The sequence below is a fragment of the Manihot esculenta genome, chromosome 3, assembly GCF_001659605.2.
Source record: "Manihot esculenta cultivar AM560-2 chromosome 3, M.esculenta_v8, whole genome shotgun sequence".
NCBI lineage: Eukaryota > Viridiplantae > Streptophyta > Magnoliopsida > Malpighiales > Euphorbiaceae > Manihot > Manihot esculenta.
In genome coordinates, this window is record NC_035163.2 from 4,427,070 (window position 1) to 4,498,282 (window position 71,213).

The 71,213-nt window shown below is 35.0% G+C and overlaps 8 protein-coding genes across 18 annotated transcripts in view; 3 read left to right on the forward strand and 5 right to left on the reverse strand.

The window, feature by feature from the left end:
* Window positions 1–305, forward strand: part of LOC110610278 (UDP-sulfoquinovose synthase, chloroplastic) — a 3,208-nt gene extending 2,903 nt beyond the window's left edge. For all 7 annotated transcript variants that reach the window (XM_043954755.1, XM_021750126.2, XM_021750128.2 and 4 more), the window contains one exon: window positions 1–305. This exon is cut by the window's left edge and continues 355 nt beyond it. In XM_043954755.1, the coding sequence (XP_043810690.1) occupies window positions 1–47 (47 nt within the window). In that variant the 3' untranslated portion in view covers window positions 48–305.
* A 9,528-nt stretch (window positions 306–9,833) lies between these two features.
* On the reverse strand, window positions 9,834–11,720 carry LOC110611109. Its single transcript, XM_021751242.1, has 2 exons — window positions 10,013–11,720; window positions 9,834–9,910 (listed from the first exon to the last, which is right to left on the reverse strand). Exons 1-2 carry the CDS (start codon window positions 11,718–11,720, stop codon window positions 9,834–9,836), a joined length of 1,785 nt encoding a protein of 594 aa, XP_021606934.1.
* A 1,640-nt stretch (window positions 11,721–13,360) lies between these two features.
* On the forward strand, window positions 13,361–15,118 carry LOC110611110. Its single transcript, XM_021751243.1, has 4 exons — window positions 13,361–13,789; window positions 13,886–14,264; window positions 14,856–15,002; window positions 15,105–15,118. The coding sequence occupies exons 1-4, from the start codon at window positions 13,361–13,363 to the stop codon at window positions 15,116–15,118; spliced, it is 969 nt and encodes a 322-aa protein (XP_021606935.1).
* Window positions 15,119–15,605: 487 nt separating this feature from the next.
* LOC122723174 (serine/threonine-protein phosphatase 7 long form homolog) lies at window positions 15,606–22,046 on the reverse strand. Its single transcript, XM_043954509.1, has 2 exons — window positions 21,911–22,046; window positions 15,606–17,370 (listed from the first exon to the last, which is right to left on the reverse strand). The coding sequence occupies exons 1-2, from the start codon at window positions 22,044–22,046 to the stop codon at window positions 16,499–16,501; spliced, it is 1,008 nt and encodes a 335-aa protein (XP_043810444.1). The 3' UTR covers window positions 15,606–16,498.
* On the reverse strand, window positions 19,717–28,008 carry LOC110610547. 3 transcript variants are annotated; one of them, XR_002487234.2, is made up of 8 exons: window positions 27,867–28,008; window positions 27,530–27,648; window positions 27,309–27,391; window positions 26,760–26,881; window positions 26,343–26,507; window positions 26,032–26,125; window positions 25,197–25,508; window positions 20,127–22,322 (listed from the first exon to the last, which is right to left on the reverse strand). XR_002487234.2 is itself a non-coding variant. In XM_021750520.2 (7 exons), exons 1-7 carry the CDS (start codon window positions 27,916–27,918, stop codon window positions 22,286–22,288), a joined length of 672 nt encoding a protein of 223 aa, XP_021606212.1. In that variant the 5' UTR covers window positions 27,919–28,008; the 3' UTR covers window positions 19,717–22,285. The 3 variants fall into 3 exon arrangements, 2 of the variants coding, with proteins under 2 accessions (XP_021606212.1, XP_021606211.1); XM_021750520.2 differs by lacking the exon at window positions 25,197–25,508 and having other exon boundaries at window positions 19,717–22,322; XM_021750519.2 differs by lacking the exon at window positions 20,127–22,322 and having other exon boundaries at window positions 25,101–25,508.
* A 695-nt stretch (window positions 28,009–28,703) lies between these two features.
* LOC110611215 (ATP-dependent zinc metalloprotease FTSH 4, mitochondrial) lies at window positions 28,704–35,374 on the reverse strand. The gene is made up of 7 exons (XM_021751394.1): window positions 35,031–35,374; window positions 34,018–34,105; window positions 33,555–33,818; window positions 32,484–32,720; window positions 32,247–32,371; window positions 31,332–31,808; window positions 28,704–30,016 (listed from the first exon to the last, which is right to left on the reverse strand). Exons 1-7 carry the CDS (start codon window positions 35,055–35,057, stop codon window positions 29,084–29,086), a joined length of 2,151 nt encoding a protein of 716 aa, XP_021607086.1. The 5' UTR covers window positions 35,058–35,374; the 3' UTR covers window positions 28,704–29,083.
* Window positions 35,375–38,867: 3,493 nt separating this feature from the next.
* On the reverse strand, window positions 38,868–41,690 carry LOC110611891 (protein indeterminate-domain 12). 2 transcript variants are annotated; one of them, XM_021752442.2, is made up of 3 exons: window positions 40,915–41,690; window positions 40,423–40,822; window positions 38,868–40,108 (listed from the first exon to the last, which is right to left on the reverse strand). In XM_021752442.2, the coding sequence occupies exons 1-3, from the start codon at window positions 41,096–41,098 to the stop codon at window positions 39,103–39,105; spliced, it is 1,590 nt and encodes a 529-aa protein (XP_021608134.1). In that variant the 5' UTR covers window positions 41,099–41,690; the 3' UTR covers window positions 38,868–39,102. The 2 variants fall into 2 exon arrangements, with proteins under 2 accessions (XP_021608134.1, XP_021608135.2); XM_021752443.2 differs by having other exon boundaries at window positions 40,423–40,819; window positions 40,915–41,688.
* Window positions 41,691–70,840: 29,150 nt separating this feature from the next.
* The window catches only part of LOC110612297 (beta-fructofuranosidase, insoluble isoenzyme CWINV6), a 3,833-nt gene continuing 3,460 nt past the window's right edge, over window positions 70,841–71,213 (forward strand). Inside the window, exon 1 of one of the 2 annotated variants that reach the window (XM_043954525.1) lies at window positions 70,841–70,970. The gene's annotated coding sequence lies outside the window, so the exon portion shown is untranslated. Of the gene's footprint in view, window positions 70,989–71,213 lie in introns of both variants that reach the window. The other variant, XM_043954524.1, reaches the window with a different exon arrangement.

Below are 71,213 nucleotides of genomic sequence, written 5' to 3' on the forward strand. Positions count from 1 at the left end.
TTTCATGGAAAAAAATCGGTGCTAAGCCAAAGACTGTTGCAGCATGAATAAGTAAACATGAGTTAGAAATGTATGCTATAGAAATTCAGTAATCGAGTTTGATCTTAGTGTTGATTGTACTAGATATTGCGTTGTGCTAATGTAGTGATTAAGATGGTGCTCATGTATGGCGGTGTCTGCTTTTTCCTCCCAGCTTCCATTTTCAAATAACTCTGGCCTGTAGACCCTGGTAGCCACCGGGGAAGAGGAGAGCAATGAGTTTTGGGTCTTTCCAGCAAAGTTTTATTTTATTTTATATTTTTAGATTTTCTCTCCCTTTTACATGAGCCAAAGACAACGTGATTCGCTAACATGCTAACACGAGAAAGATAATGAAGTAAATTTCCTAACTAAGGATTTCCAATCATGAATTAAAATAGCAAAATAAGAATTCATATGCAACACATTACTTTCTAATGCACTCTTCACTGGTAAACAATCCATTTCAATAACAACTGGGATATCCTTATACCTCCCCTTAACCCAACTTAACGCTTCTCTTACACCCATAGTTTCAGCCATTAAAGCACTAGAAGCACAACCCAAACTAACACTTCTATCTTTCAAAAAGCAACCAGCAATATCTCGAATAACAATACCAACACCTGCCATACTAGAAATTTCATCAAAACAAGCATCGACATTATATTTCACTCCCAGGAGGCTTCCACTTCGCATTCGATCCATGTGCGGGAGGATGAAAAACCATTGGAGCTAGCTTCACTGCTTACCATTTCTGCTGGAACCGATCTGCACGTAGCACCACAGAAAAAGGATTTAAAAGCTTGCTGCTGCCACAAGAATTTATTTCTGGCATTCCAAATCTCCCAGGCAATCAAGATTGCTTGCTGAATCTGGATTTTGTCTCCTACATTACGAACAACACCTAACCACTCTCCTAGATTATTCACATCATGATTCCAACCAACTGCCGACAACTCCCAATAGTCTGAGTAAATGGACAATGAACCAAAGTATGAAGGACAGACTCTTGTTCAAACTAACAGATTGGACAAACTCTAGTTGTTTCCACATGTCTTCGAACCAAAACCTCACAAACAGGCAAAATATTAGTCTCGACTCGCAAAAAATAAGTTGATTACCTTAGGTGGTAGATTTAAACTCCAAATAAACTCCCATATTTGAGGCGTAAAACTTTGTTCGTGTTGCAACTGATTATACTGAAATTGATAACATGATTTGACTGTGTAAACACCTTAGTCTCAAAATGCCACATCCACACATCCTCGTGATTTCGAAAGCTCAAAGGAATTTGCTGAATAAGAGCTGCTTCTTCAGCAGAGAAGATCACAGAAAGAGCTTCCAAATTCCATCTCCGTTGCCTAGGAACCATAAGATCAACAACTCGCAAATCATCAATACCTGTATTGTTTTCAGACTGCACAAACGGATTATCTTGACGAGGAAGCTAAGGATCATCAAAAACATGAGTTGCACATCCATCTCCTATCCTCCTAACACAACCACTTCGTAATAAAGGAAGAACATTATGAATGGATTTCCACAAATAACTCAGATTGGCACCTACCTCAACTCGTAATAAATCAGTATCAGCAAAATAGCGAGCTTTATAAGCCTGAGTAACCAAAGCATTAGGCCGAATTAACAAATTCCATGCCATTTTTGCCAAAGGAAGCAATATTAAATTGATGAAGCAGCCTAAAGCCAATCCCACGATGCTCTTTTCTCCGACATAATCTCCTCCAAGATAACCAATGGATACCAGATCCCGAGCCATCCTCATTACGCCACCAAAACTTGTTCATGGCCTTTTCAATTGCATCAGTAATTCCCACCGAGATCAGAAATAATGCCATTAAGTAAGTTGGAAGTGCTTGCAAAACTGTTTTCAACAAAATTTCCTTCCCAGCTCTCGACAGAACAACTCTCTTCCAACTTTGAAGCCGTTTCCATAATCGGTCTTCCACATACCTAAAAGCCTCCTTTCTCCTTCCCACAACTGTTGGAAGCCCCAAATAATTCCCGGCACACAGACTATTTTAACATTCAACAAATCAGCAGTTCCTGTCGTCTCCTTCTGAGAACAATTCATACTAAAAACTATCTCTGACTTCTGGAAATTGACCTGCTGTCCCGAAGCTTTCTCATATAAACGCAAGCAATGTTTAATACAAAAAGCTTCCGAGACATCAACTTTAAAGAAATAAAATGCATCGTCAGCGAAAAATAAATGAAAAATAGATGGGGCCCTGCTATTCACCTTAACTCCATGAATTTGGCCTCTAGATTAGAAAGAATGAAGCAATGCTGATAAACCTTTAGCCACAATCAGAAATAAGTAAGGTGATAATGGGTCTCCTTGTCTGAGCCAGCACTGAGAAAAAATAGGACCAATGCTGTAACCCCATGACAAGCATGATATGACACTGAAGTCACCATTTTCATAATTTTAGCAACTCAATCCACACAAAAATCTAACTTCAACATCATAGCCTGTGGAAAAGTTCACACGGTTTTAGGCTTTACTCATATCTATCTTTAAAGCAGTAAATTTATCATTTTCTTGTGTAAGAAAAATGTATTAGCTCAAAAGCAAGCATAGCGTTGTCAGTGCTGCATAGATCAGGAATAAAGGCACTTTGCTATATAGAAATCACACCATCCATACATGCACGCATAGGATTGGCTAATACCTTAGAACTAATGCGATCAACAACATTACACAAGGAGATAGGGCGAAGATCCGAAATCTGTTCTGGCTCTTCCTTCTTAAGAATCAAAATGTTATTAGTATGATTTTCCCCTGGAAAAGCACAATTATTATTCAAACAAGCCAATACTGCCGCAGAAATATCATCTCCTACCATCTGCCAAAAAGATCTATAAAATCCAGGATTTAATCCATCAGGGCCAGCTGCCTTGTCCGGGTGCATACTAAACACTGCATCTCTAACTTCTTCTTTTGTGACAGGCTGTTGCACCCTTGCATTCTGATCAGCAGTGACCTTTTCTACCACACAGTTTAAAATAGAATCCATTTGCCCCTGAGAAGAAGTAAACAAATTATCAAAATAACTCCTCACAACCTCTCGAAGACCAGTCTGCCATGTAACCCAATCACCTATGGTATCTTTAAGTTGAGAAATACTGTTCTTTTTCCGTTGAGCAGAAGCCATAACATGGAAATATCTTATATTAGAGCCACCATCACGGAGCCAATATTGTTTAGCTCGTTGCTTCCAGTACAACTCTTGCTGATGCAAAACCTGTAAATAGGCATCCTTCGCACTACGATATAGTTGAACATGGCCTAGATCACTACTCATTTTATATCATTCCATTTGCGCTTTACTCTGTCTCAATTTATCTCGAAACTGATTCCTGTGCATCCTTCCCCAATTAGCCATCCACTCCTAGTCTCCTGTAAGAACAACAAGTTGGGCTTCTTTAAGATTACTAAACATTTTAATTTAGAAACTGTTTCTGGGTTCTAAGCCCACAACAATTTCAACATAGGGAACTTACGACGTCAGGCGAGCCTGTGTCCCAGGTCCCGCCCCATTTGGTCCATCGGGCATCTGGATTAAACTAGAAACTCCCTTAGGCCCATCATCATCATGTCAACGTCGTTTCGAATCAATCAAAATTAACCCCTCATCATCCGCTAATATTCATTAGTAGTGTCCACTTCCATAACTGCCTTATCATGAGAAGAATTAGCACCATGCACGTTAGGAAACAAATCAGGACCCTTATCATTTGCCTTAGCACTAGTATCAGCCGTAACACTAGGAGTTTGAGTGTTATCAAATCCCTGATTTGTAGGATTTTTTAATTTATTTGAATTCCCCCCAACATCATTCACCGGACCACCTACCGCCACTATTCTCTCCAATCGGTACCAGCCTGCTTTCCGATGATTTTTCTGCTCGCATTCAAGGGCCATACGCAAACTTTTCCTCAAGCACACCAGGTGTAAGAAAGAGTTTCTTACAATAACGATCTGTATACCCAATCACTCCACAAAAGAAACAAAAAATTGGCATTTTCTCATAGTTGAAATGCACCCATGTCCAGCCACCTTTAGGCAATTTGAGTTGCATACCTCTTTTCAAAGATTTGCGAACATCCATCCGAAATCGGATGCTCATGTATTCCTGCCATCGCACTGAGAAACTACGATCATCAGCCTTGATAAAAACACCAATGTAATTCCCAATAGCCATGGTTGCACACTACGTGAACATTCCTGGTTGTTAATCTTCAATATTAACCCAGACCTCAAAAGACGTCAACTCCACTTGTCTTGGGTTTTCTCCTTATTTCAGAACTTTCAGAACAATCATATTCTGATTAAAATGCCACGAAGTATCCTGAAACACTCGATCATAATCAATCTGATGGAATAACTGGAACACAAACGCATTATTCCAAGTTCACGAACTAACAGCCCCATCACAGGTTTCCATGCAATCATTAAAGCATTTTTTAAAACAGCCATATGGACTCTACAATCCGTTAACACACGTCCAATAATACACCATTGTGCTCCATCCACCTGTAGAATCGCCTCAGCCTCAGGTTCCTCACATTTACATTTTCTAACTAACTAGAAAGATGTTTTATTCCTTGTCTCTATTTCTTTGATTTTCACATTCAACGATGTTGTTTCATCCAAATCTCTTTTATTCCTTTCAATTTTCAAAGTGTTGCATTTAGATATCTCCACATCTCCCTGCAAGATGGAGACGGGTATAGGGTTAGGAGTCTCAGCTTGGCTAAGAGAGTCTAAAATTGAGCGTTGAGTTTCTTGGTAAATACATCAACGATTTGAGAATGAGAGAAGACATGCACTGGTTGAATGAGGCCCTTTTAAACTTCTTCACGCATGAAATGGCAATTTATATCAAGTTGGTTCGTCCATTCGTAAAAAAAAAAAGGTTTAAGGCAATACATTGGGCTGCTCGATTATCACAGTACAGGAGGACAAGTAACTATGTATTTATTTGAAATTCCCTAGGATGAAGTTAATCCATTTGATTTCACACAATGTTGAGGCCATATTGTGATAAACGGCTTCTGCTATCGACTGACTCACAATTCTCTATTTTTTTGGTTTTCCAAGAGATAAGGGAAGGGCCAAGGGAGATAAAGAACCTGTTGAGTTATTTTCGAGTTATTAGATATGCCGCCCAGATGGCATCACAAAAAGCTCAGAGCTTTAAGTCACTAGAAACCGGAAAGAAGAGACCTTTAGCAGGTGAGCCTTTCAAATATTTTAATACATGAAGTGCAGCTTTCTAATGGGTATCCCATGGTTGTTGCACGTATAAACTAAGTTTTTTGATCGCATGTATGAGGTTAGGTCTTGTGAGTGATCAATTTTTCAAATCATGCAAAAATTAAAATATATTTTTAAAATCATGCAGGATCCGAAAATATTTTCGGATTATGTGTGTCAATGAACTGGGTTCGGCAGTCACTAGTTCGCCACCAATGGTGGGGAACAAATAAGAGTTTGACACCTTTGGTGTCGAACTCAGCCGTGCCACGGGAGCAGTCCCGTGGCTTCCAGTGTGGCTTGTTCGGCACCTTGGGTGCCGAAAAAGTCACACAATCACCTCTTGAGCAATTTTTCAAATCATGCAAAAATGAAAAAAATATTATTAAAATCATGCAGGATCCGAAAATATTTTCGGATTCTGTGTGTCAATCTAACGTGTTCAGATTCTGTGTGTCAATCCAACATGTTCAGCAGTTATACTGCCGAACACGAAAGTTCGACAACGAACTTCTTGATGTTCGCCACTAATGGTGGCGAACATTGTTTTGCACAGCTTGTTCGGCACCCATAACCGTGCCACGGGAGCAGAGTAATCTGCTCGCGTGGCATGTTCGGCACCATTCAATGCTTTGTCAGAGATTCCTGACGAAGCATTAAAAGAATTGGGCACTGATAGTGCCGAACTTTTTTCTTCACATGCAGAGCCACGCGGCTTTGCATGCACAGCCCCAAACAGAGGAGACCTTGGCTTAAGCCAAAGTCTCCTTCTTCTTCTTCTCTTTCCCCCTTCAAAATTTTTTATCCTTCTTCTCCTCTGTGCTTTCTTCCTTCCTTCTCTTCTCTCTCTCCAGAGTTTGCCGGAAGCCTTCATCTCCGGCGCAAATCTTCTTCTCCAGCGCAAATAATCTCCCTCCACCAGGTTTTTCTTTAAACTTTTTTTTAAAAATATGCATATATAATTTTCTCACTTAATATATAAAAAATAAAAGCAAAAAAATGAAATATTAAATTTTAATAAAAAAATAGAAGTTGTTATATAATTATTAGAAATTATTATTAGAAATAAAAGCAAACAATAAAAGCAAAAAATATTGTTAATATAAGTTGTTATATAAATATTAGAAATTTAAAAATAGTTAAATTTAATAAATTAAAAAGTTAATTTTTTTAATGAGTTAATATTTTAGTTATAATAATTTTTGTTATAAATATAATAATTTAATTTTATATTTAAGTTATTGTAAATATTGTTTAATATATAATAAAATTAAAATTTTTTAAAATAAATAGTAATTAAGAAAATAAAAAGAAATAATTTTTTATAAATATAATAATTTTATTATTGAAAATTTTTCATCCGTAATAATATTTTATTATTTTATTTTTATAATATAATAATAAATAAATTATATAGTATTAATTTTATGTAATGTTTAAGTTTTTGTAAATATTTTTTAATATATAATAAAATTTAATATTTTTTAAATAAATAATAATTAAGAAAATAAAAAGAAATAATTTTTTTATAAATGTAATAATATTATTTTTGAAAATATTTCATCCGTAATAATGTTTTATTATTTTAAAATTATTATTTATTTTATTTTTATATTATAATAATAAATAAATTATATAATAGTAATTTTATTATATGTTTCAGTTTTTGTAAATATTTCTGAATATCAAATAAAATTTAATATTTTTTTAAAAAGTATTATTTAAAAGAAAAAAATATAAATTTTTTAAAGAATATATATATATATTTAAATTATGTAATCTGATTGATTTTTTATTATTGTTTAAATATAACTTTAATTTTTGTATTATAATATTATGTAAATTGATTAGAAATAATTTTAATTTTTGTTTAAGTTATTTTAAATAATTGTTAATATGTAATGAAATTTAATTTTTCTAAATGAATATAATTAAAAATGAAATAAAATTTAATAGTTATTTAATTGTAAAATTAAAATATTAAAAAAATATTATGTATTGTTTTATTTTTAAATTTGTCACGTACTGTTAAATTTATTCTTAGTTATGAATAAAATTTTGTTGTGATTTTAGGATAAAATATTGGTGTGATAGAATATTTGTTGAGATTTTTAATAGAATATTTGTTGTGATTTTTGTATAGAGTATTTTTGAAGTAGTTGTATTTGTTGTGATTTTTGGGTATAATATGTGTAGAATATGCATGTTATTGTAGTGTTAAATTATGTACATTTATCTAGTGAATAAATGATGTTTGAATATTGTTAGTGATTTTGAATATTGTTCAGTTGGTGAATGTGTATTATTATAACATTTTATTGTGGTGTGAATTTGTATAATTAGATATGGAAGAAAGGCGCAACCGTCGTGACCGATGTGATTATATTTTACCTGGTCCCAATGATCCATCGTTGCTATATGGACAAGCCGAACATAGGTCTGAGACTATATGGCAACAAAATATAGAAAGTATGGCAATAGGTTGTAGAAGAACGGGTACAGTTTTACATTTGGATGAAATTCCAGATCAAATAATACCTCACCTGCGGCGGTCGGGTTTTTATGGTGTAATCCGGTTAGGTTTTTTTGCATTAGATTGGCATTTAATTACGGCTCTCGTTGAGAGGTGGCGACCAGAGACGCATACATTTATGTTTCCTGAAGGAGAAATGACTATAACCCTTCAAGATGTAGGACTAATAACCGGGTTGCCTGTCAATGGTGCAGCTGTTACAGGCCGATCACGCCACCATTGGCCTTCAGTTTATGAGGTGTTATTAGGTGTCGTTCCACCTAATAATGCCATTAGAGGGTGTTATCTGAAAATAAGCTGGCTTGCTGAGGAATTTAGTCAACTTCTCGATGATGCTGATGAGGAAGTTGTTCATAGGTTTGCAAGAACATACATTATGAGGGTGATTGGATCCATATTTGGTGATACATCTGCGTCGTGGGTGAACTTAATGTTTCTACCTTTGTTAGCCGATCTTAAGGCGCTGGTAGTTATAACTGGGGTGGGGCATGTCTGGCATGGTTGTATAAACAGTTATGTAAGGCGAAAAATCCTGAAGTTATACAGATGTTTGGTCCCTTATTTATAGTTCAGATATGTGCATGGGACCAGATCACAGTAGTATCGTCGGCACTGTCAGACAGAGCACCACATTATGATGTTCCACTAGGCAGCAGGTATGTGATATTATATAATTGTTAAATTTTATTTCAGATTTAATATTTAAATAAATATTTACTAATACAATTTATTGTGCAGGTGGAGTAATGCCAGACATGTTACGGAGGTAGTCACCCACGTACTCGTGGAGCTGCATTATCAGCTTGATAGATTATTACCCGAGCAAGTACTAATATTAATAAATGAACTAATATTATGAACCTACATTAATTATTGCATAACAATTGAATGTTCATTGCAGGTAATTTGGGAGCCGTACACTGATGCCCTGATTCAGTCGCTACCCGAATATTGTCGCCAAGGACGGGACATTTGGAGGGGTGTTGTCCCACTTATCTGCTTCCATATTGTGGAGTGGCATCAGCCGAATCGGGTCATGCGACAGTTTGGGATGCAGCAGCATATTCCTGCTAAACCTCATCAGTCTGCTGCACTACACGATGTTGATTTGCGTAAAAGCGACACGACTTGGGCAGAAGTGCACTCTCATTGGATCGTGCATATTATTCTAGTAGTTAATGCTAACCATAATCGGCAAATAAATCAGCTTTCCACCCATGTGATTCATATTTATATATTTAACTGAATTTTTTACAATATCTATCTACTTGGTGCCCCACCCATACAAGTTTTCTTATTGTGCCCCACTCTGCCACATATTGAGCAATTGACTCTCGAGGTTTCATTTATTTTGTTTGACCTCCAGTCCATCTTATTACGTATTCGAGAAGATCTAGGCCGTCCCTTCTTTCTAATTCTAAAAATGTCAGGCACATGAGAGAGTCCATCTGCTGGAGGCCAATAGTTAGGGTGTCCAAGAGGATGGAAAGTGTACGCGTAACATTGTATGGTACGATCCAATTTATAATACTCAGATACAAACTGTTCGTAGTCAATTGAATGTGACATGCATGCGGCAATTGCATGTGAACATGGTATCCTCATCTCCTAAAATTTGCCACATGTGCATGTTTGATCCATGAGTTTGACCACTTATTTTTGCCTACCATTTGCAGTAATTATTTCGCAAACCATGGTCTGACTGTTGAACCGTCTAACTCTATGTCCATTCGCCTTAATGGCATTAGCACGCAGAGTTTCACTGCAAGACTGACTGAAAACATAGCCCTTACTTTGTTGCTCCAAAAAAGTTGTCCTTCGCGTATCAAAATAATGAACACACTGGAAAAATATTTTCTCAACCATTGCCGTTATAGGCAACGCCCTAAATCCTTTCATCATGCCATTCAGGGATTCAGCCATGTTTGTTGTCATCACGCCATACCTCTATCCACCATCGTGTGATCTTGTCCACTTCTCTAAATTTATCTTAATTGCCTAATCGTATGATTCAGGGTGCACCTCCCGAATATTGTTCATTGCCTCGTAAAACTTTCTTTTCTGATTTTCATTCGCTGATATAAAGGACAAGTTCATAAAAGTAAAATTAGCATAAGTAAGATGTGATGTTAAATTTTAAAAATTATGCATACTTCGTATTGAAACATGAAACATACATGCCTTGCGCAACGCTTCCTTTATTGCTGCATTTTTGAATGTCTTATTATAATTATTCAAAACATGTCTGATGCAGTAACGATGATGACCAGCTGGAGGTTGCCACCAATCTTTCTGCATCGCCTTCAAAATTCCAGCATGTCGATATGAAATTACAAACAAATCTTCTCGGTTTGTCACAAAGATCCTTAAACAATCCATAAACCATGACCAATTGTCCCCGTCCTCCTTATCTACAATGGCAGCTAATGGAAATAGTTGATTATTTCCATCAAGTGCGGTTGCACACAGTATACACTCGGTGTATTTTTCGTATAAGAATGTCCCATCGATTGAGATAACAGGTCGGCAATGTTTAAATCCCTCAATCGATTGCTTAAAAGCCCAAAACATACGGTCAAATACACAACACATCGGATTTAATTGCTCATTTATCCAATGTGGATTATCTTCAATCATGTATACTGTTTCTGGGTTAAAATGATGAAGAGCAGTCATGAATCTACGCAAACGACTGTATGATTCATCCCAACCCCCATAAAGCCTTGCAATTGCCTTCTGCTTAGCTTTCCATGTTTTCTGATAAGACGGCTCATATCCATATTTATCCCGCACTTCAGCTTGTAGGGCAGCAATTTTTATATCGGGCTGCTGTTCAATTAATGCAAAAATGAATGAACAAATAAAATTTTCATCCAATTGGCTATGGTTTTTTGTCACCTGAGGATTCGTACATGTGTGTGGTCCACTGTATCTCGTAATCTTCCATACATCCTCTCCTTCTTTCTTGGATGCTCGAAGCCTCCATGCACACCCACTGTCTTTGTCTTTACACTTTATAGAATAAGTCTTCTCTTTTGTTTCATGATAACAAAATTGATGATGATGTCTTAGATGATATTCTTTTGCAGCCGCAGCCACTGCATCTCTCGAAGAAAATATCATCCCAACTGAAAACTCTTTAGAAAGATCCCAAAAGGAACGACCTTCTGGCCTATCATAAGGATCTACCCTCAGCAAATCGAAGTCTATTTCTGCGTATGGGGGAGGATGAACAACAGGCACAATAGGATTAGGAAATTGTGTGTTGTAATATCGAGACTCACTTCCACGATCCTCCTGACCATTGTCATCATCATCATCCTCAGTAGACATCCATGAATCATTGTCATCGTCATCGTCATCGTCATCTTCGTCCTCATCCTCGTTCTCATTTTCTACTGTATCAGATAAATTAATTGACGGCCCTGCAAGACTATCAGATAAACCATAATCATCAACTACATTTTGCTCTTCACATGGTTCATTATTTGATTCCACAGCAGTTCCAGATGGATCAATATCAGCATCCTCATTTGTAGTATCAACATAACGAAGTATCTTAACATATATTTCAATACCAGGTATACCACCAATTTGATATAAGTAATTAAACATACTAGATATATCATCTTCACCCCATATCTCCATACATTCAAATTTCAAGGATCCATCCACAATTATAGGCTTTCTAAAACTAATTGTCTCTATAAATTCATTATTCCCGGATATTCCAATTACACGAGCAATTTTACCAACCAGTTGATTAAAACTTATCTGTTTACCAATTGGAATAATCTTTGAAAAACCTCCATCATAATTGTAACCATTACAACTATTTATAATATTACCATCCCAATGAATATTAGTATATGCAGGAACCGCCATTTATCTAATAAAAAAAATTAGATTAATAAATAATTTCATCTTAATTTACTATATACTTAAAAAAAATAAAAATTTAGAATATAAAATATTTAAAACTTACTTGTGTTTTTTTTTTGTAGTCGAATCAATAAGAGCAGATACAATAATTTGGAAAAATTTGTAAATGGGAATAAATAATTTATAAAACGCAATTTGTTAAGATATAATGCAGATTTTGAGTAGTTTATAGAGTAATGGACGGAGTAATTTGTAGAGAAATGAAAAAGGAACAGACGAAGGGATTTATAGAGTGGTGTACTATAGAATAATTTTTGGAGGAAGCAGAGAGCAGAGAACTAAAGGGATTTATAGAGTGGTGTATTATAGAATAATTTTTAGAGGAAGCAGAGAGCAGAGAGTAGAGAGCAGAGAGCAGTGTGATCTACGATGGGTGAGCCATGGATAATTTATAGGAGGGGCGGGGAGTAGCTGTTGGCTAGTTCGGCAGTGATGGTGCCGAACTAGCCGTTGGAATTGATGGCCGCAGTGAAAATTGTTGGCTAGTTCGGCACTGATAGTGTCGAACTAGCCGTTGGGATTTATTATCCCCGGTGCCCACGGACCGCACAGTGGTCCAGCAGCTTTAATCACCTCTTCGGCACTTATAGTACCGAAGAGGTGATTGTGTGACTTTTTCGGCACCCAAGGTGCCGAACAAGCCACGCTGGAAGCCACGGGACTGCTCCAGTGGCACTGCTGAGCTTGTTCGTCACTATGAGTGCCGAACAAGCCCCACCAAAAAGGTGTCGAACTCTTATTTATTCGCCACTATTGGTGGAGAACTAGTGGGTTCGGCAGTATGTTCGTTGACACACAGGATCCGAAAATATTTTCGAATCCTGCATGATTTTAAAAATATATTTTAATTTTTGCATGATTTGAAAAATTGCTCTCATCTCTTCGGCACTATAAGTGCCGAAGAGGTGATTAAAGCTGCTAGACCACTGTGCGGTCCGTGGGCATCGGGGATAATAAATCCTAACGGCTAGTTCGGCACTGAAATTTCACTATGGCCATCAATTCCAACGGCTAGTTCGGCACCATCACTGCCGAACTAGCCAACGGCTACTCCCTGCCCCTCCTATAAATTATCCATGGCTCACCCATCGTAGATCACACTGCTCTCTGCTCTCTACTCTCTGCTTCCTCTAAAAATTATTCTATAATACACCACTATATAAATCCCTTTAGTTCTCTGCTCTCTACTCTCTGCTCTCTGCTTCCTCTAAAAATTATTCTATAATACACCACTCTATAAATCCCTTTAGTCTGTTCCTTTTTCATTTCTCTACAAATTACTCCGTCCATTACTCTATAAACTACTCAAAATCTGCATTATATCTCAACAAATTACGTTTTTATAAATTATTTATTCCCCTTTACAAATTTTCCCAAATTATTGTATCTGCTCTTATTGATTCGACTACAAAAAAAGAAACACAGGTAAGTTTTAAATATTTTATATTCTAAATTTTTATTTTTTTTAAGTATATAGTAAATTAAGATGAAATTATTTATTAATCTAATTTTTTTTATCAGATAAATGGCGGTTCCTGCATATGCTAATATTCATTGGGATGGTAATATTATAAATAGTTGTAATGGTTACGATTATGATGGAGGTGTTTTCAAAGATTATTCCAATTGGTAAACAGATAAGTTTTAATCAACTGGTTAGTAAAATTGCTCGTGTAATTGGAATATCCGGGAATAATGAATTTATAGAGACAATTAGTTTTAGAAAGCCTATAATTGTGGATGGATCCTTGAAATTTGAATGTATGGAGATATGGGGTGAAAATGATATATCTAGTATGTTTAATTACTTATATCAAATTGGTGGTATACCTAGTATTGATATATATGTTAAGATACTTCGTTATGTTGATACTACAAATGGGGATGCTGATATTGATCCATCTGGAACTGCTGTGGAATCCAATGATGAACCATGTGAAGAGCAAAATGTAGTTGATGATTATGGTTTATCTGATAGTCTTGCAGGGCCGTCAATTAATTTATCTGATACAGTAGAGAATGAGAACGAGGATGAGGATGAAGATGACGATGATGATGACGATGATTCATGGATGTCTACTGAGGATGATGATGATGACAATGGTCAGGAGGATCGTGGGAGTGAGTCTCGATATTACAACACACAATTTCCTAATCCTATTGTGCCTGTTGTTCATCCTCCCCCATACGCAGAAATAGACTTCGATTTGCTGAGCGTGGATCCTTATGATAGGCTAGAAGGTCGTTCCTTTTGGGATCCTTCTAAAGAGTTTTCAGTTGAGATGATATTTTCTTCGAGAGATGCAGTGGCTGCAAAAGAATATCATCCAAGACATCATCATCAATTTTGTTATCATGAAACAAGAGAGAAGACTTATTCTATAAAGTGTAAAGACAAAGACAGTGGGTGTGTATGGAGGTTTCGAGCATCCAAGAAAGAAGGAGAGGATGTATGGAAGATTACGAGATACAGTGGACCACACACATGTACGAATCCTCAGGTGACAAAAAACCATAGCCAATTGGATGAAAATTTTATTTTTTCATTCATTTTTGCATTAATTGAACAGCAGCCCGATATAAAAATTGCTGCCCTACAAGCTGAAGTGCGGGATAAATATGGATACGAGCCGTCTTATCAGAAAATATGAAAAGCTAAGCAGAAGGCAATTGCAAGGCTTTATGGGGGTTGGGATGAATCATACAGTCATTTGCGTAGATTCATGACTGCTCTTCATCATTTTAACCCATAAACAGTATACATGATTGAAGATAATCCACATTGGATAAATGAGCGATTAAATCCGATGTGTTGTGTATTTGATCGTATGTTTTGGGCTTTTAAGCAATCGATTGAGGGATTTAAACATTGCCGACCTGTTATCTCAATCGATGGGACATTCTTATACGAAAAATACACCAGGTGTATACTGTGTGCAACCGCACTTGATGGAAATAATCAACTATTTCCATTAGCTTTTGCCATTGTAGATAAGGAGGACGGGGACAATTGGTTATGGTTTATGGATTGCTTAAGGATCTTTGTGACAAACTGAGAAGATTTGTGTGTAATTTCAGATCGACATGCTGGAATTTTGAAGGCGATGCAGAAATATTGGTGGCAACCTCCAGCTGGTGATCATCATTACTGCATCAGACATGTTTTGAATAATTATAATAAGACATTCAAAAATGCAGCAATAAAGGAAGCGTTGCGCAAGGCAGGTATGTTTCATGTTTCAATACGAAGTATGCATAATTTTTAAAATTTAATGTCACATCTTACTTATGCTAATTTTACTTTTATGAACTTGTCCTTTATATCAGAGAATGAAAATTAGAAAAGAAAGTTTTACAAGGCAATGAACAATATTCGGGAGGTGCACCCTGAATCATACGATTAGGCAATTAAGATAAATTTAGAGAAGTGGACAAGATCACACGATGGTGGACAGAGGTATGGCGTGATGACAACAAACATGGCTGAATCCCTGAATGGTATGATGAAAGGATTTAGGGCGTTGCCTATAACGGCAATGGTTGAGAAAATATTTTTCCAGTGTATTCATTATTTTGATACGCGGAGGACAACTTTTTTGGAGCAACAAAGTAAGGGCTATGTTTTCAGTCAGTCTTGCAGTAAAACTCTGCGTGCTAATGCCATTAAGGCGAATGGACATAGAGTTAGACGGTTCAACAGTCAGACCATAGTTTGCGAAATAATTACTGCAAAAGGTAGGCAAAAACAAGTGGTCAAACTCATGGATCAAACATGCACATGTGGCAAATTTCAGGAGATGAGGATATCATGTTCACATGCAATTGCCGCATGCATGTCACATTCAATTGACTACGAACAGTTTGTATCTGAGTATTATAAATTGGATCGTACCATACAATGTTACGCGTACACTTTTCATCCTCTTAGACACCCTGACTATTGGCCTCCAGCAGATGGACTTCCTCATATGCCTGACATTTCTAGAATTAGAAAGAAGGAACGGCCTAGATCTTCTCGAATACGTAATGAGATGGATTGGAGGTCAAACAAAATAAATGAAACCTCGAGAGTCCATTGCTCAATATGTGGCAGAGTGGGGCACAATAAGAAAACTTGTATGGGTGGGGCACCAAGTAGATAGATATTGTAAAAAATTCAGTTAAATATATAAATATGAATCACATGGGTGGAAAGTTGATTTATTTGCCGATTATGGTTAGCATTAACTACTAGAATAATATGCGCGATCCAATGAGAGTGCACTTCTGCCCAGCTCGTGTCGCTTTTACGCAAATCAACATCGTGTAGTGCAGCAGACTGATGAGGTTCAGCAGGAATATGCTGCTGCATCTCAAACTGTCGCATGACCCGATTCGGCTGATGCCACTCCACAATATGGAAGCAGATAAGTGAGACAACACCCCTCCAAATATCCCGTCCTTGGTGACAATATTCGGGTAGCGACTGAATCAGGGCATCAGTGTACGACTCCCAAATTACCTGCAATGAACATTCAATTGTTATGCAATAATTAATGTAGGTTCATAATATTAGTTCATTTATTAATATTAGTACTTGCTCGGGTAATAATCTATCAAGCTGATAACGCAGCTTCACGAGTATGTGGTTGACTACCTCCGTAATATGTCTGGCATTACTCCACCTGCACAATAAATTGTATTAGTAAATATTTATTTAAATATTAAATCTGAAATAAAATTTAACAATTATATAATATCACATATCTGCTGCCTAGTGGAACATCATGATGTGGTGCTTTGTCTGACAGTGCCGGCGATACTGCTGTGATCCGGTCCCATGCCCATATCTGAACTATAAATAAGGGACCAAACATCTGTATAACTTCAGGATTTATCGCCTTACATAACTGTCTATACAACCATGCCAGACATGCCCAACCCCAGCTATAACTACCAGCGTCCTCAAGATCGGCTAACAAAGGTAGAAACATTAAGTTCACCCACGACGCAGATGTATCACCAAATATGGATCCAATCACCCTCATAATGTATGTTCTTGCAAACCTATGAACAACTTCCTCATCAGCATCATCGGGAAGTTGACTAAATTCCTCAGCAAGCCAGCTTATTTTCAGATAGCACCCTCTAATGGCATTATTAGGTGGAAAGACACCTAATAACGCCTCACAAACTGAAGGCCAATGGTGGCGTGATCGGCCTGTAACAGCTGCACCATTGACAGGCAACCCGGTTATTAGCCCTACATCCTGAAGGTTTATAGTCATTTCTCCTTCAGGAAATATAAATGTATGCGTCTCTGGTCGCCACCTCTCAACGAGAGCCATAATTAAATGCCAATCTAATGCAAAAAAACCTAACTGGATTACACCATAAAAACCTGACCGCCGCAGGTGAGGTATTATTTGATATGAAATTTCATTTAAATGTAAAATTGTACCCGTTCTTCTACAACCTATTGCCCCACTTTCTATATTTTGTTGCCATATAGCCTCAGACCTATGTTCGGCTTGTCCATATAGCAACGATAGATCATTGGGACCAGGTAAAATATAATCACGTCGGTCACGACGGTTGCGCCTTTCTTCTATATCTAATTATGCAAATTCACACCACAATAAAATGTTATACTAATACACATTCACCAACTGAACAATTTTTAAAATCACTTACAATATTCAAACATCATTTATTCATAGACAAATGTACATAATTTAACACTACAATAACATACATATTCTACACATATTATACCCAAAAATCACAACAAATATAACTACTTCAAAAATACTCTATCTAAAAATCACAACAAATATTCTATTAAAAATCTCAATAAATATTCTATCACACCAATATTTCATCCTAAAATCACAACAAAATTTTATTCATAACTAAGAATAAATTTAATAGTACGTTACAAATTTAAAAATAAAACAATACATAATATTTTTTTAATATTTTAATTTTACAATTAAATAACTATTAAATTTTATTACATTTTTAATTATATTCATTTAGAAATATTAAATTTCATTACATATTAACAATTATTTAAAATAACTTAAACAAAAATTAAAATTATTTCTAATCAATTTACATAATATTATAATACAAAAATTAAAGTTATATTTAAACAATAATAAAAAATCAATCGGATTACATAATTTAAAAATATATATATATATTTAGGGGTGAGTATTCGGTCGGTTCGATTCAAAATCGAACCGAATCGAAATAACCGAAAACTGAATTGAATAACTTTATAAAAACCAAACCAAATCGAATAAGAGGGATAATCGAATCGAACCGAATCGATCTGATTCGATTCGATTCGGTCGGTTCAATCGATTAAACCGATTTTTAACCTTTTCTTTTTTGAAATGGGATTTTTAAGTTCAGTTATCTCGATTTCGAACCGATCTGATTCAGCACACGACAGCGACAGGCGATGGCCGATGCGGCGCCGACGATTGCACGGAAAGAGAGACTAGAGAGCGTCGGAGGAATGAGGCAAGGAGGAGTCAGCGTCGCTGGGTCACGCAGCCAGAGGAATGAGGCAAGGAGGAGTCGCGTCGCTGGGTCACGCAGCCGCAACGTACAAGCTGAGTTACCCAACGATGGTCAATCAATCAATGTCGTCGGGAAGAGAGGAATGAGGCAAGGAGGAGTCGGCGTCACAGGGTCACGCAGCCGGAGGTATGAGGCAAGGAGGTGTCGAGTCGCTGGGTCACGCAGCCGCAACGTACAAGCCGAGTTACCCGACAATGGTCAATCAGTTAATGTCGCCGGAAAGAGAGTGGAGGTTGGACGGTGAAAGCGCTGCTAGAAGTGGTGGATGGATGGAAGCACAGGTGGCGTGGAATCTGGAAGGGGGACGGCGTGAATGCGTGCGTGACTGTGTGTGGAATGTGGCAGACGAGAACGATGAGATGACTTTTAAATCTAGGGCAAACAAAGAAACTGCTGAAAACGACGTAGTATTGGTGATTTCGGTTCGGTTCGATTTAATCGAAATTTTTGAATCTAAAATCGAACCGAACCGAAATCACCGATTTTTTAAAAAATTAAAACCGAACCGAATCGAATAAAAAATAAAACCGAACCAAATTTTCAAAATTAATCAGTTCGGTCGGTTATTTCGGTTTAAACCGAATACTGCTCACCCCTATATATATTTTTTTAAAAATTTTATATTTTTTTCTTTTAAATAATACTTTTTAAAAAAATATTAAATTTTATTTGATATTCAGAAATATTTACAAAAACTGAAACATATAATAAAATTACTATTATATAATTTATTTATTATTATAATATAAAAATAAAATAAATAATAATTTTAAAATAATAAAACATTATTACGGATGAAATTTTTCAAAAATAATATTATTACATTTATAAACAAATTATTTCTTTTTATTTTCTTAATTATTATTTATTTAAAAAATATTAAATTTTATTATATATTAAAAAATATTTACAAAAACTTAAACATTACATAAAATTAATACTATATAATTTATTTATTATTATATTATAAAAATAAAATAATAAAACATTATTACGGATGAAAAATTTTCAATAATAAAATTATTATATTTATAAAAAAAATTATTTCTTTTTATTTTCTTAATTACTATTTATTTTAAAAATTTTTAATTTTATTATATATTAAACAATATTTACAATAACTTAAATATAAAATTAAATTATTATATTTATAACAAAAATTATTATAACTAAAATATTAACTCATTAAAAAAATTAACTTTTTAATTTATTAAATTTAACTATTTTTAAATTTCTAATATTTATATAACAACTTATATTAACAATATTTTTTGCTTTTATTGTTTGCTTTTATTTCTAATAATAATTTCTAATAATTATATAAAAACTTCTATTTTTTTATTAAAATTTAATATTTCATTTTTTGCTTTTATTTTTTATATATTAAGTGAGAAAATTATATATGCATATTTAAAAAAAAAAAGTTTAAAGAAAAACCTGGTGGAAGGAGATTATTTGCGCTGGAGAAGAAGATTTGCGCTGGAGATGAAGGCTTCCGGCAAACTGTGGAGAGAGAGAAGAGAAGGAAGGAAGGAAGCTGCGCAGAGGAGAAGGAGGATAAAAAATTTTGAAGGGGGAAAGAGAAGAAGAAGGAGACTTTGGCTTAAGCCAAGTCTCCTGGCTGTGCATGTGAAGAAACAGTGTCGAACTCTTTTAATGCTTCGTCAGGAATCTCTGACGAAGCATTGACCCACGACTACCAATGTTCGCCACCAAGCATTGACCCACGACTACCAATGTTCGCCACCATTGGTGGCGAACATCAAGTCAGAGACTACCATCTTTAGCTGTAAGTTTCAGACCTTTAAAGAGAGGGGTTGAAACAGATTTGTTTTCTGCCAATCCTGCATCTTGTAGGATGTCTTTGACATATTTCTATATTGGCTCGAGATGGTCTTAGTAACAGATTTGGCTACCTCAATACCAAGAAAGCAGTGTAGATATCCCAGGTCTTTTATAGTGAATTTAGCATTCAGGAATTGCTTTACATTTAGAATATCTTGATCACAAGCTCCAGTGATGTACGTCATCCACATAAACAATAAGGGCTAGAAAACGTTGTTAGGAACCTTTAGTAAATAAGCAGTGATCAAAAGGGGATTGGGTGAACCTATAAGCAATTAGACAAGCAGTAAGTTTTTTATTTCCTTGTCGTCCGGCTTGCTTCAGCCATAGAGATTTCTGTTTAATTTTCACTCTTGTCCTTCTTTAGCCTTAGTGTATCTCTCCGGTGGTTGCATATAACCATCTTCATCAGAATGCCCATGTAATTAGGTATTGTTAATGTCTAATTAATCAGTGGATACGCCATTTAAAACAATAGCAATAATAACAAATATTCTGGCAGTGACTAACTTTAGCCTGAGAAACATCATGAAAATGAATTCCTGATTTTTAGTTGTATCCTTTGGCAACTAACCCTGCCTTGTACTTGTCTATCATTCCATTTAATTAGAATTTTACTCTAAACACCTATTTGGACTCTATAGCCTTATTTCCTGCAGGTAATTGAGCGAGAATCCATGTATTATTTAGTTCAAGGACATGTAATTCAGCCTTCCATAACCTTTACCCAAGTTCTATCCTCTTTAGCCTGTAAATAAGACTTAGGTTCTTTAGTAATTGACACAACAACTATAAAATCTATGTAGGACTTGTGCAAGGTGATGTGTGAAAGGTTAGGACGTAAGAGCAATATAGTCTCATTATGTGGCAATGTGCTTTCAGTACTGGATGCATTATAAGTGCTAACTATAAAGTCTTCCAGCCATCTTGGCTTTGTGTTGATTTGGTGCTTTTCCTGATTGGGGCAGGCTGAATTAGGAGGCCGAGTGAAGATAAGAGTCAATGGGTAGGTCAATTTAAGGTGAAGGATGATCAGTATGAGGTGTAGGATTTTGAGCAGGTGGAATGTGAGATGGAGTGGATCCTAAAGATCAATGTGTATAAAGTGAAATACTTTATTAGTATTAATTTTGCTTTTAGTAAAACAAAGTCTCTACTGTTTTGCCAAAGGGAAAATATCATACTCATAGGCATTATGCTTTACACCAGTAGGTAGATGGGTAAGTTTGGTACTGGACAGATGCCTCAATCTTGAATGCCAAAGTACTGTTTGTAAGTTGCTGACAACTTGATTAACTTTATTATAGCTATATTTAACTTCTTTATCCAATCTGTATAACCCTTCATGCATGCTTCCAGCAGCCACAATCTCATTAGTTATTAGGTCCTAAAAACTGCAGTGAGTGAAAAAAAAAACTAGACAATAATAGAAAATATATTGGCTAGCTTGCTAACAGATAATAAATTGAAATTGAAAATTGGTGTATATAGTGCCTCTATCAAGTGAAGTTTTGGATTTAAAAGGCCAGAATGAGTTACTGATTTGGTATTTCCACATGGGAAGGTGATCATGTTTGTTTTAGTTAATTTTAATGGTTGTAAAAATAGATTCAAGTCATTATACATACGTGTCGAAGCTCCTGTGTCTATTATCCAAATTCCCTTGTCATGATTTACAGTTCTAATAAAGTGAAAAGGAAAAAAAAAAGATTTATCACCTGCATAGTCATTCCAAGCGACAAAGCTTGCTTCATTGATGTTTGCATTCTGATTTTGGCCCTTCATATACTTTAGAATCTCCTCTTGACTATGCAACATGATATTTAGGTCCATAACTAGCCCATCTTGCTTCATTTCTTTCCTGTTCTAAATGTCCAGTGGTATCAGTATCCTGAACCATTGCTCTTGTAATATTTTTCCTTTCGTAATCTTGGAACCACTTTAGGTATCTATGAATTTTGAAGCTGTGTCTCTAGCCTGGTCTCATGTATTGCAATAGGTGCATGTTCTGTTCTCTGTCCTCCTTAGTAATGACCTTCTTCTTGGCCTGATTCTTTCCAGCACCAGTGTCAGCATATGTTTTCTGAGTGACTTCATAGCTGAGTTAAAAGCAGTCTTTGTTTTTTAACCCTTAAAATCATAGAATAAGCTTCGTTAATGCTAGGTAAGGAATCCATCAACAGTATTTGAATCTTAATATTATCATAGCTCTCATTGAGACCTATCAAAAAACTGCATAAACTTATCTTCACCATCATATTCAGTCATTGTTTTAGCAGGACTGCAATTACAAGAGAGTAGGGATCTTAGGCAAGACAACTCATCCCATAGTTGTTTTTTCAGTTTATTATAGAAAACTATAGCAGACATATTAATTTGAGTAAAAGTATTTATCTTCTTTTCCAATTGGAAGAGGAAAGGTCCCACTCTCACCAAACCTCTTTCGGATTTCTTTCCAGAACTGGTGGGCTGAGGTTGCATTGAGAAAGGACTTAGCAAGCTCTTTTGAGAGGCAGTTGAGAATCCATAATATTACCATGTTATCCACTATCAGCCATTTCATATAAGTTGCTAAATCTGCATCCAGAATTTCACATTTTCTATTGATGAAGCATAACTTATCCTTGATCTTGAGTGCAATGACCATGGATCTGCTCCAAGGTAATTAGTACCATCCAATGGCACTGTAAATAGAATCATTCTTGGGTTGCCTAAGTTTTGCAGGTTGAGCATCCTTCATTCTACTAGTTGGTGATTGCAGTACTAGAGAAGGATGAGCTTTTATTGATAGAGGATTTGGCCATTTAGGTAGAAAATAGTTGTTTGGATGGTAAGAAAAAGTTGTTTGAGTGGTAGGAAAAAAAGCAAAATGAGTTGTATCATTGGGTATTGCTCAGATACCATAAGCAAAACGTGAGCTAAGACACGAGATGAAAATATTTCAGAGTAAATTATTCTTCTAGTAACGTACGCTACAAGAAAGTTGTGATTTACCAACGAATTTTACTAATGAATGAAAATCCGTTAGTAATTTTAACGGATTTACTATAGGATTTAAAAATCCGTTGGTAAATCTTAATATAAAAATTTACCAACGAATTTTACTAATAAATGAAAATCCGTTAGTAATTTTAACGGATTTACTAACGGATTTAAAAATCCGTTGGTAAATCTTAATATAAAAAATTTTATGTAAAAATTTATCAACAGATTTGAAATCCGTTGGTAATCTGTTAGTATTACTAACGGATTTTAAAATCCGTAATATATAAAATAATTAACATTGAAAATTATTAACGGACGGATGAAAATTCGTTAGTAATTTTAACGGATTTATTAATAGATTTGAAAATTCCTTGGTAAATCTTAATGTAAAAAATTTTATGTAAAAATTTTACCAATAGATTTCAAATCCGTTAGTAAATCCGTTAATATTACGAACGGATTTCAAAATCCATTAGTAATTTTAGGAGGGAAAAAGTCCGGTTTTTTTTTTTAAATTTACTAACAGATTTGAATTTGTTGGTAAATCCATTAGTATTATTAACGAATTTCAAAATCCGTTAGTAATTTTTGGAGGTAAAAAGCCCGCTTTTTTTAAAAAAAATTTACTAACGGATTTAAATCCGTTAGTAAATCCGTTAGTAATATGCTTTTATAAATATAACACCACATTTTCTCCTTTTGTCATTCATTCATTTTATTATTTTTACTTCTTCCATTTTCTTTCCCTTTCTCTCATTTTCTTTCATTTTCTATTACTTTCTTTCATTTCACTTTCTTATCTCATTTTTTTTCTTCTCATTTTTTTCCTATTATTTTCCTTTCATCTCTTATCCTTTTTTATCTCATTCTCTTCCCTCTTCAATTATTTTCTTTATTTTCCTCCATAATTTTCCTTTCACTTTCTCCATTTTCTTTCCATTATTTTCTTCCCTTTCTTCTCTTATTCTTAATTTTCTCTATAATTATCATTCATATTATTTCCTCTCATATTATTTTTTTTCTATCATTTTCTTTTTCTATTATTTTATTCTCTAATCATTTCCTCTTTTTTTCTCATTTTTCTATCATCTTTTTACTCTACTCTCATTCTTCCTTCTTTTTCATAATTTTTATTTTTCTATAACTTTTTCTTTTCTCTTTCTTTTTTTTATCATTTTCTCTCAATCTACTTTTCTCTTATTTCTACTTTTTATATATTTCTAATAAATATTGGACATAAATTATAAGCTTAGTAATAATAATAATATAATTTTAAATCTTATTGAAGTAATAAAAAATAATATTAATAATAAAATTTATTATTTAATTGAAATAATAATTATTTTAAAAGTATTTAAATTTTCAATAAATTTACTAATGGATGATTTAAAATCGGTTAGTAATTTTTTTTCTCTCAAATTACTAACAAATTTAAAATTCGTAAGTAAATCTGTTAGTATTACTAACGGAAATTCCGTTAGTAAATCCGTTAGTAATACTAACGGACTTCAAAGCCGTTGGTAAAAATTTATCAATGAGCTTTTTAACAACGGATCGTAATCCGTTAGTAATCCGTTGGTAATTCGTTTACCAACGGATTTTTATAGGATTACCAACGGAAAAATCCATTGGTAATCCTAAAATTTTTTATAGTGGTACAGCTGGAATAAAAATATATTTGTATACATTTATATTTTCTAACTAACTAGAAACTTATTTAATTTTCAAATTCGATGATGTTATTTCATCCCAATCTCTTTTATTCCCTTTAATCTTCAAGGTGTTGCATTTAGATATCTCCACACATGTTTTATATTATAGAAAATTAATGAATTTTTTCATAATATAGAGACTAAATAGTAATTTTTTTTTATTTATTTAAATATATATATATATATATGAATTTTTAACTTACATAATATATAAACCTTAATAAAATAGAAAGTTTATTATTTTTATATTGTGCTTGTTAGAGAAATATCATATTCTATTGCCTGTATTTCTTAGCTACTATCTTACCCTATGATTTTCAGGTTCAGAGTGCTTCAACCCTTCTATTGCTGTTTATTCTGCTGCTCAGGTTCATCCAATTATCATATTCTTGATCGAAAAACCTGACCTTCTACGGTTGCCGTCGGCATGCTTTTCACTTGACTGAAATTCTCTCTCAAGAAATCCAGCACTATTGAAGCTAACTCGTCCTGATGTGAAGTATATTCATGATCAGCTCCTTCTATTATTTTTAATTTATGGTTAGATATGAACTTGGCAAATTCCAAGGCATCTTCAACAGGTACGATTTTATCCATCGATCCATGAACTGTTAAAACTCTGAAATTAACAGCATTAGATCAGTACTAGCATATGAAATTGATACTTCCATAGAACAGAACGCAGAAATGAGCAGGGACTTCCATTAACTGTTCAGATATCAGAGTTATTTCACTATCCCAGCTCAATGCAAAGGAAGAGAAAAAGAACAAAGAAAATATCCACTTCTCTTAGTAAAATGACATGTGTACAATGGAGGAGGAAGATCACAAATCTCAAACATGTTTACGAAATTGTCTGCTTGATGACTGATACATGATCAAGATAAATACTAAACATTACAAACATTACCCTCTTTTCGGAATCGAGAATTTTTCGCAAGAATTCAATTCAATTTATTTCTTTTCAATCAATTCTCCTGTTTAGAATAAAAGAATTTAATTCCTTTTTACTTAAAAAATTCATTTTAAAAGAAATTGAAACTATATACGATTTTGTATGGATTCATTAGAATTATTTTCTTACAAAAAGAATTGTTCAAAACGAAGGGTACATGAAAGTGACATAGTTTGCAATTTCTAACCTGCACTCTGGCTGAATTGATAAGCAAGCTGCATGGGTATCGGTAGTTAGACGATCCATCAAACTTTCTTCAGTCACCCGATACTTAAATTTTCCTGCACGAAAGGAAATTTGAATAGATTGCTCAGAATATAAAAAAAACAAATGCATTAACAATAAAAAATATCAAATACTAAGTAATAACATGTGTCCGAATGATAAATATTATAACATCCACGGTTGTCTGCTTTACCATAAACTCAAATGCTTTAACGAAAAAAAGAACTTGGAAAGATGAATTTCACATGCCACAATCAAAATTTTATTCCTTACCCTTTCTATTCTTGACATCAATGAATCCATTTTGCTTGATTCTTTGTAAAAAGTCTTTACCCAAGCGCCCTTTAATGCCTCTCTTCAGATTAAACCGGCCAGAAATATTGACTACTGTATGGACGTCATTGTACTTTGAAGCATACAAAAGCACAACATTCCCTCCTGTAATTAACCTCTTCCTTGTAAATCAGCAGTTTAAAGAAGCCAACAAAAGTTCACGAGACATAATTGTTAAAATTTACTTTCCTAATTCATGATGTTAGTAAGGTGCATTAATGGTTGTTAAATTAAATGTATTAGCTGCAAAACAAAGTGTAAAAAAAGCTTAAAAACTTCTGCAGCCCAACACAGTGCTTAGCTTTTTCTTTCAATTAGCTTTTCTTATATAAACTAAACACGTAACAGTGAGCAGACCTTTACTATGCCCAATAACTGCAACAATCACTCGGTTTTGCTCACGAAAACGTTGGACTACAGCATGTAAATCATCAGCTTCTCTGTAATAGTTTCCATACTGAGATGAACCTTCACTTTCCCTGGAACACAGAGTATAACAACTTTCACGATGCCAGCAGTATTGGAATTCTTGTGAAGTGATTTATGTTGGTCAAAATTCAGTACTTATAGAATCATGCATATTTATGCAGGTTCAAACCTCACCAATTCTCAGAATAGAAGTTGAGGAGCAAAAGCATCCTAGTGCACTACACATCTTGAGACAAGTATAAGGTGCAAAGAGAAGATAATTGCTGAAATACATCTTGTACTCTTTCTTGTTTTTGGAGGATGAAATAAATCTTGTACTAAAACTATTTGAAAAAAAAAAAGACTCTTACGGAGTGAGCCACAATAAAACTGAAAGAATCTATCATTCTATCTACTGTAGCAGTCCCATAAGCTAAAGAATTCAATCCCTGAAAGTACGTTCTCTGCATTTGCAACAAGTAAAAAGAAAAGGCTTACCCATTTCCAGCAAAGTCAAAGCGGAAGGCAGTAATCCCTTCTTTCTCTATAGCAGCAGCAAGGTTCACCATTGGGATCCTTTCCTGTACATGAAGAGAAAGAGGTGAAGGTCCCAACTATGAGGCAAAATTGGATACCCAAAAAAGCCAAAATACATCTATATAAGAAAAACCCAAATAAATACGAATGAGATTCAGGTATTACATATCATAAATTATCACCTTGGAAGATTGAAATCCATGGCACACAACAACAAGCTGCTCAGAACCAGTTTCATGTAATAAACCAACGAGCTTCTCACCATGTTTGTTCTTTACAACAACTCTCTGCAATTGGAGGGCTATAAACAGACAAAAGAAAGGGCGCAAATGATTATAGATAACAAAAGAGGGAAAAATCTAACTCTGAACATAGAGTTAAAAATGTCAGTATCAAATGAGACAGAAAGAGAGAGACTATCAATTCTCTAAAATGGACAAGGCAAGCGCTTTTTCGCCACAGAAAAGATATGGGATATTTGCGTTTCTAATAAAATATCGAACAATCAAGTTAACTGACCTGGTTTCTGAATATGATGTTGAAGGGAGTGACTCGGGCAATTCATCGCCATGGCTTTTCTGTTTGGGTTACGATAGAGCTTCAAAACTCGCTAAATTAAAGGGAAGATGGACTTGGCACTCAATTTCTGGTTTATTTGCCGTTAACCAACCTTTAAAGGGGGTATTAAACGTGCTTTATCTTATAGTAAAAAACTCAAAATAATTCTTTCATCAATTTTTACTTAAAAATATAATAAAAAATTAAATAATTTTTTCGTTTATCATTAAAAATAAAAATCAAATTATCTTTCTTTAATTTTTTTTTTTAAAAAAAAGGAGAGGAGGTAATTTTTCTACTTATAATTCTTCTTTCAAAAAATAACTTATTAATAATTTCAATATTTTTTTTTTAATTGGAATTGTGGAGAGGCGAGAGCCCCATTAGTAAATTCCAATTTTAAGAAGAGCCAACTAGAAACTAATCTAAATTCCCAGGATTTGCAGGCTTTTGAGTTTTTATAGAAACGGGCAATCCCTGAGTACTCTTCTAATTTTAATACTTTTTATAAAATAGTAAAACAATTTAATTTTACAAAATATAAAAAAATTCTAAAAATAAAAATGAATTAGCAAATTTGGGTGGATTAAACATTTGACAACTTATTGTTACTAAGAAAAAAGAAAAAAACAAAACATTTTGCAATAAACTGAAAACTCACAACTTAAGAGAATTAATCAAAGGAATCGTTAATAATCCTATATGATATTATTTATTTTATCATTTTTTAAAAATATCTGGGACAAAAAATTGGCATAGTTATTAGTAGTAGAATAGAACATAATAATCAAGCCAGTATGAGTTGCAGATTCAATTTTCCATTCCACATGAGCACAGAAAAGGTTTCTAATAAATATACAATGTATAATCAGAACAAAACTTGAGAATGTCTTTTATAATTTGTCCCTAACTTCAACATTATTCCAACCGTATGAGTAAAATCCATAAAACTAATAAGGAAAAAAAATGAAATTAAGGAAATAAAAAGGCCATTGGTGTATAGTCCCGTTACTGTCACTAATTCTTACAGCCAGTCAACTCTTAAGACTCGTACAAACACAGAATAGAATTCAATGCCTTGAGCACTTTACTTGAGAGTCCTTGCAAGTCAAATCACTATATGCAGGTTGAAATCAATAATAGGCCAATTCCCAAGCAGCCCTGCAATCCTCTTTCTGCTAAGATCCAACTGGAGCAATGCCTTTAGCTTTGGCTGCTGCGGTTGCTGCGGCAGCAGCTGCTGCTGCTGCTGCGGCTGCAGATGCCGCTGGATTAGGCGTTGATGGAGGCACTGGGTTGGACTGAGAACTGCCCTGTGATGCAACTATCTGCGGATGTTGTTGCTGCTGCTGTTGTTGTGAGTTTACTTGGGCAAGCAGCGCCTTGATTTGACTACCTGAGAGTGTTTCATGTTCAAGCAAAGCATTAGCAAGTGCATGAAGCTCCTTGCTATGGGTGGTGAGGATAGTTTTAGCATTGTTGTAAGCCCTTTCCAGGAAATTCTTCACTTCTTTTTCAATGAGAAGTCTAGTCTCAGTGCTCATGCTCTTCCCATTGTCATCATAATTGTGGGTGACAACCCCAACTTCCTTGCTCATGCCATACTTCGTTACCATTGCTCTTGCAAGACTAGTTGCCTGTTGGAGATCAGAAGATGCCCCTGAGGTAACTTCATTTTCTCCAAAGATGAGCTCCTCTGCAACTCGGCCTCCCATACAAACATCAAGCCGAGCAAGCATCTGCTTGCGGGATATACTTGTCTCATCCTTGTCAGGCAATTGGGCAACCATGCCAAGAGACATACCTCTGGGAACTATTGTTGCCTTGTGAACTGGCAGAGCTCCATCAGTATGAATGGCCACAAGGGCATGACCACCCTCATGAAATGCAGTTAGCCTTCGTGACTCATCAGAAATTACGGCCGACTTGCGTTCGCTTCCCATCATGATCTTGTCCTTTGCGTACTCCAGGTCAGCCATTGTCACTGCCTTAGCACCATCCATTGCAGCTTTGAGAGCTGCAATATTGACCAAGTTTGCAAGATCAGCGCCCGAGAAACCAGGAGTCCCTCTAGCAATGATCATCAAATCAACATCATCTGCCTTCAACACCTGTAATCCCACAATGAATGCTCAGATGTGATTGATGATAACCACCACCACAAAATAGAGATTTCATGATCACCAAAATTAGTGACCATCTTTACTTGTTATAACTCAAGAAGTTGCTACAGTACAGAAATACTATTATCAAATAATAGCAGCAACATGAGAAATATAATTGTGTATGTATGCATACAGTCAGTGTACTTTAACTGCATTTCCAGGAAAATATTAAAATTAATATTCCATAATCTGTTGCCAATAACTCAGGTCATACATTCTTAAGAAAGGTCGTTACTCAGTACTTTGTGCATATCGACTGATCAGCCCTCAACCTTAACCTTCTATGACTACTTTAGAATATGTTGTTTGGAAGAAGTTATGGGCATGAAGGTTCCTGCAAAGGTAAGAAACCTCGCATGGCATGCTTGCCATAATGTTTTGCCTACTGTTGTTTCTTTGTGTAGTAAGAGAGTGGAAGTTAGCACTTGATGCCCAATGTGTCACATGTAGGAGGAAACAATACTTCATGCACTGGTTTCTTGTAGCTTTGCTCATCGGCATTGGGAAGCCTCTCGTCTGGGGTTTGTGTTGGGCCATATTGTTACTTTCTTTGATTGGTTATCTCTCTGTTTCTCTAGGTTCTCTATTGATGACTGCAGTTTTTTCTCTCAATGCTGGAGTATTTGGTTTTCCAGGAAAAAAGAAGATTTGGGATTCTGTAGTTGCCAATCCAACTTGGATTGTTAAACATGCTACTCATTTTCTTGAGAATTGGAGTTTTGCTTAGTTATCAGTTAGGCAGTTGGAACGACGCCCAATTGCAGCGGTATCTCGATGGACTCCATCGGTGGATAGTCTTCTCAAGGTTAATGTGGATATAGCTACTAATGTTCGAGGATCCCATACAGGTATTGGTCTAGTTCGCAGAATCATTTGGGTCAGTTTGTAGCAGCTCGCTCCTTTCTTGTCCCAGATTCCTTTACTGCTAAGGATGTGGTAGTTGAATCGGATGCGGCTACTGTAGTTTCTGCCTTTCAATTGCCACTATCTTCTCTAGTTTCTTCATTTGGCCTTACTATAGCCAATTGTAAATCTCTTCCATCAGAGATTCCTACTGTGTCACTGCAGTTTGTCAGACGGTCTGCAACTAGTGTTGCTCATGTGCTAGCGAGGGCAACTCATTCTTTGTTAGATTCAGGGAGTTGGGTTCAAATCCCTCCTTTTATTAGGGATGCATTGACTTTGAATATCCAGTAATATATTTTCCTTTTCAAAAAAAAAAAAAAGACATTAAGTTTCTTTCCAAGAGGAAAAATAATACCTTCGACATGTGGGACTCCATGATCTGACGCCTCCCTTCAACATCTGGATTAGGAACAACAATGTGACGATCAAACCGTCCAGGTCGCACCAGGGCCTTGTCTAGTGATTCTGGAAAATTTGTTGCTGCAATTACAATAATCCCTTCATTTTGCTTAAAGCCATCCAATTCAACAAGTAATTGATTCAAAGTCATTTTCATGTATTGCTGATCCTTGGGGTTACGGCTGCCCCCTATAGCATCTATTTCATCAATAAATATTATACATGGAGACCGTTTCTTTGCAGCAGAAAAAAGATCCCTCACTCTCCGGGCTCCAACTCCAACAAACATCTCCTCAAACTCACTCCCACTGCACGAGAAAAAAGGAACCCCAGCTTCGCCAGCAATAGCTCTAGCCAACATAGTCTTGCCAGTGCCAGGAGGACCAACAAGTAGAACACCTTTTGGGAGCTTACCACCTAGACGAGTGAAGCGCTTTAACAGGGAAAACAAACAATCATTCAAAGGGGAAAATAAATCTTACCGAGACAAAATTGAATTGAAATGATAAATTTCGTGTTAGACATTTACTCAATTGACATGAAAACTATAGTTCAGACCAGCTAGAAGCAGAAAGCCAAACAATTCAAAAATCTCAGACTTTAATCTAAAATCTAAAAATTGATAATAATGCTTTAATAGCAACAAAAACAATGTTGGGCATGCAGCGGCCAGATCATCCTGCCAATTATTAAAGATCCAAATGAGCAATGACAATGTTATGAACACCAAAAGGTTTACAAGTCTTACAATCTCATGATATTCTTTGTTCAAACAACTAATATCTGAATCACGCATATGCCCGAGAACTGGGGCTTCCACCATTAAATGTAGGAGAGATGATTATTGAGCAAAATGGCACAAGGAGACTACCTTTGGATCTCGAAGATAATGGACAATTTCTTCTAGCTCTGCCTTTGCCTCATCAACACCCTTTACATCACTAAATTTGGTGTTAGATTCCATGCTAGGTTGCACCTCCTCGTGTAAACCAAGTCCTGAAATGTTGAAAATAGCAAATCAGAAGAAAAAAAAATTCTTCCAACCTAAGTTGTATTAGAATCACACATCAAGGCACTCAGAGGCATCATGGAAGTAACAATATAATACCTTTACTGATTCCTCTGTCCTCAATAAGTGCCCCTACACCAGAAATCAACAGAAAGGCCAGAGCAATGGTACGAACGGTACGCCATAGCTGCTCTTTAAAATGCCCTCCTTCTGTGGCCACCATATGAATAGGTGCACTAGCAGTTCCAAGAATGCTATCTTTTGTCACTTTTCCTACATTCTTGAAAGCAGAAAGACCCCCTATACCTTCTTCCTCCCTTGCAGAATTAGCAATACCTACAAATTTCAAATGCAGCTCTTAACTGATAGTTCAAAAGCATCATGAACTATGAGGGACGAGGGGAAGAGAACAAAAGCTGACAATTAAAAAGAATTAGTCAAAACTAACAGGAAGAATTATCTGTAGGTTTCAGTCAGATAAACAAAATAACGCATGTGCAAGCACCCGTGTGTGGCTTTAGCACCCAGCCAGTGATATGTTCCTTAAAAGTTCATTACACATAGACAGAGGCATTACAGTGATTCTACTGCTCTGACTCAAAATCAACTCAAGAAACAAACATTGATTCCCCGTTAGGCGTAGGACAGAAATGAAAAGTCACCATCAATTAGATTTCAGCATTCCTTTCCTAATGAAAAACTATCTGACCTTGAAGGAAATTATAAAATGTCAGAATTCTTCTCTCAACAACAAAACATTTCAATTCAAACCACATAATCACAGCCAGACATAAATTGCCTACAGAAAAGCATGCTCAACATAATTATCCAGGAAAGAGAATATACACTAGGAAAGGAAATATATAAACCATAAGACCAAAGATCCAAGCAAATCGATCACATGAGACCTGCAAGGGACAGTGAATAGGGCTTCAAACTAGGTGAAAACCTAAATACAAGGGAAATTTGGACATAAATGATAAAAAATAACATGTATTGATTATATAGAGAAAGGATATTGATGACTTAAAATTCCTCTTGAAATGTAAAATGTTACCAGCTATAATGAATAATAATAAAATAATGCATGGTCACTATTGCCAATACATATGCAGTTCAACAGAAGTATAGCAGATGTAATTAGAAAAAGAACTGCATTTTCATGCTCACCTCTCTGCAATGTCTTAAGCAACTCACTTTCATCCAGCCTATCAACTCTGACTAATGCCTTGACATATTCAGAAAGCGCTGAAGTGTTACTATGCAACGATGGCTGACTTTCAAATGTTCTTATTACTGCTTCGGGATCATTTCGCCGGTACAGTTCTTTAAGATGTGCAATTTCACTAGCTTCATCTGTATCACGCACCCTGCGAGCTAAATTACCAACATAACTTGACTGAAATCTCCTTCCAGCCTTTAAAAGTCCATTCCCTGCACCAAAAAGAAAGGGAAGATAGAAAAATAAGGAACTAAAATATTTATTTCACACTTAAAGCCTGCCAACACAAAACCCAATAGGGTTGTGAGTGATGTGGCTGCATGCATAACACCCTATAGTCACAATGTGTTGACTAATAAGAACTTAAATTTATAGGCAGATGAATGAAGTAATGATATAAAGATTACGGACCTGCATCAACTCCATGCTTGTAAACAGGAAAGTAACATCTGACAAACAAATTTTTGTATAGTCCTGATTCTGATTGATGCCTTGCAACCTGTTGCAAGACGAACAATAAATTCAAGAAAACCAACAAAGCAAGCACAGTGGTGTTCTCTACATAAAAACTAGCTAGAAGGGGGAGTTTTTCCTTTTCCCGTGCACTAAAAGCACTCTGTTCCACAAAATTAATATTATGTGCGTGTATATGCATGCACAAAAGTTTATTAATTTGCATCAGATGCTAAGCTACCAGTCCTGAAAGCCTGGCCATGGTGCCAAAATCTATTATGGACATACTCAATTCACAACCATCAGAAACAAAAGCACTACTTGAAAGGAAGCAATAATCATCGAAGTGTAACATTTTCATTTCCTTTTGTAGAGTAATTTTAGATAATCAAACACCAACTTTTCTTTCCTTCTCTCTTTATGGTTCTCATCACAAGAAACTCAGAAATTTAGCAAAATAAAAAAGAAAGTTTTAAATCTCTCCATTTCACCACAAATGTTCCAATATACCCATGTATTTATAACGTGAAATTCCCCGAAAGCCTCAATCTGACGCCAAAGACAAATTCTTTCCACGATACCTTTGCTTATACTAGCCCAATTATTCATAGAACAAAAGCATGATACAGAAATTAGAGCCAAAGGTAACTGCTTTCCTTTGTATTACACAAAGAAGGAAATAAAACTAATTACCAATCAAAATTTCATTTCCCATTTCAAGCCTCAAAATGAAATAAAAGACAAAGCTCTGGCACATATTCACGGAGCTTTGCCTCAACATAAATAGCCCCGTTGACTCAAGGTCTATCAAGTATCAAACTCAAGAATCACAGAAAACCCAGGAGGATATTAATAGTTAGGGCTTTTTTGCAAACCCCAAAATATAATTTTTGAAGAAAAATAATAATATACCACCTAAACATAATAGAAACAGTTAACCAAGAAATTCAACATAAGAAGCAGAAATTGACCTGCGTGATTAGGCGCCTCCAAGCCATGACCTGGTTAGGGACCAAGAGGTCTGATCCTCTTTGCGTCGTAAGCTCCTGCTCTCTCTGTGGGTGTCTGAAGATTGGGGGTGTGCTTGGATAGCGAGAAAATGAAGGAAAATGAGGAGATGTGGGTGCGGAGTGTAAGGAGAGAGAGAGAGCGCGTCGGAGGAGGGGGAGAGGAGATAGGCTACGGTGCTGGGTTGTAGGAAGGAAAGACCGAAATGGTTTCGTGGTCGTCTGCCTGGCTCCAGTCTAGCTAGGCTCTTCCCTTCACATCTGATTCGTGTTCATTATCAAATGCCTCTTTTGCCCATGGGTTCCATACGACGATTTTATTTCTTTTTTTCCTTTTTTTGTTAAAAGAGGCTAAATTTGCCTTCCGCTACGTACTAATGGCTAAAAATTTTAAATTTTTTTAGTTCAAATAAATTTATCACACGCTAAGAGTGTGGTTTACTGAATTATAATCCACTCCTTTTAATAATAGGTTATGAGTAAATTTAAAATAAAAAATAAAAATTTAGCATTTCTAAACTCATGAATGTTTTCAGGGTGAATTTGGCATTAAAATTAACTTTGATACTCCTTATATCGTCTCGATTTAAAATCGAATCAAATTAAATAAATTAAAAATTAAAATTTTAGTATTTATAAAAATTAAATTGAATTAATTTTAATTAAAAATCAAATTAAATTGGTCTGATTCGGTTCTATTCGATTTAATTAGTTTAAATTTTTTTATAAATTTTTTATCCCTTATTTTTAATATTTTAAAATTTAATTGAAATATTTTAATTTTGATTATAATTTAATATTTTTATATTATTAAAAATAATATATTATTATTACTAATCAGTTCGGTTTGGTATTTTAATTTTTTTATTAAAATTAAATCAAACTGAAATAACTGAAAATTTTTAAATTAAAAATTAAATCAAAATAAATAAAAAATCAAATTAAATTTTTAAATTAATTTAATTCGATTAATTTTTTCGATTTAAATCGAATACTGTTCACTACTATAAATGAGACATCGATATAATAGGATAATGATGGAGTAATATTGCAGGAGTTGGAGAATCGTTCATTTTGTTAATTTTAGAGAAATTGTGGATCCCCATAAAAATAACCTCATGATGAGATGCCAAAAGGTTTTAAAAGACAAGGTTATTACAACGAGGTAAACCTTCAACACCACAAGGTTTTGATCTTGCCCTTGAGTCTTCAAAACCAATACCAATTCCAACTAGCATTCAAGCATTTCATCCCCTAATCTTAGACGACCGAAGCATTAGAGAAGACTAAAATGTAATATAGTCTAATTATCACCACAAAAGGACAATCAGTTGAATAGGAAGTCATTCTTCTATTCAACGAGTTGAAATGAATAAAAAATGGAATTGAATTTTAAATTAATTCGATCCGATCAATTTTTTTAATTTAAATCGAATATTATTAAGTAAAATGCCAAACAATTTCATCCTAATAAACTGAGGGGTGTTGTTATTTTCATTTGATTGGAATACTTGCACATATTCCAACATAAGGGAGGTGAGATCTATGAGTTGAGAAGCCCAAATTGTATTTGGGAGGGTTGGGAAAACAGTTAGGAACTCCATTTGTCTGATTGACATAGGATGGATTGTTCCTTATTGCCAGATTCAGTCCTTGATTAAGGAGTTAACGTCCCCATAAAATACTTTATCATGCCCACAACAAATATTCTGGACAAATATTCTTCTAGTTTAGCATGAAAAAGGAATTATAAAGAAAATACTTTCTTTGATGATTCGGGTCGCAAAATGTAATTTTGAAGGTTATCCTTCGAAATTCCACAGCGAAATATATGAGTGTGCATATATGTTATATAGTGTAATTTTCACATTTAATTTTTTATTTTTTATTATATTTCAATCTGATAACTCAGTTTTGATCAATTATTTTTTCTTAAAACTTATTTAATTATTTTAAAATTTATTTTGACCTAATAGGTATTTATATTAATAATAAAAAAAAATATACTTTAAACTATGTACTTTCATGCTTTTAGCAATAGAGAGTTTAAATTTTTTTTATTGCAAATGAAAATATATACTTTTACTTTTTAGTATGATCGGAATAAATTTTTTTTATTGCAAATGAAAATATATACTTTTACTTTTTAGTATGATCGGAATAAATAATTAATAATAATAAATTTCGTAAACATAACACGATGATATTCTCTATTTAATAATGCGATATCAACATAATATTATAATATTATAATATTATAATTTTATGATGACGCGACATTTCACGTCATCTTTTACCTATAATAACGGAGAAGAAGATAGAGAGAGAGAGGTGAGGAAGAGACATGAAGAGAGAAAAATATAAACAAAATGAGTGAGAGAATTTAGAAATTTTAACATTTGAAGTTGAAACTTTATTTTATATGTAATTCAAGATTTGCAATTTTAAATTTTTTACACTTAAAATTTAAATATTAAAATAGATGATGTGAAATCTGTGTATAAAACTATTATGAGTTGTCTTTGATGATTGCTTTGCTTATATGTATAAGTAATTTGAACATATTTTTTTTTTTCTTTTTAAAAATTTGATTATGTCATTATTATTAGTTGATAATATATTTGCATTTAGCATGTTACTCTTTTCTTGTGAAAATTTAGTAACATAGCGGGAAATTGCAACGGATTTAAATTTATTGATAATTATAAATAAATTTAAAATTTATTAATTATTTATAATATTTCTTTTTTTTTAAAAAAAAATAACGGATTGCAATTACATTACTAAATTAGGTAGTTATATTTATAAATACCCTTTTATCCTTTCATTATTTTATTAATTCTTTCATTTTTTTATTTTATATTTTCTTTTATTTCTCTCATTTTCAATATTAACTACCGATCATTTCAAATTTTGTAGATAAATTACTAATAGAATTTAAAATTTATTACTAAATTTAAAATAAAAAGTATCATTTTTTTAGTTTAAAGGCATATATTATATATCTACAAATAGAATTTGAAATTTATTGCTAAATTTAAAATAAAAAGTATCATTTTTTAGTTTAAAGGCATATATTATTTGGATTACTAATAAATTTTTAAATCAATTAGTAATTTACCAATTGATTTTTAGATTTATTAATAATTCTTAAAGAAAAAAAAAAACACTTTTTTAATAAAAGCAATGGATTGCAAATCCACCAATAAATCAAGCAAGTATATCTATAAAATCATTTTTCCAGGAGAAAATTTGAACAAATTTGAGTTAACTATTGGTTAAAGAGTTTATTATGTGGCAATTAATTTAAATTAGAAAAAAATCAGTGGATAATTTTTTTTTAAAATTGATTTAGAGAAATGGATATAATTGCAACTAATATCACAAGTCGGATTATTTTATATAAAAATTAAAAAATAAATATAATTAAAAATTCATATAAATATTTGAATTACTTGGTTCAATAGACCTAATTTTAAATGATATGTGAATCTTAAATCAGATGGATGTATATATTCAAATTTATATAAAAAATTTTCAAAATGAAACCAATAAAAAACTTTCATTACGAAATTACAATTGAAGTTAAAATATTTTATAAATAAAATTATTAAAATATAAATATGTATTTAACTAAGAATTCTCCTCTAAAAATACCCACAACATATTCCGGCAAGAAGTAAAGTCCACCCAACTTTTTAACACCTTTAATGGCTAAATTCTATTTAGCTCAGAAAAAGAAGAAGATAAGATCAGACTTGTATAGAGACTTTAGAAAATTAAACAAGCAATGGCAGCTGGTAAAAGGAATGACCTATTGCTTCCACAGTGGTGGCTGATTATTTTATTATAAAGAGAAAGAGCATGAAGAAATATTCTGAAAATACAAATGACAAATAAATTACAGTGAAAAGACAAGGCGACCAAAATTGAAAAGTGAGAAACAAAACCCAAGGGAAAAATATGGAGCACTATATTTGCCTGTGGAAATCGAAATTCTTCAAGAAGAAGAAGATGGAATATAGAACATGAATTGCTAACCTTGCCATGGTGCTTGGTTTTGGTTCTGCTGCTCATAAGTTGATGACGAAGAAGAATTTATATGGCCGCCTAAGCCAGCTAAATTGAGAAAGTCTTTGTGGGAAAATGCTTTGAGACCTAAGAAATCTCTTGTCAAGCCATCATTGCCATGGCCATGACGACCGCCACCGGCAGAAGCAGTAGTAGCTGCGCCTTTATCTTCATGTTCACTTCTGTTGCTAAAATGGGATTCTGTTGATTTAGAGTTGGAGAGAGTTTCTTGAAAATTATTACCATCTCTTTTTGGATTTAACATTCCATTGAAATCCTCATCAAAAGATGACCCGTCAAACCCACTCGCAGAAGAAAATGAACTCATAACATCAAGGACAAGAGAAGAAGGCCCTACGATACCAGTGGTGGCAGCAGCTTTATTCCCAAATGGTGCCAAGCCATGACCCATGTCTTCGCTTGAGGACAAACCTAGTCCAGAACCAGCTGTAGACGTAGCTACCGATGTGGAAATGAAGTCAGATGTGGTTCCAGACATGTGAGCTTGGTGGGGTCGAAGCATAGCAGCACCAGAACCAGAAGCAAGAGACGAAGAAGGTTTACTCATAGTCACACCCATTTGTGCTGCTTTTTGCAGCAATGCAGTTGCAGACATGTGAGGAGAGGACTTGAAAGAAGGAAGTACAGTAGTATTAGGGTTAGGGCTAGGATTTTCATGTTGTAGAAACGTCTGATCTAAATTTTCTGCAAATAATGATGACGAGAGATTCATTTGTGGTGGACCATGGTGGCAGGCTAACCATGGTGGGACATTGTTACTTGGTCTTCCATTAAAAAGATGGAAGCTTTCTTGCTCTCTTTTCACTGATAAGCTTTGCAAATTGATCATATGAGAAGCAGAGGAGCTAGGCTGTTGATGAGTTGAAAGAATTGGATCCAACGTTATGGCTTTTGCACTCTCTTCTGCTAATGCATCACAGAAGGCTCTGTGGGTGATGAAACTGTCCCTTCTGCAATTAACCACCAGATAAAAACAAAAGTCTATGCCATCAGTTACTGGTCACAGAGTTTTTCTCTTAATTTCTTTTGTCAACTTTTTGTATTCCCTTCCTTTTCATATCCCCATGAATTGATAAAGACATAGCACAAAATATTAAAGAAACTCTCTCTCTCTCTGTCACATGCAGCATAGATACAGCACCATGGAGATAATAATTAATTAATTTAATCAAGGAACTAATGAAAGAAACCCAATGAAAGTCTCTGATCACAGTTCATTCTGGGCCTGGAAAATTAGAGTTATATATATATATATTGATCTTACCTAGAGAAAAGGGTTCCACAATCACATCTATACTCTCTTGTGCCGCAAGTCTTGGAATGAGCTTTCCAGTCTGATTGAACGGCATAGCGTTTTGAGCACTTTTCACATTTCCACTTCTTCTCGCCATGTTTTCTGCAGAAGTGCTTCTTGATTCCTGTAAGATCTCCGAGAGCCCTTGATGGATCATGGTGCACACATGTAGCTTCTGGACAAACATATACCTTCTTCCTCACTTCTTTGTTTGTTCTTTGCTTTAACTTCCATGGCAGGTTGTGACCTCTTCTGTGAAGTTGAAGGTTCTGATCTCTTTGAAATCCTTTATTACAGATGTCACATATGAATCTGTTGGTTGCTAGTAGAGTTTTGGGAGACAAAGCTATCACTTCTGCATCTGGGTCTGCTTTGAAACCCAATAAAAATGAAAACCCAGATGATAAATTGAGATTAATGAAAAAAAAACGAATAATTTGCAGTTTGGTGTGAATTTTAAACCTGGATTGCCAGGAAGATTTCTCTTCTTTTTGGGAGGTGGTGCTTGATTTGTCGAAGGAAATGACGACTGTTGTAAGTACATAGTACCAGGAGTTTCAATCCTGTTGCCTGAAGAAGCAATTATTTCACCAGATGCAGAAGTCAAATTGGACAAGCTCTCATCCATTATCAAGCCTTTCATCATCTACCCACGAATTAAATTACATGACTTTGTGGATGATGACACCAAAGCACGAGAGCTGTAGATCAACTTTTACATCTGGGGACAAAATGTCCTTAGGATCTGAGTGGAACCCTAATTTAGCAAAGCTAGTGGAAAAGTGATAAAGATAAGTGGGGAAGCTGATTTCATCTTGTTTACTTCGCTTTTAGTACTTTCCCTTCATTTTTTCACTCATCAGCTCTTGATGATCTTGATTTCTTTCTTCAAACCCTTGAAACTGAAGGTGGCCCAAGAAGACATTTTCTTTCAGAAAGAAAGAAAGAAAATGGAAACAAGTTCCTAATTATGGATCAACCTTAAAGCCACTAGTCTTCTTCATGCAAGCAATTTCAATCTGCTAGAATCAACAAGATTCAACAAAAATCACACAAACACATACGAAAAAAATGAAATCTGGATCTAAACAATGAAAGTAAGTGAAACTTTGAGATAAAGAGAGAAAGAGATAGAGAGAGAGAGAGAGAGAGGTGTGGATGAGAATGGTTTCCTTTCCTTTCAAGCCCTCCATTCATCCAAAAACCAAGCCAAGAGTGTTTGTTCTGACATGCACTTTCTGTCTTTTCCTTGGTTTCTTTTCTAGTCCTAGAAAATTATTAATTTATTCTGGAAAAAATCAGTGAGACATTTATGTAAAAAATGGTTAATACAACGGTTTTATCGTACTTTATGTTATCTTTATGAAATAATTTACCCATATTTATGAAGTTGATAACCCTAAAAACATTGTTTTACTCACACCACCTTTTCCTCCCCATGAAAAGTTTACATATAAAAAGCATATGATTATACAGGTAAAAGGAAAAACACTGTGCTTTTAAACAGTGTGTAAAAACACAGTGGCATATCACATATGATAAGAAATTTTATATGATTACAAGCTTTTAGTTAACATGGTGGGTAAAAGAGTTAAAAAGCAAAACCTCTTTACTTTCTGTGCACTTACACAGTCATGATTGGTGATCATTCCAGCAGACATGCTCTTGGGAATTAATTTGTTTCTATGTATATACACAAATAATTTTTTAATAATTATTTTTATTATAGCTAAAGAGATTTTATTTTAATTTTTTAGAAAAGGGTTTGATTTTTTTTTTTTAAATTTTTTCTGATTTTCATTAAAAAATGATAAACCTAACATTTTATTGTTTTCACGATCAAAAGGTTAAATGGATATGCATATAAATAGTAGGTTGGTCCCTAATGCTGCCCAACCCATCACCAATTGTTTGAGAGCGAGAGAGAGAGAGAGAGGATGTGGGTCTGCACTTGGCAAATTCGGTCATTTGGCAATAAGGATAAGGTAGATGTCGGTTACGATTTTCTTTTTATAATTTGAAAAAAATCAAAAAGGAATCCTAAGGAATGTATATATGGATTCAGATTTTTCTTTTTATTTTCTAACTTTATAAAAATTTTAAAATTGTATGGTTTAAAATGGTATTCTAAATAATATACGATAAATTTTGAGATTGATAATTGAATATTAAAACTTAAAATATCTTAAATTTATTCAATTGTATTTACCACCACCGAACTAAATTTGTGAGTACAATAATTAATCATTATTAAAATTATATTTTTATTAGATTGAAATAATTTTTTATTAAAATATATTATTAATTATATATAATAAAATTTTAATTTTTTTATAAAAATTTTAAATTCCTACTAAATAATTGCGATAATTGAATTAAAGTAACAATTTTACAGCCAAAATGTTACTCTTACCATTAAGCCTGATGTTAATATTTAATTTCATTAATTGAAATAAGAGAATGGTTTTATTAATAATAATTAACTTAGTTAAAAAATAATAAAACCCTACTCGATATCAAGAGTGAAAATAACAAAAAAGTAACTAATGTCTTTCTGTATATAGACAAAAAAGTTATAAACTTTAACAATTATTATATTTAATATTTAGAGATAATTGCCTATTTAACTCTCTATTTTTTTAAATTTTTATAATTATATTCTATATTTTAAAAATAACTAATTAAATCTTATAATTTCAACATTTAATTAATTATACTCTACCGTATATTTAACCATTAATACACTAACGATAAACTCACATCACTTATCACCACTTATCACGTGTATATCACACATTCCAATATAATTATCAAAATATTCTTATACTTTTCAATTTGCAATTGAAAATTATCAATTAAATTATGTATTTTAAATATTTAATAAATTTTATCCATTTTTAAGAAAATTATTATATCATTAACATAAATATTATATAACTATACTTTATGAGTTTCAATCAAACTCCTAAATATTTTTTTTAATTCCAAATTTCTAAAGTAATCCTAAATCAATACTATACAATATTAAATATTGAATGAGAAGTGAATTATGCATTATTTTATAAGGAGTAAAAATTTTGAAAATTATTTTAGGGTTGAGTATGGTATTACCTGATCGAAATTATGTACTTTTTAATTTTTTGTCATAATGATTAGAATTGAGAAGGATTAAAAAATTCAAAATTAATTGATAATTTTATATTGTGACTTAGAATGATAAAAATTTGAAAATTATAAAATTCTGATTAGATTACTATGTCATATAATTTCGACCTAAAATAATTTCATAAAATTTTAATTTTTAAAATAATTCATAATTTATTTTTCATCAAATATTTAATATTTTATGCAAGTGATTTATGACTATTTTAGAGAATGAAAATTAGAAAATGAATTTAGGAGTTGATTGAGATTCATGTATGCATATAGTGTTTTCATTAGTGATTATAATATATAAAAAATAGGGTCCATTAAAATCGTGACACGTGCATACAGGATCTATAATGGTCATACTAATATTTCCATTCAGTCTGACCGAGCAGCAAAAAACCTGATTCATGGAGTATGAAAATCAAACCACCAACATCTCTGACTTTACTAATGCCCGGAACGAATAGACCGACCACTTCAAGACTCATATCAAAAACGAGAATTAAATATGGAGGCTATCGATCTTGGTAAAGGCCGAGCACGATCTAATACGATCTGGAGATAAGTACAACTCTTAACGGACCTCTTTAGAGAATTAGACTTGTAAAAGTTGGACTTGTAAATGTCTTTTTTATCCTTAATCTTCTTTATAAGTTTCTTTAAATTGAAACGATATTATTGTATTTTTGCTTTTGCTCCAGCTATATAAGGGAGCTTTTTGTCCGTTGTACGGACATCATTCATTTTTCTATCAAAGGAAGAAAATTTTTTTTTTCACTTAGCTCACTTTCTCTTTTCTTTTCATGGTATCAGAGCAGTTTAGGGTTTCATCCTATCTACGATTGTTTTTAATCTCTCCTCTCTCTGCTTGCGGATATAAATGAAAGCATAAAGATCGATGGCTGAACATAGTGACAGTAGCAAAAGCGAGATAACCATTGCAATGAGCGAAAAAAACCAGATCGAAACTCATGTAGTCAGAGATCATCTCGCACTACACTCCTCGGACCACCTAGATATGTCTCTAGTTATCGCACTGCTTACGAGCACTAACTTCAAATCTTGGCTTAGGGCAATAAGAATTACTCTAGGAGCCAAATAAAAGTTAGGATTCATCGAAGGAACCATTGCAGTTCCTAGTAAGGAATCTGTCATGCATGAATAGCGGAACAGATGTGACTTTATGGTCACATTTTGGATTTTGAATTCTATAGCAAAGGAGCTGGTGGATGGCTTTAGAGATCTTTGTCTCGAAATCACCGAAAGATTCGGCGAATGCAATAGGCCAATGATATACCAACTTCATAGGAAAATCTCCTTGATGATCTAAGAACATATGTTTGTCTCAATTTACTTCACCAAAAAAAAAAAAGCCTATGGGACGAATTAGTTTCCATGGAACCTCTACCTCCATAGACTCGCGGAGCATCTAAAGCAATTGAAGAAATGAATGGTAGAAATAGACTCATGCAATTTCTAATGGGATTGTATGATACCTTTGGAACTGTGAGGGATAAAATCCTAGGAATATATCCATTACTTTCTGTTAATAAAGCTTACTTCATAGTTCTAAAGTTTGAATCTCAGAAAACGATCTTAGGAAGTATGAATGATACAACTGAGTCACATGTGTTCTTTAATAAGACAAAAGGACAGTTTCAAGAAAGATAAAGGAGACTTGAACAAAAAAAAAACACTGCTCACACTGCAAAACAAATTGCTATGTTAGAGAGGGGTGTTTCAAACTCATAAATTATCCTGACTGGACATTTTTTTAAACAATCTTTTAAACAAACTAAAACTGTGAACACTAGATACAATCTGATTGCTAATGCTGAGAGGTCTCAATATATAGAGAATAATCCTCCTCAAGTCAATATTAAAATTGATGAATTCAGTGCCATGCTGACCTCTCTTCAACAAGAGGTGGCCAACCTATAGAAAGGAAAAACAACCCTCATAGCCCATAGCACATAGGAGGACTCTTACCCTGAATATGTGATAGAGTCAAATCCTCTGGATTATGCATGTACTTCTCCTTTCCCCATTTCATGTAATGCTAAGACATATAAGGATATCAATTGGATCCTGGACAATAGTGCAACTGACCACTTGTTCTCAAATAAGTCTTTTTTCATAGATTTACACCCACTTCACAAATGCATTATAGTACATCTTTCTGATGGAACCACTATTAAAGTCACTCATGCAGGAACAATATCTTTATCTACATCCATTATTCTTGAGCATGTACTTTAGATCCCTACCTTTCTCTTGAATCTTCTTCCTATTAGCAAGTTGATTAACAATCTCATCTTAATTTAACTTTTCATCATGGTTACTGTTTAATACAAGACCCTCTAACTAGAAGAGTAGTTGCTGTAGGCAAGAAAGAGACAGGTATGTACAAGCTAACATAGCTCAGCTTCTCATTTACTGAGATTAATACATGCTTGCAGCAAATAATAACTGTACAACCTGCTTTGAAAACTTTTGTAAACACCATGCTTATTACACAACACATAAATAAAGTAAGCACTACTTCAGATTCTGATATAAATATGCATCATCATAATATCATGGACCTTCATAATAGATTAGGTCATGCTTCCATAGGGAAGCTAAAACACATTATTGGTCTACATTTGACCCTAAACTCGAACTTTGCTGCTAGATATGCCTTTTGGCAAAACAATCTATATTACCTTGTCCTTTAAGCACTTCTATGGCTAAGAATGCTTTTAATCTTATCCACATAGACATATGGGGACCTTATAAAGAAATATCACTCACTGGGGCCAAATATTTCCTTACCCTTATTGATGATTATTCTAGAGTCACTTGGGTTTTCATGATGCAATTTAAAGGACAAGTTATTGGAATGTTGTCTAAATACATTCACATGATACATAACCAATTTGGAATTGTTATCAAGACCATTAGGCTTGATAATGGTGCTAAAATCTTAAGCAATGAGTGTTATAAGTTGCTGACTGATAAAGGTAAAACTCACTATAGGTCCTGTCCCTACATCCCACAACAGAATGGGGTAGAGAAAGAAAATATAGACATATCTTGGATAATGATAAAGCCCTAAGAATCCAATCCAATGCTCCTAAGAAATTCTGGTCAGAGTGCATACTCACTGCCACATACATTATAAATAAGCTTCTTATGGAAAAGCTTGGATGGATCAGTCCTTATCAAAAGCTTTTTGTAGAAATTCCTTAATATTCTCATCTTCGAAAATTTGGACGCTTATATTTTGCCAAACACCTAAGTCATATACATGACAAATTTGCTCCAAAATCCATTAGAGCTGTCCTCATTGGGTATGCTGGTCAACATAAAGCCTATAAACTTTATGATCTTGATAAATACCATATCCTGGTTAGCAAGGATGTCATTTTCTATGAACATGTTTTTTCCTTCACTCACTCACCACTACACACAACACTGTTTTAGCACTTCCCATTACTGAACCAGACCCTACACCTCTTCAACCAGAATCCATTATTGAACCTGACCATGCACTTTTGTCTATCACACCCACTATTAGAAGATCTCTAAGAGAATCCAAGGCCCCATCTTGGCTGCAAGATTTTGTTCATACAGCCTCTGCTACTGTCCTTTCATCCATCAAATTTACAACACATTACTCAACCTTTCTCTCTAATGTTTCATAGCTTATAGAACCTACCACCTATGCCCAAGCATCACAAGATGCTCACTGGGTGGAAGCTATGCAGCTTGAATTATTGGCTCTTGAAAATAATAACACCTAGATCCTTACTGAACTTTCTAAAGGGAAGAAAGCTATTGGTTGTAAGTGAGTTTACAAAATTAAATATAAACTCATAGGTGAAATTAAGAGATATAAGGCTCGATTAGTAGCCAAAGGCTATAACCAAATAGAAGGCATTGACTATAGAGACAGATTTTCTCTTGTTGCTAAATTAACTACTATTAGATTGCTTATAAATCTTGCTACCATACAGTAATGGCCTATTTTCCAACTAAACATAAACAATGCCTTCATGTGTATTTAAATGAAGAGGTATATATGCAACCTTCACAGGGGTATGACAAAGCCTTATCAAGGCAAGTCTGTCTCTTGAACAGGTCTTTATATGGACTCAAACAAGTCTCTTGCCAATGGAATGTTGAATTTTTTAGATTTCTCATATCTCTAGTGTTTTCTCAATCATCACATGATTACTGTTTGTTTGTTAAATCTGATTATGATTCCTTTATGGCTCTGTTGATTTATATGGATGACATTCTTATTGCTGGAATCTCCATTCATGATATCAATACTGTGAAATAAGCTTTGGACTGTCAATTCAACATTAAAGACTTTGGCTTGCTCAAGTACTTTCTTGGGCTTGAAGTTGCCCGATCTCTTGACTCTACTGGTCTTAGTCAAAGAAAGTTCATATATGATATTCTAAAAGATGTTGGTATGCTTAACTGCAAACCAGTTTCTTTCCCTTTGCCCAAAGGTCTACAGCTTTCTCCAGATGTTAGGGATGTTCTCCCTAAATCGGATGCTTACAGACGATTGATTGGCTGACTTTTCTATGCCAATCTGACTAGACCTGTAATACCCGGCTAGACTCCGGTATCGGAATTCCTACCGTCCGGTGGAATCCCGGATGTCGAAAGCCTCTAGTAGGGTAGAAACATGTTTTCATAAAATATTTCAATGTATTTCATGGTTTTAAGTAAAAAGGAAATGAGTTTTTGCATGAAAATAATCTTGGAGGAAGACCCAGGTTCGGCCGCCGAACCTTAAGTTCGGCCGCCGAACATGCATGCATTTCGGGTGTGCCTTAGGCCCCCGAAGGCATAAGTGAGGGAAGTCCAGGTTCGGCCGCCAAACCTCAAGTTCGGCCGCCGAACATGGCATGCATGCGGGGGCACGTTCGGCTCCCGAATATGGCCTGGCCAGCCACTATAAAGGGGTCCCTTAGCCGAAATGGGCGAGCTTTCCTCCCCATTTTCGGCCAAGGTGAGCTCTCCGTCGTCCCTCACCAATCTTTGAGTTCTTCCTTCAAATCTTGCACAATTTTCACAAGTTTTCATCTTGTTTTGAAGATTTTCAAGTTTTGAGCAAGTTTTGAGCTTGGAGACCCAAGGAAGTTGAAAATCTCCCATCTCCAAGATTTGGTCGTCTCTCTCTCGATCTTCAAGAGGTAAGAGCCGATCTTAAGCTCATTGTATATTTTAAGTAAGTTTTATGAAGATCTATGGGGTAGAATGCATGTGTAGGGTTTTATGAGTTTTTGGGTTCATGTTGGTTTATGGACAATGTATGTTGGTTTTGTGTGGTTTGATGTGTTGTAGACGGGGTTTTAGATGGTTTGAAGCCCCTAGGAGCTTGTATGCTTGTGTATGTGTGTTGTAGAATAGGTTTATGCATGATTGGAAAGTTTAGGAGGCGTATATGCATAGAAGAGCTGAGTTTCTGCCACTAAGGGAGAAACCAGGTTCGGCAGCTGAAGGAACTTTCGGCCGCCGAACATGGTTGTGGAAGCAGCCTTCGGCTGCCGAAGCTTGCCCCCGAAAGGAGACTTTCGTCTCTGTCTGGGAGTTTCGGCCGCCGAAAGTGCCGCCGAACATGCATGAGTTTCGCCTCTGTCTGGGAGTTTCGACCGCCGAAGGTGCCGCCGAACCTGCCTGACTTTCGACTCTGGAGGGACTTTCGGCTCTGGAGGGACTTTCGGCTCTGGAGGGACTTTCGGCCGCCGAACCTGCCGCCGAAAGTGCCCTGTCCAGCCCTCTTTTGCATGTTTTTTTCTACGGTTGTTTCATGATGTTCTAGGGGGTTTTTGGGGGATGTTTTTAGAATTATGTTCTAGTTGTTTGGTCCCTCATTTGAGTCCACCTGTGTAGGTTCGGACCCGAGGACCCCAGCAGTGAGTTCAGCTGCTTCTGAGTCAGTAGAGCTTCAGTCAGAGGTGAGTAGAATAACTCTTATGCCTTTAAATAAATAAATCAGTTTTAGCATGATTCACGCATCATGAATGCCATGAGATATAATAGGGTGTTTGCATTAGAACTCACGAATATATTGCATTGCATAATATGTTGATGATGCGGATGAATGTTGAATGATCCTTTAGTCCTCGTATGTTATGATGATGATGATACGGTACGGAAGACCAGCGAGGCCCATTCTACGCCCCTGGTACAGTTGGACTGTTATGTTATGCTATGATTATGTAAGGGAAAGACTAGTGAGGCCCATTCTACGCCCCTGGCACAGTTGGACCATGTAGAGGACTATTGGTGACAACTTCATCCTTGATGTGATTAGCTGTGATGTGATGCATTCCATGTTATCATATGTTTTAAATGTTTTATTATTCTGCTCACTGGGCTTTATAGCTCACCCCTCTCCCTTACCTCCCAGGCTTGCAGGTACAGGGTAGACCAGGAGGTCAGCAAGAGTAATGAAGTCTCGGTCTTGTAATAGTTAGTGTGGACATGATAAATGAATATGATGTAATGTAAAAGTACAGTATAGATATGAAATGATTTTATGGATGTTAGAGGTGTGCTTAACCATAGATTGTTGTTATCCCTTTTAATACATGATCTCAGATGTTTTATGATGTATATGTAAACCAACTCAACACATGTTATGTCCCCCTTTGGGGAAATGATGAGACTCCACAGAGGAGTTAATGTTTATGTTCAGTGCATGCACAGGTTGAGTTTGGTGTATGAGAGAATGTATGAAAGAAAAGTTTTAATTTTTATGTATGTTCTTGATCATGTATGGGATTAAACAGGTTTACAGGTTTTATGTCAGGTTTGCTACGGGTTCCGGCGGCCTTAAGCCGACCTGGATCCTAGCGCCGGTAGCGGTTCGATTTTCGGGTCGTTACAAGACCTGACATTAGTTATGCCATCCAACAACTCAACCAATTTATGCATACACCTAGAAAACCACACTGGGATGTAGCCTCACATGTATTGCTTTATTTGAAAGGGACTTTAACTCACAGTCTCAATTTTCTTGTCTTGGCCAGTCTCCAACTCATAGTTTACTATGACTCGGATTAGGTCTCTTGCACGTACTCCTGAAAGTCCCTAACTAGATTCTACATTTTTTGGGCTCTTCTCCCATTTCATGGAAAACAAAGAAGCAAACTATAATCTCCAGATCATCTGCTAAAGCCGAATACCGCGCATGGCTAGTACAGTATGTTAATTACTCTGGATCACCTATTTGCTCGAAGATTTGCATGTACAAGTATCTCTACTTGTTTCTCTCTACTGTGACAATAGGACAGCCCTCCACATTGCTGCTAACCCTATTTATCACGAACGTACAAAACACATTGCAATTGATTGTCATCTTGTTTGTGAATATCTTCAGAAAGGGCTCATCTGTCCTTCACATATCTCCAGCACAGAGAAAGTAGTTGATATCTTCACTAATCCCCTTGCTACAGACCAGCACACATACTTGAGTTCTAAGCTGTAGCTACTTCCCCTCCCCGCCTCAGCTTGACAGGGGGTGTAGAGAATTAGACTTGTAAAAGTTGGACTTGTAAATGTCTTTTTTTATCCTTAATCTTCTTTGTAAGTTTCTTTAAATCGAAAGGACATTATTGTATTTTTGCTTTTGCTCCAGCTATATAAGGGAGCTTTTTGTCCGTTGTACAAACATCATTCATTTTTCTATCGAAGAAAGAAATAATTTTTTCTCTCAGCTCACTTTTCCTTTTCTTTTCAACCTCCTCAAAGCTCAGAACAGACGGGCAGATCTTTTCAAAACTCGTACTACAATGAGGCAATTGAATACAGGCACAACCGACCTCAGTGACTATAAGGAACTTGCCTCTATATAGGTCGGATGAGCCGGGCATAACCTGGTGAGACCAGAGTAAGGTGTCAACTTCCAATACAATTATCGACCCCTCTAGCCTCTTCTGAAGCATTAAATGCACATGCAGAAAGACTGACTAACGTGATGTGCACGAAAGACAGAGTATGGGCTAAACCTGCTCCATATTTATGAGCCACCTAACACACCTGTCAAGGGATGTCACGTTCAATCTAATGAAACTTGGCGCTAGAGGTCATCAATTTGAGCTGATAAGGGTATCTATACTCTAGAACCAACCCAAAAGGGGTTCCTTCTTGGAGGTTGATCTCTCTCTCTCACACACTTATGGAAGAATCTTTCTATGAGACTCTCTCTCTTCTCACTATAAGAACTTTCTTTTTTCTCTTTAATACTTTATTATTATTTATTTTCTCTTCATATTAATGATCTCATATAATTCTTAATCTAACTTGAGTGTCGGAGGGTCTCCACTGAGGGTATCCCCGATAGACCCCTGACCGTCTTCTCATATTTTGCAAGTCTCTTTCCTTAAGATCAAGTATAGAGGGATCTATATGAAACCAAAATTACGGATCAACAATCAATCTATCGAATTAAGTCTCTATCCAAGACTTCGCATTTGGCCATACCGCTGGATCTCGATCCATTAAGTGATATAATAATTTTTTTAAAATATAGGGCAGATTGGCAAAATGTTCAAAATATAGAATTTTATTAGTTATAGTGTATTATATTATGTGGCATTGACATATAGAAAGTGATATGACTATATCGTTAATGTATAAACTGTTAAATGGGCAATAGAGTATAATTAATTAAATATTCGAAATATATAGTTTAATTGATTATTTTCAAAGTGTAAAACTACAAAAGATTTTTAAAATATAAGTTAAATTGACAATTATCCCTAATATTTAAGAACTTCAAAACTCACACTTTTTATTTTATTTCATCTTCTATGGGTAAATACCTATTAATTTAAATAATAATGTAGGATAATTTATTAATTAATTTATTCAAAATTTAAAATTAAATTAATTATATTTTGTATCTCTTTTTAAAATGTAAAATCATATGAATTATTATTGTTAAACATTTACTAATTAATGCTTAAAAATAAAATAATAATTAACTATAATTAATTAGAAATTTGGTTGTGAACAAAACTTCATAATATGATTAAATTATATTATTAAAAAATATAATAAATAATTCAGGCCATATGTCTAGCTGATTAATTAATATAGAGATGATCTCAATAAGGGTGGGATCTAAAGATGAACATTATTTATTAAAACTCATCGGTAGAACTGTTAGTTTATATGGTATAAAAAATTAATGAAAATAAAATAATAAATAATTAAAATTTATAAGTGAATTAATGAATCTAAGAAATATTATAACTAATTAATAGTTTTTTTTATATAAAAAAATTAACCACACTTTGTAAAATATTTCACCCCTATTTGTTTATTATAACATGTAAACATTCTGCATGATACAATCATTTCACGCTATATTTTTTTTTTTATAAAAAGATATACTATTCCGTGTTGGGTTGAATTAGTTTGACATTTTCCTCCGTTCAATGAAATTAAGGGTTCAAATCTCATAAATAGAATAAATATTCTCCATTTTTTTCTATTTATGACGTGATCAACATCCGATTTCTCGTTAGATTATTCACACAACAAAAATCGATTTATCTTTTTGTTTAAGTCTTCGACCTCCTATAAGAGCAGCTAATGGTAGCCATCAACACGTCACAAATAGTCCTTGGTAAGCACTTGATGCTCGAAGATTTAAATATGGTTACTCATGAGGACAGATAAATATGGTTACTCATGTGGTAGTTAGAGGTAGAGAGACCGATGGTTTAAGTTGGTATGGACCTTTTATATTAACTTTCTCATGATTAATAAAATTTATATATAAAAAACCACTTAAAAATGTGAATTTTTTAATTTTAATTAAATCTAAAATAAAATCAAACAGTTAAAAAATTATATATTTAAAAATAACAATGGTGATTATATTATTTAAAATTTATATTCAACCTAATAATTTTTTTTATTAAATTTTGACCTTTATTTAAATTCTAAATTCAATTCTTTAAAAAACAAGATAACGATTTTAAATTCAAAATTTGAATTATAGGAAAATATTTTATACATATTTAGAACATTTAAAAAAAATTAATTGATAGATAAAACAAAAATTAAGTCAATTTTTAAGAAAAAATATTTTTCAATAAGAAAATTACTTTTTTTTAAAGAAAAATTACTTTTTTTTTAAAAAATTACTCTTTTTAAATCATTTTATGCCCTGTGTGAAGATTATTAATACCACTATATAAATTTATTAATATCTTTAATTTTTTAAAATTAAAAATTATTTTATTAAAAATTTTTTCCATGAAAATACTTTGTAAAGACGAGCTATTTTTCATAAACAACCTGAGATAAATTTCAAATCTTACTTATTTTTTAAATTGATGTGTTAAGAATTAGTCAATCTAAACACTCTTAATGTGTAGTTTGTGAGTAATTTTATTTTAGAATTTATTAATAAATTTAAGGCACAAATATATAAATTTTATTTATTTTATATGTAAATTTTATTATATGGACACATATTATATTTTAAATACATTTTGAATTTAAGTAAGAATTTTTATTATTATTTTAATTAGCTTTCATAATTTGTCATTTTCAGCTTTGGATTGTTTATTATTATATATATTATTTTCTAAAATATTTTCTCAACTAGCCATGATCGTTATTTTTTTTTTTTTCAGTTTAGTTTTTATTTTTAAAAATTTCGTTATTTTGATTTAATTTAATTTTGATAAAAAAATTAATAAAATCACTATAATATACAGAAATTAAAGTATAAGTAAAATTGAAATAATTTAATTAAATTTTAAAATATTAAAAATAAAATATACAAAATAAAAGGTTTAATTTTTCAGAATCGAATCAAATCGAATCAAATTGATTCGATTAAAATTAATTTTTATTTAAAATAATTCTGATAAAATTTTATAAATATTAAATTTTTAATTTTTAATTTATTTAATTCGATTCAATTTTAAATTAAACCGACTAAATACTTCCCAACGTATAATCATCGATGATATATATAAATAAAAATATTAATAATTAATTGCCCCTTTGAAGGATACAAATTTTATTTTTTAAAAAGATTTATAATTTTAAAAAAAATTGTATGTAAGGGATTCAATTAGAGGGAATTAAAGCAAAAGAAGAGAAATGGGAATCAAAGATATGCATATGACTAGTGTTTCATGTTAGAGAGTAAAACTGGTATAAAATAATTTCTTTCACTTCACTCAAAATCATTAATTCAAAATTGTTAACATAAACTATATAACAGTTAAAAAAAATAAAATAAAATGAATTTATATATAATTAACTCAAAATTATTAAATAATTTAAATTAATTATTTTAAATTAAATAAAAAATAAATTTAAAAAATTGTTTATTTCAGTTTTAGCCAAACAATTATAAATGCTGTCAGAGCCACATAAAATGCTCAGAATTAATAGATTTGTAAGGAATGGATCACTGGATAGATAATATTCTGCTTAAATTAAAAAAATTAATTTAATTTTTTATTTATTTTAATTTAATTTAATTTTAAATTTTAAAAATTTTAATTATTTTAATTTGATTAAATTTTAATAAAAAAATTAAAAAAATTAAATCAAATTAATCAGTAATAGTAATAATAGTATATATAAAAAAATTAAACTATAATCAAAATTAAAATATTTTAATTGAATTTTAAAATATTAAAAATAATATATAAAAAATAAAAAATATATTAAAAATTTCGACAATCAAATCAAATAAAATCAAATCAAATCAGAATAATTCGATTCAAATTGATTTTTATAAATATTAAAATTTTAATTTTTATTTATTTAATTTTGTTTAGTTTTAAAACAAACCCATCAAATAATTACTCCACCCAAATTAAAAGGATAGAACTACTTAAACCACCAGTAAACTATAATACTTAATATTCGATACTAATTTATTAATTATATTTTAATATAATAATAATATTATATCGAGTGGGTCATAAAATGAAAGAATTTAGATATAATTAATTTAAAATTATTATAATAATTTATATTAATTATTTTAAAATAAATGAAAAATAAAATCTAAAAATTATTTAAAATATTAAATATATAATGTTGTACTGAAAAATTGAACAGTGGTGTTGTGATCAATCCCTTTCTTGGTGGGATGTTATTGTCCCAAGTTGTACTAATCATTCGCTTTATTTAATTTAAATTGATTATTTTTTAAAAAGTTTACTTTTTAAGACCTAATAATAAAAGTAACCTATTTCATTCTATTTAAAAAATACTTTTAATTTTTTAAAAAATTAAGTGAAAATATTAATTAAACAAGTACGATTTTAATAATTTTTAAAAATTTAAAATTTTTTAATTAAATTATTTCAATAAAAAAGCCACTGATTAAGACAGTTTGTTTTATGAGAATATTTTTTTAAAAATATTTTCACAATTTTTTATGTTTCGATGTTCTTGAAAATTGGTCCAAATAAAGTAAAATTAAGTTATTGTTTAAAAAATAATTTGTTGTTTTCAAAATTGTAAATCATTAGTCATTTTTCAAAACTTTGACAAGTTTACTAGATTTTTTATATTTGAAGTTTATCAATATTATTTATTTTTTAACATTAAAAATAAATAATAAAAAATAAATCTTTTTTTACAAATTAAATATAAATTATTTCTAAATAAATTATAATTTAGTCTCTATATTTTAATAAAATATAAATTTTAATTTTTTAAAATTTTACAATTAAATCCTTAACATTTAAAAAAATTATAATTTAATTCTTACTATTAGAATCATAGTTAATTTGCTGTTAATTCTAATAAAAATTATTAAAATACTCCTTTAGTATATATTTTCCATCTAAGAACAATAATCTTTAAGATTTAATTAAATCTATAATTTAATTCTTTAATTTAAATTATATTTTTTTATTTACTTTAATATTATAAAAAGTTAACTTTAAATATTTAACTATTTACAAATAAATATCTAAAATTTTACAAATTACTCCTCAATAATATACTTATAATTTGTAAGTAAATCCTTATCTTTTTTATAAATTATCTTTAAATATTATAATTATTTACAAATATCACTGCAATTTTACAAATTAATCCTAATATATTATAATTATTTGCAAACAAGACCTTATATTTTATAAATTGGTCCTATATATTTTAATTATTTATAAATAATTTCTGTAATTTTACAAATTAATCCCCACATATTGTAACCATTTATAAATAAGATATTAACTTTAATAATATATTTTTTTATTTTATAAATTAATCTCTAAATATTATAATTATTTATAAATAAGATCTTAAATTTTATACATTGAATCCTAAATATTACAAATATTTATAGACACACCCTAAATTTTTATGAATTTGCCCATAGCAAAATCAATAGTTAACTTGTTCAAAAATAATTATAATATATATGAATTAATTTACAAAATTATAGATATTATTTGTAAACAACTAAAATATTTAAGATCAATTTGCAAAATATAAGATATTATTCAGAAATAATTATAATATGTAAGGATCAACTTGTAAAATTATAGGGGCTATTTATAAATAACTATAATACTTAAAGATAATTTATAAAAATATAAAGACTTATTTATAAATAAGTTATTATTAAGGACCAATTTGTAAAATTTTAGGTATTTATTTATAAATAGTTAAATGTTTAAAGTTAAAGTTTTTAATAATATTAGAATAAATTAGAAAAAAGTACATAATTTAAATTAATAGATTGAATTGTAAATTTAATTAAATCTTAGACACTGTTGTTCTAGATCAAAATTTTATATTAAAGAGCACTTTGGTAATTTTTATTAGAATTAATAGTAATTTAATTGTGATTATAATAGTAGGGATTAAATTATAGTTTTTTTTTTTAAATGTTAAGAACTTAATTATAAAATTTTAAAAATATAAGAATTAAATTTTATATTTATAATAATTCTAATAAAAAATAAAATTTAAAATATTAAATTATTGTTAAATATTTTAAAAATTTTAAATATTTTTAATACGGAGAGACTAATTAATATATTTTTTAAAAATTTAAAAGATAAATTAATAAAATTTTTATAATTATAAAAATTAAATAGTAAAATATTTAAGAATTAAAATTAATAAATAAATTTTTTAAAATGTTAGAAATATTTTAAATGTTTTAAAATTAAAAAAATAACAATAAATTTTTTTATACTATAAAAATTAAATAATATTTTTTTATTATTAAATTTTCATATTATATCGATTATAAGACTGAAATGATATATCAAATTAATAATATTATAATAAAAAGTTAAAATTTAAGAAGTTTAATTTTTTTTAATTATTTATTGTAATATTATTAGTTTGGTATATTAAAATGTGATAAAGTGATACACTTAAATTATTCAATAATTTTTTATTTAGTTTTAGTCTCATTTAAATTAATATATATCATGTTTTCAATTTTTTAATGGTAAATTTTATGAAATATTTTAATAATTTATATCTTTCTTAGCATAAGCGAAAAATAGTTTGCCAATAATTTTTTTTCAAATAAAAATCAACATATTAGATTATAGGGTAATTATAACAAAATTTTTAAGATTTAGCAAAATTCAAAATTTAGTTTCTGATGACTTTTTTCGCTCCGGTCTAAGGTCAGACCCATTAGGGCAGCCCATGATCTGAAGGCTTCTACGTCTTCTCCAAGAACCAAGCCCAGCCCACTCAGCTCAAAGACCGGGCTCTCGTCAGTTTCTTCAATCAGGCCGGCCCAGCCCTTCCGGTCCAATGAACAGATTCCCTCTTAGCATAGCTTTAACCTTGTGTATCGGCCCAGCTCGAAACCATGAAGGAATTCAGCCCATTCGCCTTGTGGGACCATCCGCATGCGCGTCCGGGGAGAATCAGGGGCCGTTACGCATGGGGCAGTGATCTGATTTCCTCGTACGTCCATATCAATATAACAGGGACAGGTGGCCCAATGACACACATTCTGTTACACGTCACTGACAGACAAAAGGAAACATATAAAAGGAGAAATACTCTCCTCTAGGTCTAAGCTTTTTTCAGTTTTACAGAACCCATTGTAAAACCCTATTTTCTGGATCTCAGATCATCAATTGGCGCCGTCTGTGGGAACGAAGGAGATCTTTTCATCGCCGGAGTTCCACTCTTATAATACCTACTGAGATCTATAATGGCTAACCACAACGAAAACAACGTCACTCCAAATGACCTGAGCTCTGCCCAAGAAGGGCAGCAGTTCTCCTTTTCTAGTCCTACAACACCAAACAACCAAACACCAGTCCCTTTTAACCCCTCGCCAAGCTTGGCAGGGAATGCTTCCGCCGCTACCTTGTCCAACCAGGACCTTCAAACCATGGCCCTCCAACTACAAAGCACCGCCCACTGGTTGGGGCAGATAATGCAGCAACGGGGCCTTAGCACCCCAGCAAACGTGTCGCCAGTGGTAGAAGAACCCCAGACCAACGAACCTCAGCCTACCTTCAACCACTCCAGAACTGTCAGCCAAGAAACCAGAGACGGGAGGAGGAGAGCCGGAAGCTCGAGTTCATGGAAGGAGAGTGAGGGAGCTGATAGAGAATGATGAAGTCGATAGCTACTCTGTCGGAACCACCGGAAGAGTGGGGAGCGAGACATGGGAGGAGGAAGGTCGCGCAGAGAAAAGGCCCAGGCAGGAGGAAGAAAGCGTAGATCGAAAGCTGCAGAAGATGAGAGAACAACTTTTGGCCGAGTTAGGGGCAAAGGACCCCAGCCAAACCCTTCTGCCTACCTCTTCACCCTTCTCAACGTGGGTACAGCAAGAAACCATCCCGAAGAAGTTTATGATGCCACCTATGGCTGTGTACAACGGAGCTGGGAACCCCCGGGAGCACGTCTTGAACTACAAGACCTTCATGGAATTGCAGACTTTGTTAGATGCCTTGATGTGCAAGGTATTCCCTACGACGCTCTCGAGGCCGGCACGGGCGTGGTTCAACATCCTTGAGGCCGGAAGTATTAGCAGCTTTGGAGATTTGGCCACTTGCTTCATCAACCGGTTTATCGCCGGGGTGCCCGCAAATAGAAAGACGAGTGATCAAACATAATTTAGCCACATTTTTATCATAATTATTATTGCTTATTTACACATTTTTTAGTTTAATTTATGGTTTTTATCTTGTTTTTACAGAAAAGGAAGAAATTGCAAAATTGGAGAAAAAGTGCAGAAAATTTACAAAAGGGTGATTTGCCCAGTGATTTGCCCAAAAATCTGCTCCAGTCACTGCCCAGATCAAAGCTAAAGCAGAAACCCAGAGACAACAGACAGTAGTGATATGGGCAGTGATTTGCCCAAGAAACTCGAAGATCACTGGCCAAATCACTCGTAGAAGACATAGAGTACTGACTCACAGAAAAGCGATCTGCCCAGTGATTTGCCCAATCACTTGAGGAAACTGGTCAAAGCACCGGGCAAATCACTCTGACAGCAGAAAATTACAGCAGAGCGGGAAAATGGGCAGCAAACAGAAATCCGAATTTTCAGAAGTTCAAATCCAATCCAATCACTTCCAACACAAATCCAAGAGCCACGAAAGAGCTTCTCATCCAAGGAAATCCAATTGCAATTAAATTCAACATCAAAAGAGGAGTCCAACACCAAATCAAAAAGGCATTTCAAAACCCTAGAGAATTCTTCAGCTATAAAAGGGGAGTCTCAAAACCAGCAAAGGCATCTTCTGATCAGGAACTCAGCACCTTCTCCCTCGCCAGAAACTCTTCAGCTGTTCTTTCTTTTTCTTTCTTTTCATCTTTTGTGTATTTTAGTCACCATGAGTGGCTAAACTCATTATTTTCTAGTTGAAGTTGAGAATATTCAGATTTGTGATGAATTGGGAGGTTTAATACTCCATTGTTGAACTCTTGTTTATTTCAATATTTATGCAATCTGATCTTTTCTTTAAATATTACTTTGCTTTTAGAATCAATAAGGGCCCATTGCTTTTAATTTGCTTAAGTAATATTGTTTGAATGATTTAGGTCCGTAATTGCTTAGGTTGTTCAAATACACATTTAATCAGGTTGCATAATCTAAACTTGACCACGCGGTTGGCAAGGATAGAATTGGGTTTCTCTAAGTCTTAATGCAATCAACAGTTGTTCGATGCTATAATGCCCCAAGGACGTTCCTTGGCAACTTGTTGATTAGTGTTTGATTAGCGAATGTTTCCTAATCAAACTAGAACTAAGGAGGAATTTGGATTGTGAGAAGCGTCTTCCACAACCAAAACTAATTTATTGAAATCAAATAGGAGTCTTTAATAATCAATGATCAATTCTGAACAAACTGAATTAGACTCACACTTCAGCTAGAATCTCTTTCTCATTGGAATTCCTTTTCAATTAAATTATTGTTCTCTTTTGCTTTTAGATTTTAACTCATCAAAACAAACCCCCATCTTTTACTTATTTGTTATTACTTGCCTTAGTCATTATTAGGAAGATACTTGGTGTCAATTCCCTGTGGTTCGACCCTATTGCCACTATCTACAAATTTATTTGTTGATTGATAATAGGTTATTTTTGACGGCTTCGACAACCGCCTATCAACGAGCTACCTGGAGATGATTAGGCAGAAGAGAGATGAATCGCTCAGGGAGTACGTCGCTCGTTTCAATACGGAGGCCCTGCAGATTCCCGAGCTCGATGAGGGAAGAGCTGTAGAAGCCATGCAGAAGGGGACGACCTCGGCTGAGTTCTTTGGCTCATTAAGCAGGAAGCCTCCGACCTCACTAGCCGAGCTGATGAAGCGGGCTGAAAAGTACATAAGGCAGGATGATGCCTTGGTGACAAGCAGGTTCGCCAGAGGAGCGACAGATAGGGAGAAGACACCAGAGGGAGGGAAGCCGGAGAGGCACGAGAAAATGCATGGCAAGAGACCTGAGCCTTACAGACAACCCTGGGAGCGAAGGGATCAAAGACCTCTCCCTCCTAGGGTCTCGGAACAGAGGTCATTCCCTCTGTGGGTTCCCGAGAAGCCGACCCCACTCAATGCCTCTAGAGCCGAAGTGCTCATGGCCGTCCAGGACAAGGAGTTCCTCCAATGGCCCAGGTCTATGAAAACAGAATCAAACCAGCGAGATCCTGACAAATATTGTCAGTACCATCGCACGCACGGCCACGACACCAATAACTGCTTTCAGTTGATCACAGAGATTGAGAGGCTGATAAAAAGAGGGCACCTCAAGAACTTCGTAAGGAAACCAGAGGGACAGAGGCCTCAGCCCAATTCGGCAGCCTAAGTACCAAGGAGAGCGGGAGCTGGACCAGTGAATGATGGGTCGAGCGGGACCATCAACATGATTGTCGGGGGAACAGGAGGTCGGATGAGCTGTAGGGGAAAAAAGAGGAATCGAGAGGGGGAAAGCAGCAGCGCCGAGGTCATACAGGTCGTCGAACACTCTCCAGTAGCCATCACCTTCTCTCCGGAGGATGCCCAGGGTGTTCAGATGCCCCATGACGATGCCCTTGTCATTGAAGTCGTCATTCACAACTACCGAGTCAAAAAGATTTTAGTGGATGATGGGAGCAAGGTGAACCTATTACCCTACCGGGTTTTCCAGTAGATGGGAATCCCCAAGGAACAGCTAGTTCGGGATCGAGCATCGGTCAAGGGGATTGGAGGAGTACCAGTGCCCGTAGAGGGGAAGGTGAAGCTGGCTCTCACTTTAGGCGAAACGCCAAGAACTCACACTCATTATGCGGTGTTCTTAGTGGTAAAACTCCCACTGAGCTACAACACAATCCTGGGGAGACCTACACTGTTTGACTTCGAGGCCGTCACCAGTATCAGGTATCTGGCGTTGAAGTTCCCAACAGAGGCAGGAGTGGGAGTAGTCCGGGGAAGCCAAGAAGAGGTGAGAGCAGTGTACTTAGCCACAGTGGCAGAACGAGCTCGACAGCAGAGAGGCTCGACTCAGAAGTTCTAGAAGTCAGGGATGAGAAGAAAGAGGACAGAACAGAGCCAGTCGGAGAGTTAGAGACTTTTCCTTTATCAGAGGCAGAGACAGATAAGGTCTTCAGCCTCAATGCCGACCTTATCGAAGAACAAAAAACTGAAGTCATGGCCCTGGTCCGAGGTCATGCATCGAGCTTCGCCTGGAAGCCCTCCGATATGCCTGGGATTGACCCTGTGGTGATGACCCATAAGCTGAACGTCCTCCCCGACGCCAAACCGGTACATCAGAGGAAGAGGGTGGTAGGAAAGGAGAAGCAACAGGCTACCCGGGAGGAAGTACGGAAGTTAGAAGAGGCAGGCTTTATTAGGGAAGTCATGTACCCGCAGTGGTTAGCAAATCCTGTATTAGTCAAAAAAGCCAATGGCAAATATAGGATGTGCATAGATTTTACTGACCTAAATCAGGCTTGTCCTAAAGATTGTTATCCCCTCCCTGATATTAATAAAATAGTTGACTCTACTGCTGGTTTCGATTACATGTCTTCTTTGGATGCTATGTATGGCTATTATCAAATCTCAATGGACAAGTCGGACGAAGAAAAGACTTCGTTCATAACAGAAGATGGGACCTATTACTATAAAGCCATGCCCTTTGGGCTGAAAAACGCCGGGGCAACATACCAAAGACTAATGAACAAAATCTTCAAAGATTAGATCGGCAGAAACGTAGAAGTTTATGTAGATGATATGGTAGTCAAAAGCCCCACTTTCCAGCAGCATATGACGGACCTGAGGGAGGTATTTGAGGTGTTAGAACAGTATAGAATGAGGCTGAACCCAGCGAAGTGTGCCTTTTTTATCAGAGGAGGAAAGTTCCTGGGATACATGGTGAGTGGGAGAGGCATCGAACCCAATCCAGAGAAAGTAGAAGCTATACTGAATATGCCAGAGCCGACCCGTGTAAGGGATGTCCAGAGGCTGACTGGGAGAGTGGTGGCATTAAACCGCTTCATGTCCAGGTCGGCAGAGAAATGCTTGCCATTCTTCAAGAAGTTGAGGAAAGTACCAAATTTCGAATGGACGAAAGACTGCCGAGAAGCTTTCAAAGAGCTCAAAGGCTACCTCAGCTCGCCCCATGTGCTCAGTAGCCCCTTAGAAGGAGAAGAACTTCTGATATACTTGGCAGCCTCTGAACAAGTGATTAGTGCAGTATTGGTAAGAGTAGATGAAGGAGAACAAAGGCCAGTGTTTTACGTTAGCAAGGTGCTTAAGGATGCCGAGGTCAGATATTTGAACATTGAAAAGGTGGCGTATGCTCTGTTGCTAGCAGTTCGGAAGTTTAGGGTCTATCTGGAAAGCCATCAGGGTGTAGTGATGACAGACCAACCTCTAAAGAAGATTCTGCGCAGGCCGGAAACATCAGGCCGAATGCTCGCTTGGTCCATGGAGATTAGCCCTTACTGCCTAGAGTATCGACCTCGAACCACTATAAAATCTCAGGCCCTTGCTGATTTCATAGCAGAATGCTCGTTCAACGAGTAGCGGGGAGAGTCATCTTCTGAAGTGTCAAGGAATGAGAGAGAAAGAGAGCCTCTCCGAGAATTCAACTTGAAGTTGTATGTAGACGGAGCATCAAGCGCCGGGGGCAGTGGCACCGGAATATTGCTTAAAGGACCTGGAGAATTTAAGGTTTGCTACGCCCTACGCCTGAAATTCAAGGCCTCCAATAACGTGGCAGAGTATGAAGCCCTAATAAATGGGATGCTGGTGGCAGTGGAGGTAGGGGCAACCGACCTCAAAGTGAATAGTGACTCCCAGCTAGTGATTAATCAGGTAACCGGGGCATATTAGGCTAGAGATCCAACTATGCAGAATTACCTAGCAAAGGTAAGAGCCATAGAAGCTGAGCTCAAAGGTCGGGGAACCATCGTCAAATACCAAAGAATACCTCGCGAAGAAAACGAAGAAGCAGACCTGCTTAGTCGGTTATCCAAGGAAGAACTAGAACAGCTCCCTGACGAAGTATACATACAGCATGTCAGTACACCTGCTTTTAATAAATCAGCCACTGTGTTGCAGGTAGAACAAAGCCAGACTTGGATGACCCCGTACCTGGAATATCTGGAAAAAAAAAAACTCCCTGAAGACAAGGATGAGGCGAGAAGGATAGCAGCTCATGCTGCTAACTACCAAGCAGTGAGGGGGACTTTGTACAGAAGAGGGAAGTCCAGCCCATGGCTTCGGTGTGTGAGCCCGGAGGAGGCAATAAAGGTGATGGAAGAGATACACAGAGGAATGTGCGGAGCTCACGAAGGAGCAGGAACACTGGCCAATAAAATATTCAGGCAAGGGTACTACTGGCCCACTGTAAAAAAAGAGGCAGAAGAGTTCGTTTGGAGATGCGATATATGCCAGAGGTTTGCCAACGCCATCAATATACCAGCCACTCCTCAGTCCAGTATATCCAGCCCGCGGCCGTTCTCACAATGGGGAATAGACATCCTGGGACCATTTCCCAAAACCACAGGGCAGAAAAAGTTTGTAGTGGTAGCTGTGGAATACTTCTCAAAATGGCCAGAGGCGGAGGCAATTCCCACAATCACAGCTCGCCAGATGATAGATTTCGTATGGGGGCACATCATCTATAGATTTGGCATACCCAGAGTACTCATCTCAGACAACGGCAGGCAATTTGATTGCAGCGCCTTCAAAGCGTTTACGAAAAATATGGGTATATGGCACAAGTTCTCCTCAGTAGCCCATCCTCAGACCAACGGTCAAACAGAAGTCACCAACAGAGCAATCCTCCAAGGATTGAAGAAACGGCTGGATGGGGCCAAGGCAAACTGGGCGGAAGAACTCAACAGCATCCTGTGGACACTCCGAACTACCCCCAGAACGTCCACTAAAGAAACGCCCTTTGCACTCGCTTTTGGCACAGAGGCCGTAGTCCCAGTCGAGCTGCAAATCCCCACTCATCGAGTCCAATTTGCTAGCGAGAGCACTAACGAGGACAAATTAAGAAGCAACCTGGATGCTCTCGAAGAATTTAGGGAGGAAGCTCTAGTCCGAACTGCCACTTACCAACAACGGGCAGTCCGTTATTACAATCAAAGGGTCAGGGAAAGAAGCCTAAAGGTGGGAGACCTGGCCCTGAGAAACCTGGAGGCTACGGGAAAAAGAGCGGCAGTAGGCAAGTTGGCACCAACCTGGGAGGGCCCTTCAGAATAGCAAAAGTAGTCAAACCAGGAGTATACCGAATTGAAGATATGTAGGGAAACCCTGAGCCCCATGCCTGGAATATCCAGCACTTGAAAAGGTACTTCCCCTGAGAAATTGTCAAATGTAAAAGAATTATTGTATCTTCAAGCATGATAATAAAATAAGACGGTGATTATCGTCCTTATTCATTATTTGTCTCTACTCACATTATTTTCATAAAGGAAACAAAAAGAAAAATAAAACAGGCATAAATGCCCAAGACCTCAGTCAGGTAGGTGGCCGGACTCCTAAAAGGCCCCCGGCACCGCAAAACCGGCTGAGATGACGAAGCGACAGTAAGGCCAATGAGCCTGAATCTTGCCCAAGACCCCAGTCAAGTAGGCGGCCGAGCTCCCAAAAGGCCCCTGGCACCACAAAAACGGCTGAGATGACGAAGCGACAGTAAGGCCAATGAGCCTGAATATTGCGGAATAAAAAACGGCCGGCGGGATCACCAAGATCTCCTCGGAACAAAAACGGCTGGCGGGATCGCCAAGATCTCCCCGGAGAAAAAACGGCCGGCGGGGTCACCAAGATCTCCCCGGAGAAAAAACGGCCGGTGGGGTCACCAAGATCTCCCCGGAGTAAAAACGGCCAGGATCCCGTCAGATCTCCTGGAGCAAAAACGGCTGGCAAGATCTCCCCGGAGTAAAAATGACCAAGATCCCTGAAGCACAGCCCGTATAAGGCTCGTCAAGAAAGCAAGAAATTAAGTATTGACTTCACAATGAGGAAGGTGAATCTCTGAACTCCTGAGCCCGTCACACAGACAGCGCAAAAGCTGTAGCGCGAAAGCCCAAGCAATGAACAAAAATCCGAGCTCCTTAATCCGCTGAATGGACGGACTCACGACAAAAGCAAACGATCCCGCCCACAGCTCGAATTAACGCACAGTAAACAAATACTTAGCAAAACTAACCCTGGAAGAGGAAAACGACAATACAGCTGAACTCCTCATCCCAGTGGAGCATACAGCCCAGACCGCACTGACTGACAAAGGGTCACTTCTAGAGGGACCAGATATCCAAGCTTATAACCAGAAAGAGAGGCAACTTGGTCTAAAATGGAACCACGCCATTACAAATAAAGCCTAGGGATTTACCCCCTCACCACTCCTGAAACAAATGCTGAGGCGGTAAAGGGGGCAACCCGAGGAGAAATCCAATAGGCATGAGCAGATGACCCCAGCTTCAGCTCTTGTCAGAACAGAACTAAAAATAAGGAGGCCAGCCCTGCTCATCACCTTTAAAGGTACATGATCTGACTTATAGTTAGTAAACAAAGGCTGTGTGCCCGAGCTCGTAGTAATTAAAAAAGCTTACAAGTAAGAATGCCTTAGTGAAATAGATAAATCTATAAGTCAAAGTCCAGTCAGATGATAGAATTTTAGTTCTGATGGGCTTAACAAGCAAAGTAAATAAAAATGAAATTTCATTCGAAGAAAAATAAGATTTACAGTCTAATCACTCACTCTACTAAAAGAAAAACTGTCCTCAAAGGACTTACATGTCTAGGGCATTATCTACATTTACATCACTATCACCTACACTATTCTCTTAGCTTTCAATTCAGGAGAATCCTCACAGTTCGGAAAAAGAGCTTCATAAATCTGCGGGACTCCCCCCCCCTTTTTTTCTTTTTTCTAGCTCGGCGGACTCCCTATACTCCCTTAGACGCTCCTTACACTCCAGCTGAACTCTGCCTCGTTATTATAGGAGAACTGAACAAGTTGATACCCATAAGCATCTCTCACTGTTCCATCATATGCTGTGTGTATATCACGCATGAAAAACATAAGTCTTCAAGTTAAAGTCCCAGGAAGATCAACATGGTCGACTGGTTACTGAATGAACAAAACATTCCACGGGAAAATTGACGAGGCATTCTGAAGGGCAATGGAACAAGTGAATGTTGCAAAACTACACACATACTATGTTGGACTAATTTTAGCAGATTACTCTTGCTTCCTGATTTAAACATAATCATTAATGCGCTGTCCTCACTTGCATATTTGTAATTTAAACTTTGAACATCACAAAACACATGTCTCTGTTCCTCATAGCACAAGCGCCCTATATCAAAATCCTGACACGAGCTCGCCATGAGCCGCTTCATGTTACATGTGTGAACTGCATCTTGTATTCCACAATAAATCTCAGAAACCATGTTATTCCATGAGTTTGAGTCAGGAACAGGCATCAGGGGCACCACGAGAACCTTCTCCTCCTCCCCGAGAGGAAGAAAGGCAGGAGCCGGTCTTTTAGAAGCCCAAGACTTCTTTGGAGTGCGAACCAGGATAAGCACTTTGGTGAGGATGGGACGCTTGCCTCTGACCTTCTCCGCTACACCCCCATCACCTACAAAGTTGAGTTCCCTATCCTCGGCAGTCGGGCTGACCTCAGAAAAGACCCCATGGACATTCCTCACAAAGGCGATCTTAGCCCTGCTTGCAAGGGTCCCCATCTCAGCTATGGAGGCCTCAAGCCTCTCTCCAGAAGCATCGCCAAAAGGCAGGGCAGGCTTCGCTCCCGTCAACCCGGAGTCCTCGCTCGGCCTTGAAGCCCGAGGGAACCTGAGAGCTTGAACAACTAGAGCGGTTGAGATCGACCTGTCGATATTTGGCAGCCTTAAAGATTCGGCACCTCGAGAACTCAACTTCGGAGCTAGGGCAGAAGCAAGAGGAGGAGGTCGGCCGGGCGACCTGGACGATATGACTTCGGCCACTCGTTGGGTGACCCCTCCCAATGATCGCCCTACTAGGAGGACGTCCGAAGCAACATTCAGAATCCCCCTAGGCAGCGTAAGAATCTTAGGTGACTTAATCTGATCCATCTTCATTTCAGAAGCTGCAAAAAATCCAAAATCGGGGCAAGTCAGAACGATTCTCAATGAAAGTCACGAAAGCAAGATTAAAACAGACCTTTATGAGAGGCAAAGTAATAAAATTTTTAGCTTGCCTTGACCAGCCCGAAAAAGGTATCAAACAGATACCCTGTGAATGTGAAACCCTTGCTCAGATAAACATATTCGAAAAAAGACATGAAGAAAAGGAAATTAGTAGTCAACACTCGAGAAGCAATCCCAGAATGCTAGAAAACCCAGCGGAAGAAAGGAGATAAGAGAAAGGAGTTCACGTCTTTCTGAAGATCGATTATACCAGAGGTATATGGATTGGAAGAAAATATCCTCCCATCCCGGAAAGGGTCCTGAAGGGAAAGAAGGGGGTGATATCAAGATATACCCTGAGAAGGAGGTTTTTATGCTGGACGGGACGATGCTAGACTCTAGGCTAGCAGCGTCAGGATCCTTAAAAGCTATTCATGGGAGAGGAAGAAAACCGTACCTTGAAGGTAAAAGCATGGAAGTGAAGATGGCAGTATGCACAAAGAACAAAGGAAAGCCAGAAGTGGAAAGAGACAGAGAGGATTCGAAAGTCAAAATGACAAAAAGATGAAAGGGTGTTATGAGGGAAGCTGTACATAAACAGGCGCGGTCATAATGATTCTTGGAATTTACCCCCCTTATCAGTCGAGGCAATAACTGACGAGAAGGTAAAGGGGCAATTGATGACCGCTGAGTTTCTTCGCCCCGGTCTAAGGCCAGGTCCATTAGGGCAGCCCATGATCTGAAGGCTTCTACGTCTCCTCCAAGAACCAAGCCCAGCCCACTCAGCTCAAAGACCAGGCTCTCGTCAGTTTCTTTAATCAGGTCGCCCTAGCCCTTTCAGTCCAATAAACAGATTCCCTCTGGGCCTAGCCTTAACCTTGTCTATCGGCCCAGCTCGAAACCATGAAGGAATTCAGCCCATTCGCCTTGTGGGACCATCCGCATGCGCGTCAGGGGAGAATTAGGGGCCGTTACGCATGGGGCAGTGATCTGATTTCCTCGTACGTCCATATCAAAATAACAGGGACATGTGGCCTAATGACACACATTCTGTTACACGTCACTGACAGATAAAAAGAAACATATAAAAGGAAAAATACTCTCCTCTAAGTCTAAGTTTTTTCTAGTCTCACAGAACCCATTGTAAAACCCTATTTTCTGAATCTCAGATCATCAGTTTCTATTATTTTAGTAATAAACAATATAATTTCTAAGATTTTTTTTAACAAAGTAATTATTCTGTTAAAATTTATTGTTAAATTATAATAATTTAATATTTTAAATTTTATTTTTTATTATAATTTAATTTTTATAATTTTAATAATTTATAATAATTTAATTCTTATAATTTTAATATTTATAATAATTTAACTTTAATTTGTGTTGACTTCTTTAATTAACCGTAAAATTAATGGAAAGAGTATTTTATTAATAAAATAAAAATTTAAAAATTCAATTATTTATTATTAAATAAATAGAGCTGAATTGTGAGTTTTACTAAATCTTAAAAAACTATAATCTAAATTATCTTTCGATTATATGTGTTTAGAAATAAACTATTTCATTCGTAATTTTAAAAATTTATTAAATTAGTTTCAGTACAATAGAATTTATTCATTTCATACACAATTTAGATCCTATAGTATCATATATTTTAATAAAATAGTACATATAATTTAAACACATATAATAAATTAATCCTTTAAAAAATATACAATTTTTAATTAATTAATATTTTCAAATTATGAAAAATAAATAACTAATTTTTAATAAATACAAAGACTATTATATATCTTAAATTATAGTTTTGTCCATATGCTTCATGCGACTTGAAACTTAGCAAAAAAGCAGGAAAACCTATAGCTAGCTTTCCATGAAATTAGAGTTGCTAGACCTGATTTTGCATTCTAATAATTATTTTCATAACCCATAAAAAATCATTATTTTCAATCACTTAATTTTTTTTTATTAATTTATTTGTGATTATTAACCATGTGAATTTTTGTATCCAACTGTTGAATGGGCTCCCATTTTAAAGATCCATGCTCTATCTGTTAAGCTAAATGAAAGAGTTGAAGTTGAAAGTTGAAACTGAACCCTCAATAGGCCTTTACACTTCCCAGAAGTTGGGCTCCACCATCTACATCTGCTTGCATGAGAATTCAGAATTGAGAAGTTGGGCTCCATCCATCCCCTTCTGCATGCATGAGAATTGAGAAGTTGGATGCTACAGTAATCAGAAAAGATGAAAGTGTGGCTGCAGGAGGTCTGAAAGTTGAGCTGGGTACTCTTTTATCAGATTAGTCTTCATTCAGCAGCCCAGATCTAGGATTTCCACAGATGGTTGCTTTTATTCTATCCACTAGGCTCAACAGAATAGAAAATTCAATACTGAAAACGACTTTAGTCTTCAATTATTTGAGAAGTTTTGCTTCAGCAGTCTTCTTTCCCCCTTTTTTTTTTTTATCATCTTTTTAGCTTGTTGCTGGGTATTCAAACTTTATTCTTA

Excerpts from the sequence above, each read along its gene's own strand:
- LOC110611109 (XM_021751242.1), bottom strand. The coding sequence starts at position 11,720 with ATGGCGGTTCCTGCATATACTAATATTCATTGGGATGGTAATATTATA. Across the intron at positions 9,911-10,012 it reads GGAAGCGTTGCGCAAGGCAT|CGAATGAAAATCAGAAAAGA; the intron begins GTATGTTTCATG and ends CCTTTATATCAG.
- LOC110611110 (XM_021751243.1), top strand. The coding sequence starts at position 13,361 with ATGGTTACGATTATGATGGAGGTGTTTTCAAAGATTATTCCAATTGGT. Across the intron at positions 13,790-13,885 it reads CAATTAATTTATCTGATACA|GAGGATCGTGGGAGTGAGTC; the intron begins GTAGAGAATGAG and ends GACAATGGTCAG. Across the intron at positions 14,265-14,855 it reads ATACAGTGGACCACACACAT|ATCGACATGCTGGAATTTTG; the intron begins GTACGAATCCTC and ends GTGTAATTTCAG.
- LOC122723174 (XM_043954509.1), bottom strand. The coding sequence starts at position 22,046 with ATGAAGCAAGATGGGCTAGTTATGGACCTAAATATCATGTTGCATAGT. Across the intron at positions 17,371-21,910 it reads CGCTTGGAATGACTATGCAG|ATATAGAAGAAAGGCGCAAC; the intron begins GTGATAAATCTT and ends TTGCATAATTAG.
- LOC110610547 (XM_021750519.2), bottom strand. The coding sequence starts at position 27,918 with ATGGCGATGAATTGCCCGAGTCACTCCCTTCAACATCATATTCAGAAA. Across the intron at positions 27,649-27,866 it reads ACATCATATTCAGAAACCAG|CCCTCCAATTGCAGAGAGTT; the intron begins GTCAGTTAACTT and ends GTCTGTTTATAG. Across the intron at positions 26,126-26,342 it reads TGATGTCAAGAATAGAAAGG|GAAAATTTAAGTATCGGGTG; the intron begins GTAAGGAATAAA and ends CCTTTCGTGCAG.
- LOC110611215 (XM_021751394.1), bottom strand. The coding sequence starts at position 35,057 with ATGGCTTGGAGGCGCCTAATCACGCAG. Across the intron at positions 32,372-32,483 it reads GGACAGAGGAATCAGTAAAG|GACTTGGTTTACACGAGGAG; the intron begins GTATTATATTGT and ends TCAACATTTCAG. Across the intron at positions 31,809-32,246 it reads ATTATCTTCGAGATCCAAAG|CGCTTCACTCGTCTAGGTGG; the intron begins GTAGTCTCCTTG and ends TCCCTGTTAAAG.
- LOC110611891 (XM_021752442.2), bottom strand. The coding sequence starts at position 41,098 with ATGATGAAAGGCTTGATAATGGATGAGAGCTTGTCCAATTTGACTTCT. Across the intron at positions 40,823-40,914 it reads AAATCTTCCTGGCAATCCAG|CAGACCCAGATGCAGAAGTG; the intron begins GTTTAAAATTCA and ends TGGGTTTCAAAG. Across the intron at positions 40,109-40,422 it reads TGTGGAACCCTTTTCTCTAG|AAGGGACAGTTTCATCACCC; the intron begins GTAAGATCAATA and ends GGTTAATTGCAG.